At 34.4% G+C, this 72089-nt stretch overlaps 2 protein-coding genes, 1 long non-coding RNA gene and 2 pseudogenes across 4 annotated transcripts; 4 read left to right on the top strand and 1 right to left on the bottom strand.

Annotated features, from left to right (window-relative positions):
• LOC136772448 (uncharacterized) overlaps positions 1-3921 on the top strand; it is a 5793-nt pseudogene extending 1872 nt beyond the window's left edge.
• A 17881-nt stretch (positions 3922-21802) lies between these two features.
• LOC136774157 (uncharacterized) lies at positions 21803-22997 on the top strand. 2 transcript variants are annotated; one of them, XR_010822745.1, is made up of 4 exons: positions 21803-21951; positions 22050-22243; positions 22552-22741; positions 22940-22997. It is a non-coding gene; the product is annotated as an uncharacterized lncRNA (long non-coding RNA). The 2 variants fall into 2 exon arrangements; XR_010822744.1 differs by having other exon boundaries at positions 22552-22961.
• Positions 22998-26586: 3589 nt separating this feature from the next.
• LOC136772454 (uncharacterized) lies at positions 26587-27664 on the top strand. Its single transcript, XM_066725466.1, has 4 exons — positions 26587-26681; positions 26745-26939; positions 26995-27343; positions 27446-27664. Exons 1-4 carry the CDS (start codon positions 26587-26589, stop codon positions 27662-27664), a joined length of 858 nt encoding a protein of 285 aa, XP_066581563.1.
• Positions 27665-41241: 13577 nt separating this feature from the next.
• Positions 41242-44992, top strand: LOC136772463 (zinc finger protein 219-like). Its single transcript, XM_066725477.1, has 3 exons — positions 41242-41362; positions 44071-44613; positions 44805-44992. The coding sequence occupies exons 1-3, from the start codon at positions 41242-41244 to the stop codon at positions 44990-44992; spliced, it is 852 nt and encodes a 283-aa protein (XP_066581574.1).
• Positions 44993-50313: 5321 nt separating this feature from the next.
• On the bottom strand, positions 50314-51708 carry LOC136772472 (uncharacterized; annotated as a pseudogene).
• Between the last annotated feature and the right edge of the window lie 20381 nt (positions 51709-72089).

Genomic DNA, 72089 nt, shown 5'->3' on the forward strand with positions numbered 1-72089 from the left:
TCGAGCGCAACCTCATCAAAGCGTGGCGCTTTTAAAAGTAGAAACAAGTTATGTATAAAGGCAAGAGAATTTGCCTTATTATATGGTATATATAAGGGTCCAGAAAAGCTTTATCATCCAGAAAGTTTTTTCGAAAAGTTTATTTCTGATGTGAAAAGGCTGATAGATAGAGGAGGTATTACGTTTAAGGACAAACAAATACTAATTCGTTTAAGGTGCTTTATTGCTGATGCTCCAGCCCGTGCATTTTTACTTAAACATCGTGGTCATACATCCCCCAAACCCTGCTCAAAATGCAAAATTATTGGAAGGCATATCCAAGGCCGTTGCGTTTTTAACAGTACTTCATTTTCCTTGAGAACTGACATTGAATATTGTACACGAATTGATAGAGATCATCAGAAAGGAAAAAGTCCATTATCTCAGCTTCCTATAGGTATGGTGTCAGAGGTCCCTTTTGAATATACAGGGTGGAGCCGCACTTCTTTTAAACGGGTTATTCCTGAGACTTTTCTAAGGAAAACGCCGTTGCCGTTTTAAAATCTAGCCACTGGTTAAGGAGATATTAAAGATTAAATTTTGTATGCAATTATTGATTTTACATATGATTGCAGTAGTATTGGTATGTACGTGTGGCAAGTGCAAGTATAAGAGAGAAGTTGCTGCTATGACGTTTCACTCTCCCCCTTTATTGATTTTTTCGGAATCGTTGAGAAGTTGCTGCCGGTTAGCTGTTTTGCTTTTTTATTGATTAGCTGGAAATTTTGAGATTTAATTCGCGTTCTCGCGCAGAAACTAACGCGTACGCGCAATTTACCTACGGAGAATCTTGGTTAACTGTTATTGTGTGCGTCCCCATATCATTTAATTTCCGATGCCAAATAATTTATGGGCAAATCGAGATAATGTAAATTAAATTCTATGAGGATTGAACACATTAAACCAAGACTATGCTCCAGTCAATGAGCGCTCAGTGGTGCATATCTGTCGATCATTGACTGTAAGCGAGAGAAAGAGGCTATAGCCGAATTGTCGCGTCGTTGACGGTTAGCCTAATAAATGAAAAGATTGCGTAATCAAATGTTTATTTACCTGATTTTATGGAGCAACTTCAAGGTTGGGCAGCATTGTAAATGTGCTCCATATGGCCACCTTCAGCATCAATGCACGCCCTTGCTCGTCGGAAAAGATTTGCTTGGACAGTGGCTACCATCTCAGGTGTGATCTCCGTGATAGCCACATCCAATCGCGCTGCTAGTTCTTCCTGATCTCGCATTAAATATCTTCCTGTGTAGACCTTTTCTTTCAAGGCCCCCCAAAAGAAGAAATCTAATGGATTCAGATCAGGAGAGATCTAGCAGGCCAAGGGATGGGACCACCACGGCCGATCCATTTGCCGGGAAACTTGCGGTGCAGCACGCCTTTCGCAGTGGCCGCGTTATGCGGAGCTGCTCCATCGTGCTGGAACCACATTTTCTGCCGAGTAACTGTCCAAGCAAATCTTTTCCGACGAGCAAGGGCGTGCATCGATGCTGAAGGTGGCCATATGGAGCACATTTACAATGTTGCCCATCCTTGAAGTTGCTCCATAAAATCAGGTAAATAAACATTTGATTACGCAATCTTTTCATTTTTTAGGCTAACCGTCAACGACGCGACAATTCGGCTATAGCTTCTTTCTCTCGCTTACAGTCAATGATCGACAGATATGCACAACTGAGCGCTCATTGACTGGAGCATAGTCTTGGTTTAAAGTGTTCAATCCTCATAGAATTTAATTTACATTATCTCGATTTGCCCATTAATTATTTGGCATCGGAAATTAAATGGTATGGGGACGCACACAATAACAGTTAACCAAGATTCTCCGTAGGTAAATTGCGCGTACGCGTTAGTTTCTGCGCGAGAACGCGAATTAAATCTCAAAATTTCCAGCTAATCAATAAAAAAGCAAAACAGCTAACCGGCAGCAACTTCTCAACGATTCCGAAAAAATCAATAAAGGGGGAGAGTGAAACGTCATAGCACCAACTTCTCTCTTATACTTGCATTTGCCACACGTACATACCAATACTACTGCAATTATATGTAAAATCAATAATTGCATACAAAATTTAATCTTTAATATCTCCTTAACCAGTGGCTAGATTTGAAAACGGCCAACGGCGTTTTCCTTGGAAAAGTCTCAGGAATAACCCGTTTAAAGGAAGTGCGGCGTTAACGTTCCACCCTGTATGCATCTCGTGTGTTTGGGGGTAATGAAAAGAATTCTGTCTGCCTGGGTAAGCGGTAAATTTTCTCAATTGTCTAAATTATCTGTTAACTCTCTTAAGGGGGGAGACTCATATAAAATAATTTTTGTTTGCGTTTTTTTTTATGGCCTAAAAATTTTATTTAATATGTAAAGAATATATTCCCAAAGTCTGAGCCTCTAAAAAATATTATAAAGGTCTTTTTAAAGACATCAAAGCCATGTGCTTGAAAAGCGCTCAGCTCAAGAATACGTTTAAGAACTTTTCAGTTCGAAAACTTTAAACGCGTTTTTCTGAAAACGTAAAATTTTCCGCGCTGTAGAATGTAACTCAAAAACTAATTGACCGATTTATTTCAAATTTGGCACAGATATTTGTCAATTGATTAGCCTCTGCATGAACCTAAAAATTTCTTAAAAAATAATTATAAACAAATATTTTAACCCATTAGTTAAACAAAAAAAGAGCTTTATTTTTACCAAACGTCTTAAAATATTTATTTTTTTGTATTTCTTGCTAATTTGAGGTTCATGCTAAACAGGAGAGCATACATTAAAGAATATTTTTTTTTTAAGTTTCGTCAATTACAAGGACGTGGACGTTCCACGGCGCAAATCGAAGGAGCCAAGTTTGACCAGCTATTGCGAAACCATTTTTTTTTTTTTTTTTTAACGAAGTTGATCCTTTTTCCTTGCAATGTCAATATAATCATAAGCTTTACTAGAAAATAATAACTGGAATCATTCATTTGCAATAACCTCTTCAAATATTAGCGTTTTACATGAGTCTCCCCCCTTAATTTAGTATGTAATAGATTAAATATTCTTAAAAAATTTTGTCCTTCAGAGTTCGCTAGACGCCCGCGCTCTCTTGATATTTATTCCAAATATAAAGCGACAGAGTTTCACCAGTTTCTTTTGACTACAGGTCCCACTGGTAATGTACGGTCTACTTGATCAATCTATTTATAAACACTTCTTAATGCTACATAGTGCTATAAGGATTTTAGTTGCTTCTTCCCCTTCAAATTTACAACTTCGATTCGCTGAGATCTTTTTACAAAATTCTGTGATAAGGTGCGATCAACTATACGGTTCAAATTTTTGTAGTTATAATTTGCACGGCCTTCTCCATTTAACAAGCGATATGAGACATTTAGGAAATCTGGATTATTTTTCAGCTTTCCCATATAAAAGCAATATGAGTGTTTCGAAAATATTGTCGATAGCCAGATAACCCGCTTCAGCAGTGTTCTCTTAGAATGGAGGAAATTGAATTGAATACAATTGAAGATGAATGTAACTACGCATCTTCTATTCCCGAATTTGTTAAGTTTCATTCTAACAGTGATCGTCGAAAATATTCAAAAATTACCCACCAAGATCGAATAATTAGCACAGAAATACGTAATAGTTGTTGCCTATTGAAGTACAATAGTATTTGCATCGTTGTTGGTATTTATACGAAAGGAAACTCATATTTTCTCTCAATTAAAAAGTATCTACAAATTAAAAATTTCTATGACATAGGAATTGAATCATTGGATATTGGAGTATATAAATGTTCATCGCTAAGTTATGAAATAGTTTCAGTACCGTTGAATGATGTTATTGCAAAATGTTGTAGAATGCCCTTTTTCTCTAATATGACAGTATTATGTCGTCACTGAAGAGGAAGAAAATGATGAGAATTTTATATACGTAGTTTTTACAATTTTACACACTGAGAAATAACTTATGTTGTTATATTTTTCTGTCTCTTTTAAAGCTTTTTCTATTTACTCCAATATTCAACCTAACATTGTTTTCAATTCCACAGTGAAAATGAATGTTGACAAACGCTTAATTATAAAACCTGTACGATACCAAGAAAAAGATTCACCAGAGGAGAAGCTTAGATTAAAAAAGTTTTCTGTTCCTGGAAACATAGACTCCGATATCAACAATACTCGTTATGTTTTACAAAATGAAAAGGAGAATCTTAATTTTTCTGTAATTCAGACACCTCTTGTATCACAAAGTTCCAATCAACTATAATTCATCAACTTCAAAATATTGTACACTGTCGCAAACCATGAAAAGTAAGTCGACTATATTGAGGAATCATAATGAGAGGGATTCCACAAATTTTACATCCCAAAATGCAAACACATATAGCTTGTCTTCTCAATCATTTTCAACTAATGAATAACCTCCTTCACAAACTGTAAATGCACATACTTTTTTTTCTAAATCATTTACACCTGCTGAAGAATATTCTTGGCAAAATGCAAACATACCTACTTTGCCTTCTCAATCTTTTGCAATTGTTGAACAAACGCAGACACCAACATACAATCAAAATTCAAGATATCCCAGTTACCCTTCAAGCTATCCTAATTTTCCTGCATTCCAACGATCCAATGGAATTACATATGATAGGTAAATAAATATATCCAGATTTTTTAAAAATTTATTATGTTTTAATTAAAAAAACTAATAAAAATGTGTTCCATTATTATAGATTAATGGAGCGAATAACCAATGTAGAAGTAAATTTAAAAACAAAATTAAAGTCCGTTATGAACTATTTGATACACGTAAAACTATTTGCTTCTAATATTTAATATGTCGTTTTAATAAAGTTTATTTTTATTGGCAGAACAATTCAGAGCAGTGTAGAAGGAATCGCTAAAGCCTTACTTAAAAATAAGCGAGCACCCCCAAAAAACCTAATTGTCTTTTAATTACATCGATCGCAGACATGGATATGTTTGAAAATATTAGTGAAGACGAGTATTCTAATGTGGTGAGAGAAAGAAAATAGTTTACGAATTTATAATACTATGAATTGTGACGCTACTGTCTATCCTGGGGAGTAGAGTAGAAGGGGAGGGAGGAGTGATCCCTCACCGATCGCGTTCGCGTCCCAATATGTGACTTCCTATAAGACCCGGGCGCCTTCGATGTGATATTAATTATACTCGAATATTTATTTATACAGAGGGGGTTTTAACCCTCGTACGCTAATTTAGGAAAAGGGGTGCGAATAAAGATAAGTCTCCGATTCCAATTCAACGCTGTTTATTATAACTCTCTAGTTAGTGACAATACACTATTCTCTTTACACGGTTCAGAGTTATACTAACGCGAAGTTCTGAATGTTGGCGCGACCTAAGTCGTGTGAACGCGGCTGAAGCCCTGATGACGTAGTAGCTAGCCTCGCGCTAGAGCCACCAGTCGGCGTTCGCGGCGGTACCCGCCAAGGTTGCCAAGTCCGCCATCTTGAATAGTACTACGCTCTATAGTAAGTGAATTTTGATATAAGGAATGCAGACTGCACAAAGTATACTGCTAGCGGAAATACGTCAGTAGCCATCTTAAATGCAGAACGTAATATATCAAAAATTATATATATTATATTCACAGCCTGTCACCGTGAACGGCGTGAACGAAGACAAATGTTAGTATACGGAAAAATAAAGTGTAATAAAGAAATAAGAAGTAGTGACAGCTTTGATCTATCTGACAGCTGATGTACTTATGGTATAAGTGAATAAATAAAATAAAAATGCTTTTCCTAAATTGATTTTTAATTTTGATAAAATGGTCAAATGTAGCCATTAATTAATTAGATTTGGTAATAAATACAAAAAATGCGTTTTATTATAACAAATGAGTTGAGCTAAAATAAACTCAATGTTTTTATATTAATTTGTTAACAAATGCATTTTTTTATTTATTATTGAGTCCAATAAGTTAATGGTTATTAACAAAAAATTCTTTGTAATGAAAAAAAGAATGAAAAAATTTTAAACTTCACCAAGACTCGAACCCGAGCCCACCGCATAAGAAACGGCAACCTTACCGCCTGCGCTACAGGGCTCACATGATTTACCAAGAGCAAAACAGCCTTTTTAAAGAGTGACTCCAATTCTTTTATTAATTCGTCATAAATGATCAAGAATTATTAGCTGTAATAATAAATACATTTATCTACATAGCATTATTGTAATAAATTTATTGTTTTTAATTTGAAGCATACATTTTGCATGAAGATATGATAATTTAAGGGTAACCATGAAGTACTCTTTATACAAAACTATTCATATGCTCAACTATCATAAATTAAGTAATATTATAATATTTGTTATATGTAGTCGAATAACTATGATAAACGAGCATATGAATAGTTTTGTATTTAGAGTATTGCATGAACACCCTTAAAGTATCGTATCTTCATGTAAAATGTATGCTTCAAATTAAAAACATAATAAATTTAGTGCAATAATGCTGTGGAGATAAATGTATTTATTATTGCAGCTAATTCTTGATCGTTTATGACGAATTAGTGAGAGAATTGTAGTCAGTCTCTAAAAGACTGTTTTGCTCTTGGTACATCAAGTGAGCGCTGTAGCGCAGGTGGTAAGGTAGCCGTCTATCATGCGGTGGGCTCGTTTTCGAGTCTTGTTGAAGTTTAAAATTTTTTCATTTTTTTTTTCATTACAAGGAATGTTTTTTTAATAACATTAATTTATTGGACTCAATAATAAATAAAAAAATGCATTTGTTAACAGATTAATATAAAAACATTGAGTTTATTTTACCTCAACTCATTTGTTATAATAAAACGCATTTTCTGTATTTATTACCAAATCTAATTAATTAATGGCTACATTTGACCATTTTATCAAAATTAAAATCAATTTAGGAAAAGCATTTTTATTTGCTTTGAGTTTTTAGGTAAACGCAGCACCACTTCACACGGATGACACGTAAAAATGTCACGGTTAGCGGTAGTCGCTCTTCTTCTAAAGCCAATGTTGCCTGAAGTTCAAATCACACCTATGCTCTCCAGGCATAGTTGTGTTTGTACCGCTTCCCTTTAAATTTTCTATACTGCTGCTGGCTAGCGCTTATCTTCATTTTTGTTGCTAAAAGCTTGATTCTGGCATCACTGCCGTGTGGAACTATTAGTTTGCTAATAAAAGCAGAGGCTTAATTTTAAGAGATTGCAACATATAGTAATTAATATAGATAAAATTGTAAAAAGAAAACAAAAATTTTATTTTACATATATTAACTTTAAATAAAATCCACAAAGTACTGTAAAATATCTTACATGTTATATTATATATCTAATCTGTCAGCTTCTTTATTTTAATATTCATCTCAATTATCACAGTTTGATCCTCAGCGATGACACAGTAACCACATTATGGTGAATCTATTCTTTTTTTTTAATGTTCGATCCACATAGCTTCATCCTCAGCAGTGATACAGTAAACACACGTACATTACTATAATTTAATCTGAAACAAAATCCCACAAAGTACTATAAAACATCTTACATTTTATATTATATATCTATTCTGTCATTTTCTTTATTTATTATTGTATTTACCCAAATTGCTGACTCATTTATTTTAATGTCTGTCTCAATTAACACAGTTTGATCCTAATCAGCGATGACACAGAAACAACATTATGGTGAATCTATTCCTTTTGTTTTAATGTTCAATCCACATAGCTCCATTCTTAGCATTGACATAGTAAACACTTTACAATAATTTAATCTGAAACAAAATCCCAAAAAGTACTATATAAAATCTTACATTAGAAATTAAAAATGTAAACTGTCAGCTTCTTTATTTGTATCGTATTTACCCAATGTGTTGACTTGTTTATTTTAATATTCATCTCAATTAACACAGTTTGATCCTCAGCGATGACACAGTAACCATAATATGGTGAATCTATTCCTTTCCTTTTAATGTTCAATCCACATAGCTCCATCCTCAGTAGTGACATAGTAAACACATTACTATAATTTAATCTGAAATAAAATCCCAGAAAGTACTATAAAATATCTTACATTTTATATTATATATCTAATTTGTCAGCTTCTTTATTTATTATTGTATTTACCCAGTTTTTTCACTCATTTATTTTATTATCCGTCTCAATTAACATAGTTTGAATCTCAACGATGACACAATAACCACATTATGTTTAGTCTATTCCTTTATTTTAATTTTGAAAATCTGCATAGCTCCATCCTCAGCACAGTGACATAGTAAACACATTACTATAATTTAATCTGAAATAAAATCCCACAAAGTACCACAAAATATTTATATCTTACATTTTATATTATAAAATTTATTGTTATACTTATCTAAAATGTTCAGTCCTTTATATACTTTTAAAAATTATTTTTATGTACATTTTACAAATTTCTTCACTTTATTTATTCACTTATACCATCAGTATATCAGCTGTCAGTAAGATTAAAACTGTCACTTTATTTCTTTATATTACTTTATAACTTGTGGTATGTATGTACGATACAATAAATACTAACATTTATCTTGGCTCACGGACCATGCATTATGTATTTTGAAATTAGTAATTAGAAATATCTATATTGTGGTCTCTCAACAGTCTCTACCCTCTGACGTATTTCCGCCGACCAGTAGTATCAGCAGCGACTATAGCGTAGTACCCAAAATAGTACTACGCTATAGGATATGTCGCTTTTGGGTACTACGGTAGTACCGAAAGTACTACACTTGGCAACCTTGGTACCCGCCGAGTCACGCAGTACTCGCGCGCCACTGGCGGATTCCTGAGCTAACTACTACGCGACGCTACGCGGATAAGTCCCTATTCCCGTGCATGCGCGTTACTCGACGGTTATTCGCACTCTCTAAGTTCCCGCGTACTCAACCACAACAACGACCCGGATTGTTTTGATTCGGTACCTAAGGTCGCACGTCCTCACGGAAATAGAACTAAGTCCGCGGCCTTAAACCGACTCAAGGGAACGATCACGTCAACTGTCAAACATAACGAATTTATGTAATCGCGAACACTCTGGTTAAATTGCGCCTCTACACTATGATTTTCATTTATAGGTCCGACGGAATGACCACTCTGCTAAAGTGGGTAGGAGAATGACCTAAAGATAAAATGTCCTAACGATAAAATGACCTAAAAACGCTAACTTCACATTGGTTAAAAGCCGGTATTGCAGATTAACGATCGAATCGTCTGAATTTCCTAAATTTGAGTAGCTGGCAACGCTGGACTGTCAAACGTCAGTAAATAGAGTCAGAGGTTATGCACAGTAGAGAAAAATTCTGGATCTGTCAGATAAGTATTTTAAATGAATAAATAAAAATGAATGAATTACTTTGTGGGTATTTCTTACATTTTACAGAAGAGCTACGAGAGGAAACATTTAAAATATTATGATGTCATGGAAGATCAGGAGGTATTCAATGAATTTGCTAAGCAACATATTTTGAAATATTTAAGAGCCGAACCACAATAGGATTATTTGTTATCCACACTGGACAGTCTTTGGATAAACGAGAGAGAGAAGGTTATGCTGCTCGAATAATGTTAGGATATTAATACTGTGCCTGGATTGCATATTGCTGCCAAACAGTTTTTGGTTTAGCAGCCTTCGTGTTGAATAATGCCTATAAAGAAGGCATGTTTTCAAGAGGTCTAGTATATAGGGGAGATCGTTTTTCTCGTGTAATTTTGGTAGTGAGTATAAACTTAAAACTTTTCAATCTGTAACAAGCTTATGCAGGATTAACGCAAATTACTTGTATAGTTACTTGAGCTAATAAATTCTTTTTAGAAGCTCTATCAAACATATACCTTTTGCTTGGATATAATGTTATATGTTTTTTGTAGATTTGTTGAGAAGAAAAGATGTGAGATTACCTTTCGAACAGTCTTTGGAAACTGCAGAAGCTACCTGACAAATATGGTTCCAATCTCACTGAGGTAAAAGAATGAGATATCTTGGTGAATTTTGTAAAATACAATTCTATAGAAATGTCTCAGTTACTTTTAATAAGAAGAAAGACCAATTAATTTTATTGAAACAATCTGTGTGTGCTATAATATTTATTACTTTTCTTAGATACAATGATGAAAAAATTTCTGATTGCCTGGCCTCTATTGTGGAGAACCTGATTCAGAAATGACAACTACTAAACTCGAGGAATCGAATATAAACCTTACTAGAAGAAATTGGAACATTAATGTAAAGCATTGCATGCTGTGCATTTCTCTTAAATAGCAACTATTCATTCTATCATGATAAATACTTCATAATTTTAACTGAACTTTGTTAAATGACTGTTTCAATTTTTCATATTATTCTTTAGATTTCACAATTTACCTGATGGAAGAAAAATATGATTAGAGGAATTCTAAACTACTAATAGAAGCATTATAAATTTCCAGTGCTATTATTACAAGAATTTCCTGAAATAGTTGCCTATAATTGGGGATATACAGAGTGTCCACATTTTAAATGTTGAAAAATCAGGAATTTTTGGTTCGAAAGTAATGACTTAAAAAGACCCTCAATTAAAAAATACATTTTATGCATTAAGTGGAACTTAGAAGAGTGTTTGCAGATTAAATTTAAAAAACGCATGTTCCAATATTTTTAATTGCGGTGTGGCAAATTTATGGTCAGTAATATATGAAGGCAAAAGACACAAAGTTTCTTATAGCATCTGATATCCAAGAACGGCATTCATAATCAGATGCTATAAGAAACTTTGTGTCTTTTACCTTCTTATATATCTGACCATAAATTTGCCACACCGCAATTAAAAATATTGGAACATGCGTTTTTTAAATTTAATCTGCAAACACTCTTCTAAGTTCCACTTAATGCATAAAATGTATTTTTTAATTGAGGGTCTTTTTAAGTCATTACTTTCGAACCAAAAATTCCTGATTTTTCAACATTTAAAATATGGACACTCTGTATATCCCCAATTATAGGCAACTATTTCAGGAAATTCGTGTAATAATAGCACTGGAAATTTATAATGCTTCTATTAGTAGTTTAGAATTCCTCTAATCATATTTTTCTTCCATCAGGTAAATTGTGAAATCTAAAGAATAATATGAAAAATTGAAACAGTCATTTAACAAAGTTCAGTTAAAATTATGAAGTATTTATCATGATAGAATGAATAGTTGCTATTTAAGAGAAATGCACAGCATGCAATGCTTTACATTAATGTTCCAATTTCTTCTAGTAAGGTTTATATTCGATTCCTCGAGTTTAGTAGTTGTCATTTCTGAATCAGGTTCTCCACAATAGAGGCCAGGCAATCAGAAATTTTTTCATCATTGTATCTAAGAAAAGTAATAAATATTATAGCACACACAGATTGTTTCAATAAAATTAATTGGTCTTTCTTCTTATCAAAAGTAACTGAGACATTTCTATAGAATTGTATTTTACAAAATTCACCAAGATATCTCATTCTTTTACCTCAGTGAGATTGGAACCATATTTGTCAGGTAGCTTCTGCAGTTTCCAAAGACTGTTCGAAAGGTAATCTCACATCTTTTCTTCTCAACAAATCTACAAAAAACATATAACATTATATCCAAGCAAAAGGTATATGTTTGATAGAGCTTCTAAAAAGAATTTATTAGCTCAAGTAACTATACAAGTAATTTGCGTTAATCCTGCATAAGCTTGTTACAGATTGAAAAGTTTTAAGTTTATACTCACTACCAAAATTACACGAGAAAAACGATCTCCCCTATATACTAGACCTCTTGAAAACATGCCTTCTTTATAGGCATTATTCAACACGAAGGCTGCTAAACCAAAAACTGTTTGGCAGCAATATGCAATCCAGGCACAGTATTAATATCCTAACATTATTCGAGCAGCATAACCTTCTCTCTCTCGTTTATCCAAAGCCTGTCCAGTGTGGATAACAAATAATCCTATTGTGGTTCGGCTCTTAAATATTTCAAAATATGTTGCTTAGCAAATTCATTGAATACCTCCTGATCTTCCATGACATCATAATATTTTAAATGTTTCCTCTCGTAGCTCTTCTGTAAAATGTAAGAAATACCCACAAAGTAATTCATTCATTTTTATTTATTCAATTAAAATACTTATCTGACAGATCCAGAATTTTTCTCTACTGTGCATAACCTCTGACTCTATTTACTGACGTTTGACAGTCCAGCGTTGCCAGCTACTCAAATTTAGGAAATTCGGACGATTCGATCGGTAATCTGCAATACCGGCTTTTAACCAATGTGAAGTTAGCGTTTTTAGGTAATTTTATCGTTAGGACATTTTATCTTTAGGTCATTCTCCTACCCACCTCTGCTAGGTTACCCGCTTACCCGTGACAGGTGAGATGGGCCAGCGGTTCCCTATAAAACCGATCGGTACTACGAGCCCTATAGCCCTTGCACACCCTGAGACGTCACAGAACTTCTCTACAACACGAATATTCACCCTAACTTCAGCTTACAATTGGCTGGCTATCTTCTTCTCTCTCTCTCTCTCTCTCTCTCTCTCTCCTCTGCCGCCCTTTTATGGTGGCCCTAAGGACTAGGGTGTCCCGTCGCCCGGTTTGGGTTCGCGGCTCCCTGGCAGTCGCTGCACTTTGCTATGTCCTCTGATGGAGACTGTCAGTGGGGTCGCACTTGATATCGGCGGCAGGGACTTTAGTGGCACACTGTGTCTTCTAAGACCTCCAAACTACGTGTGTCGGGGCAGCTCGCGGAAACAAATAAGGCCCTGCGTCCGTCCCGCCGCTGCCCCGCTACATCCATTGCCCAACACTAGGGAGCCGACAAGTTTTCGATCCTAGATCAATAACTCATCGGTTGATAACTTTCTAGTTCGTACGCCACCCGCCTATCTAGCGCTTGAGATGAGCAAAGCGCTAGATGGCAGCTATTGTAACGCTGCGGGAACGCAACGTTACAGAATATAATAAATAATTTAATATGTATACATAGGGTCTGCCAGATAATACGGTCCAGACCATATAATTAGAATTATATTTACTTTTTAAGTGGAAAAGAAAACAATTTTATGTATAACATCTTACTAAATGCGCAAATTAAAAGACCTTTCAAAAAATTAATACATAAAATGTGATATCTTCTATTAGCCATAAAGTTAAATAGATTATCATTTATCCATCACCTGGCTCATTTTATCCCTTTAGATGAGCAATTCCACCAATTCGGGAACTGGTTTACCGACGCACATCCCAAATTTTTTTGATATTCTCAGATCTTGTACTCTTGATTTAAAAATGATTCTCTAATTTTTTTCAGAATTTTTTATCCATTATTTACGACGTGGTTATATTGGAAAGTTTTTGATTTTAAGTACGTCCCATCTTTTAATTTATTTTCTATACTTTTTCAAATAACTTATAAATTTTTTTCACACATGATTTCCATGTAAAAAAATCTCACCTTTCCAGTGGAATAATTGTTCTTCTAGTAACATCACTTTATACCGAAGAAATTAGTGTTTAAAGTATTAAAATCAATTTTTCAGGAAATGCGTTTTTTTTTAGTGTTTTTTCGTAAAGTTGAGAAAATTTCACATGGAATTTGTAACTCTCAAAATGGGATTCCTATTAAACTCGTCGAATCGATAATAATAAAAAAAAAAATAATAAATTGTTTACCGCAAGTATTATGGACTATCTCGATTGTTAGGGACGTTTTTTCCAAGTAAGACACTAGAGAGCCTGTAATATTTATTCGAAATGACTTAATTTTATTACTATAAGTGCCGGTGTCTTTACGTAAAAGTCGGGATTTCGTAGGAGTACCAGATTAAATTTTTTTAATGGCAGTAATAGCTCCCCCAATGTGTTTTTTCCACTCTGTATATCATTTTTTATTTTTAAATCAACTTCAAACCTACAAATTTTAAACTTTAATCTTTCAAATCAAGAGTATATTTAGGGTTGGGGAACAAAAAATTTAGGTTCCTACTCCTACGTAATCCCGACTTTTACGTAAAGACACCGGCACTTATAGTAATAAAATTAAGTCATTTCGAATAAATATTACAGGCTCTCTAGTGTCTTACTTGGAAAAAACGTCCCTAACAATCGAGATAGTCCATAATACTTGCGGTAAACAATTTATTCTTTTTTTTTTATTATTATCGATTCGACGAGTTTAATAGGAATCCCATTTTGAGAGTTACAAATTCCATGTGAAATTTTCTCAACTTTACGAAAAAACACTAAAAAAAAACGCATTTCCTGAAAAATTGATTTTGATACTTTAAACGCTAATTTCTTCGGTATAAAGTGATGTTACTAGAAGAACAATTATTCCACTGGAAAGGTGAGATTTTCTTACATGGAAATCATGTATGAAAAAAATTTATTAAGTTATTTAAAAAAGTATAGAAAATAAATTAAAAGATGGGACGTACTTAAAATCAAAAACTTTCCAATATAACCACGTCGTAAATAATGGATAAAAAATTCTGAAAACATTAAAGTATCATTTTTCGATCAAGAGTACAAGCTTTGAGAATATCAAAAAAATCTGGGATGTGCGTCGATAAACCAGTTCCCGAATTGGTGGAATTGCTCATATACATTAAAGTAAATTTTCTTAAAACATTAGTCATTATATATATATATATATATATATATATATATATATATATATTGTAACGTAAGGGGCTATTCCCTGTACTTCTAAACCCAGTATAGGTTATTTTAGTAATAAGTAGAATAGTTAGAAATAAGAAATTATAAGAAAAGTGTTGAATTGGCTGTTTCGACACCGAGACTTCCGGTCACTTGGCAGAGCACGAAACTCAAAATCGTTGCTCAATGCTGACACCCGAAATTCCCGGCTGAGTCCGTTAATGCTCGGACGAGGATCAACGACAAGACGCATGCTGGAAGGTGTTGCGAGACACAGGGGGTCTTGCACCACCTCCCCCAAACATTTCGCATTTATAATACGGTCCGACCGACCAAACTTCAGTTATTCTGTGCATCTCACTGCCGCGAGTCGCGTCCGAGCATTATGGAGCAGATAGCTCAACACTTTTCTTCGCCCGCCCAACGAAGTGCTGGTAGTCTAAGTCTTAATTGTAACTCGTACATACCCGAACTTTAGAAATAAAACCACTACGATTTAAACCTACAATCTCTTACGACGACTACCACAACCACACAATCTGCCCAATCTCTTACAACGACCACAGTCGTCCAGAAATCTGCCAATATCCTACGACAACCACTGCAAACTATACAACAAACTGAAACGTAAGATAAACCCGAAATACAATTGCTAGTCACACAAATCTGCACTCTAACGAGGAGGCATTTCCCCTTCTATTTGAAATACCAGGAATCCCGCTGACCTTGTCGATCTTTCGCCGCTCGAAGACCGACGTTTCAATTGTATCGTCGGCTCTGTCAACGCAATTCAGCAGTGTCTCTCCTGACCCAATTATACTTGTGGGCCTTTTAAGCCACGCTGCTTTGCTGACGCAGCGCCTAACGTAACAATATATATATATATATATATATATATATATATATATATATAATATGTTATTGTTATTAGATTATTAACAAAACTTGGTTTCTGTAAATATAAGTTTATTTATTAATTAATTGTAGAGTTATAAGTTACATTAAATTTACCTGTAAATATAAGAAACGACATTAAATGTTAATAATCCGGTGTGTTGTGTATAACCAGTCTTACTCACTACTGAGTCTTAACCTCCTGACTATAGTTTGTCCTGTGATTGTTAGGATCGATTTCGTCATTCGATTAAACCTATCGACATTCGGGAGAGCGCGGCCCCATTTAAATGTGAAATGTATGTTACATATATATAAGGGAAGTAAAAGAATCAAAACTTAAGTTCGAAAAAATTTAAACCTTTATTCACTATACAAAAATCATATCTAAAATGAAAGACATTTCATACACACTGAGTTCAGTCATTTTAATATTGTTAATTAAGTTTAATTATTTTGATGAAATGAGAATTTACCATTCTAAACACCTACAAAAAACTAAGAAATAAAAAAAATTCCAGGAATAATATATATATAACCGTAGGGTCAATTTCGACCAAGTAAGTTTAATCCCAAGTCTGACTTCAGTTCTTCGAATTGACCCTTCATCTCCATTGCAGTGCAAGGTGCGACTGCGTTTACGAAAGGTTTCTTGTCATCTATATAGTACTTATCCTGCAATTAATAAAATTAATTATCAAAATCACTTAAACACAATACATCATATTTTAATTTAATTTACCGTCAGCAAATAATCGTGTCATTGTAAGGATACTTTAAAATCCAATGCTCACTATTCCAATTACAGCACTTAATACACTCTTGTCTCCCTTGCTTTTCAAATTGCCAAAAGAAATAAATTGCGTAAATATATCTTTGCCACCCGCTGTGGTTATAGGGTTGGGTCTTGCTTGAATCTTTACATTGTTCCTTCGTTTTCTCTATCCTGGAATTAAGTAATTTGCAGCAAGGTGTGGCAACGCATAAAAGGATTATTAATATAAAAAGACATATTTACAAATTTTATTCCTAAAAGTTTTTACGTCTCTCCATCACCTTTTTCATTTGATAGCGAACGCGATCGCCAGCGTGTCTGAACCATTCTTTTAATGCATTTTCTACAACATTTTGTGTACACGTGAACTGTTGCATGGTGGTAGCTGAAATAACGATTGATACTTATTAGTATTAAAGACTAATTGAACACTACTCTTTTTACTGAACCTTATAACCTTACATTTTTACCCTCTATCAAAAATCTTATAGTGAGATCTTAATAAAATCAAATAACCAAATTAAAATTCTTACTAATTATTCCCTGTATCACATTAAAATGTGAGATCTTTCTACTTTTTTTTTACCCAGTCCAGAAAAATTTGGTTGCTATATCATCCACAATAATAGTTTTTAAGCAATTTTTAGTTGTAATCTCTGGATTATTTCCTCTAACTGTAGCAATTTTTTTTTTATGAATAAATGAAAAATTAAACAATATTAAAAAATATATCAAATATAAATAAAGAGTGGGGGAGGAATATGAACTTTTTATGCCTACTTTACTTACATATAATTCAAGTAAACTTGCATCCTCTTTTGACAGGTCTTCAAAAGTGTAAATCTCATTCAAAGTTTCTAACGGAAACGTAGGTAGCTTTGAGAAATCCGCAGATACAGGTTTCATATTATTTGTTAATAAATTATTATTAATTTCAATTAGCTCATTGTGTGAGCTTTTTAATAATTATTTTATTTTCTCCTCTGCATGATTCTGTAATCATAAATAAGAACAAAGCATAGAAAATGTAATGAAATGTTGCTTAAAATAATCAGTTTGTTTTTTCTCTCTACTACTAATCTAATTCAATTAAATGAAATAAGACAAGTGAATAATTTTCTCATTTTAACTTAGTGAACAAGTTCAATAGTGTAACGAAAAAAAAACCTGTTAATAAGAGATAAAATTAAATAATGCAAAAATCTTACTACAGCAAGAATAACTAATTGATTGCTCAGGTAATTTTTTTTCTGCATTACTTGTTATATACGCAGATTCTCCTGTCTTCATCAACAACATACTGCTCGCTTTGTAGTTGCAGGTCATCATCAGCATACTCAACACAGTATAGCTGTCTCTAGTATTATCATTAGCTACACAGAAAAATCAGAAATAAAATTTTTGTATAAGATAAAATCATGTTTAACTCCTTAACCGCACACTTGAATTGTGAACACATTAACAATACAGATTCAAACCATTATATGGTTTAAAGAATAATTGTACATACCAACATATTCTGCTACTTCTTGAAATGAAACTAGTGGACTGGGCAGTTTTGGCTGATCTGGAATTAATTAATTTAATTATTAGTGTATATTATAGCCTTAATGCAGGTTATACTTATGATAATTATAACAATAAAATAGGGTTATTTGGAACGAAGAAGAAAACCAAAAAGGACAAATAAGGGAAAAATACAGTAAGTGCAGAAATGAGTACAGCTATAAAATGAACAATCCTTATATGAAGATAAGTGAAATAACAAATTACTTATTATTATGAATAAACATAGATTTCGCTTTCTTCCTGTTTGTATTTAAAGCCCCAGGTTTTGAACAAATTACTAAAAAAGCACAAAATATTACTGTATTAAATTGAAGAAAGATAATAAAAATAATAATTCCTTACTTCTGTGTGATTGGCGCTTCCTGGGTTTTAGATTTTGTGACATCATCACTAGCAATTGTGTAAAAAAGAGAAAACATAATTAATTTCTTCATTCAATGACATATGAAATACATTTTGTTTTATACATGTTAAGGTAAAAGGCCTGATTTTGGAACAGCTAAAAGCAGTGATTTGACATTGTTGCTTATTTATTATTAATAAATATATATTTTCACGGGATTTTTTTTACGATTTCACGGATTTATGCTTGAAAAACAAAAAATGCTTTTTATATTGCATATATAACTATATAATTTAATTTTATAAATAATATTAATCACTCTAGTACACAGCCCCATTATGAAACAACTTAAAAAGACCTTGTCCCATATATTTCATGCATTACGTCCCGATAATGAAACACATGTAAAAAAATAGGATTAATTATATTTAAGGTAATATTTTTATTCGATTGCTGTTTTATAAATATTGCAAGAGCTGCAAACCGCGAGAAAGGATTAATAATGAATATTTCTTAAATTAATTTATTTAAACAATAACAAAATCAAGAATTTTTAGAGGTAAGTAACAAACATTTAAAATTTCTCTTTTTTAATTTGCTTTAAGACTTCTTTAATCTTTTCGTCAATTTTCATTTTTTTCATCTTTCATTTTTGTATTCAACATTTTTTTCTCTTCTGCTAACTGTCTTTTGTCTCTGAAGTTCCTTTCTTTTTGCAATATTTTCTTCTTTTATTCTCTGTTGTTCCTCTTTCTTAACGGGATCCCTCAAGCGTTGCGCGGCCGCGACGGAGTTACCACGCGCTGCAGTTTCGCCCGAAATTGAAAAAACTGCCATCTAGTGGCATACGCGCGATGCCGCTAGCGAGTAGCACGCTGGAGGGGAAAGAGTTCCCCCACCCACTGCGCGAGAGGAGAGTAGCCGGGCGGGGAATAAGCCGGGCGCTTACAGGCATTTTCCACTGCGAGTAGCGGTTGCCTCTCCCCTTTCGCCCAGCTGACTATTCGCGCGCTGCTCGCGGCTCGTGGCTCGTGGCTCGTGGTGGTTCACGGCTCACGGCTGAAGGCTCGCGACTCGTGGTTCGCCGTGTCTCGCGGCTCACGGCCAACGGCTCGCGCGTGGAAACCTTCAAAAAGCAGTTCACCTGAAACAAAAATGAAGGCTTATGTTTTTTTCTTTATATTATAAATGATATAGTAAAACTAAATATAAATATGGAGCATTTCACGCCAAAAATAAGTCTGAAACTGGCAACCAAAGCTAGCAGCCAAACAAAAGCGAAACATGAACCTTTTGAGCATAGAAATAAATGTCAAAGGAAAGATAAGAGTATAAACTCTTTATCATCATATTTCACCGACAGGGAAATTTTTTTAATTTTTGTAAATCATACAGTCCTGTAGCTTATAAAATTCTGCATTGATTAGTATGAATTTTATTAGGGATCTCAACTCCCTTTTTAGATTTTTTTAACATTGAAAGCAGAGATACGACTGAATTTTCAAGTTTTTCGACTTTTAGTCAAGTTTTTCGGCTAGCAGGAATTTTTTTTAATTTTTTTGAATCACACAGTCCTGTAGCCTATAAAATTCTGCATTGATCAGTATGAATTTCATTAGGGATTTCAACTTCCTTTTTAGAGTTTTTTAACACTGAAAGCAGAGATACGACTGAATTTTCAATCTTTTCGACATTTAGTCAAGTTTTTGGGCTAGCAGGAAATTTTTTTAATTTTTTTAAATCACACAGTCCTGTAGCCTATAAAATTCTGCATTGATCAGTATGAATTTCATTAGGGATTTCAACTTCCTTTTTAGAGTTTTTTAACACTGAAAGCAGAGATACGACTGAATTTTCAATCTTTTCGACATTTAGTCAAGTTTTTGGGCTAGCAGGAAATTTTTTTAATTTTTTTAAATCACACAGTCCTGTAGCCTATAAAATTCTGCATTGATCAGTATGAATTTCATTAGGGATCTCAACTCCCTTTTTAGAGTTTTTTAACACTGAAAGCAGAGATACGACTGAAGTCCGATTCAAAAGTTGTCTGCTTTGCTTTTGTTTGGCTGCCAGTTTCAACCTAATATGGAATGCCCCATATATAATATTCTAATATATACAGTGTGATTTATTTTAGTCACTCCATACAAATTTTTCAACATGTAATGGTCGAATAACAACATTTTTCAAACAAAAATTGTAGTTTCGAGGGGGAAAGAAGATAGCCAAAGTAATAGCGCAACAATCTTTTACGTTCGACACCAAATAAACTTTTTTTTTAATATTTTGTACTCTACGATTAGATTTACATATATTCGTCTAGATGGATTAAAATAAATCACACTGTATACAAAAATATTCCCATTACCGTAACTAACGAATTTTGTCTCATAAAATTTAAACAATTATTGTAAAATAGATATTGAATTGTGTTACTCACCGCTATCAGCAAGGTCTCCGACATCATCACGTTGTGAACTCTTGCAAACACACTGAAAAATGTTTTGCAACTTACATTCGCAATACGTTATAATAATTAACAATATTTATTGATAGGCCGAACTAAGTTATTCATATGATATGTCAGTAATATTTATTCATCATTCATATTATATCAATAAATTTATTCTTTCTATCAATAAATTTTGTTCCTTATAGTAACGAGAAACAATTGTAAGCTGCAAATTTTTTTTCAGTGTACATTTGTTTGCTCACTTTTCTTTTGGAGGGGCAGGTATCATCAACTTCGGTTGAATGATATGTAGGAATGCTCACAAAGTGCAAACCTACTTACCAAAACCCCTCCTAATCTCAAAAAAAATGTCTCTCTTTTTATAGAAATTTGTATTCACCGTACTGGATCAGACTTCCTTCTTTTCAAACATGAAAACTGTATGATGATTCCTCATAAAGAGAAATAGGAAGTGTTGGTGAATTCAATATTTTATATAAGCAAAGAGACTCCTCTGCTTCCAATTTCTTCAATCTCCAAAGAGATTGAAGCTGTTTTTCAAATGTTATAAATTTCTTGTTAAAAATCTTTTCAAGATTTAGTAGAAATTTTATTGAAAAACGTATAAAAGATTAACACTTTTATTGGCTTGGAAAAGCAGACAATTGTTTTTGCTGAACAATTTGCATGAAATGTTTCCTCATTTTGGAAACATTTGTTGAATACGTTTGTTCGGTAGAGGGAATTTTCTCCGAAAAATTACTAGGCCAAATTGGCAAATGTGCACGGTCATCTATAAATTTTTAGTATATGAGTGATTCTCAAATTAGCGCTGTCTTAAGTTAGAACACAGCTATTTAGTTGACATTTCTATTTGAATGTGTGATATGCGTGTGTTTGAACGGCGGAACAATATGGAATAGCAGAAATGGTCTTTAGAAAAAGTTATGGATAGTAAAAATTATCATGTTTAGATAAGTATAAATTTTATTGTTTAATCCCAAATATTCTTCTAATAAAGAGATTTTGATCCTTTGTAAAAACTTATTATATTCTAGGAAAATTACCAGCTATGGAATGCTTTCATCGTTCACCAAATCAGTAACTTGGGATGACGTTAATAGAATAAATCATCATAGAAAGAGAAGTAGCTGTCAGACATTAGGAAACAATGATATCTTAATATTAGAGGTAATTCTGATGATTGTAGGATTTTTATAAACAGCTTGTTGATAGGTTCTTAATAATATTTTCTGTTCGCAGAGTATATATTTAACTGTATATTGCAGGGAAACTACAAGGTGTAAAATACATTCACTGCTCACTAATTGAGCAATTTGGATTGGTGTTATCATAGTAAACTCAAATTCACCCTGGAGAATGAACAGCAACTGTTAACAACAAAAATCTTTCCAGTATTGTCTTGAGGAGGTTGCAATTGTGTGCGCATATTAATTAATATGCTTACAGTACCTTTTAGATGGTAAGTTAAAGAATAAATCTTGATTAGTAATACATAAGAATTTTAGACGTCTTTCGAGAAACAAAATAAATTTTACATTTAGCATACTATAGAGAATTTCATATTAGGTCATGGAGCAATAAAACTATGATCAAAATGTATGCAGTACTCTTTCCACTTAGTATAATTAATATTCTAGTATCGAGCTTACAGTTTTGAAATGTTTATGAATTTTGTAAGTCATAATAGCAACATGTTAGGATATATTGGAGGTATTTCATATCGTTTCAACATCAAATGAAAACTTTTACTTTCTGTTTGTCCAATAGAATAGGCCTTGAACCAGTAATTTCAACACCACCAGATTTAAGGAAATTTATGTTGTCTTATTTGGGAATCAAAGTATGTATTTCCTTTCAATGTTTTCCATAACCAGAGTACCTTTTGTCAAAAGGGAAAACCAATAAAGAGGTTATTCTACTATGTGTACATTTCAAATGAAATGTGAATAAATTTCAGGTAACTTAACAGATAAATAAATGTATTCAATTGGTTATGCCAATATAAAATTTATATAGTGACATAGGTAATTGTAAGTAGTTAATATAGATATTGCTTTATCTTTAATATTGCTCTGGCATATCCTTAACAAATCTTTGCATTCAATAGATCTGTTCTTGTTGCCAACACTTTTAACACTTTATGTACTTTTTACAGCTCCAACTTATACGAAGGATGAAGACAGAAATATGAAAAAGTGCAGAAAGTGTAAAAAGTGTAGGTAACAAGAACAGACCTAATGTAGCCGTAGCCACTATAGGGATATTATGCAGGAAGCATTAGAAGGTAATAGTTTAGCTATTCCAGAAACAATATTAATAGGCAAAGCGATACTGGATGAAATTATTGCACCACTAAATTACATTAGTAAATCTATATATATATATATGTATTATATTGTGTATTACTAGTCATAGAATTTAGAGTAATCGGAATTGTGTGAATTTATAATGTTGAAATTAGACATTTATTATTATATTATGCATTCTATTAACAGCTTAATAATGGAGTTGGCTTGACACAAGGATACTGCAGTTTTCAAAACTCCAGCTCTCCATAGATGTACTTGAGGCAATTTACCTTTCGGCTAAGATAATCAAATATTCAAAGGTATTAACATCACAGACAATATATGAAGCTTGTCTTGACTGGATTTGATTAACACATCAACTAGCATGCAAGAGTATTGTGCAAACATTTCTAAAAGGTAAAATTTCTGCAAACCAGTTAAATAATCTGTGGAGTGTCTTTTAAAAAAATACTTACTTCATATTATGGCCAAATTCATTTCTTTAATACCATTCATCTGCAATTAATCGAATTTGGTAAATTTTTATTATATATTCATGGTTTAAAGAAGACTAAACTTTAAAATGAGCTTTCGAGACAGTTCGTATGTGTTTGTTTGAATTTTTTTTATATTCTGATGAAAAAAAATACATAGTTGTAATAAGATTCTTTGAAAGGACATTTTTCGTTTGCTCCTTGTAATATATAATAACGCCAATATAAAATAAAAAGTCTCCTTTTTGATGAGAGAGCATTTAGGAATTTTGTTAGACAGATTATTGCTGTACTGATTATACCTATCTGGCTATAAATGACTTGAAAATCTTTAGAGTTAACAACTATACAGAGCAGCTTGATGTTATATAACTGGAGATATTGCAGCCTTGAAAACTATTTCGATTGAAACAAGAGATAATAAACTAGTATTTTAATTAGGAGCAGTAAGTTTATATTTTAGTTAATGTGCATATTATTGAAACATCAATAGCAGATTTCATGTTACAGTATATGTATCATAACAGTTAATCTGAGGATATTGAGGAGTTCATCTGCTGGGTCAGAAGTCAGCTAGGACTAAAGAATTTTCTTTGGGAAAACAAATCTTAAAGAATTATGATATAGTAATTAATAATCACATTTGGCGAAGATATTTTGTTGGCGGGAAAATTTCTATTGCAAACCACCATTATTTCAATTACAGGATTCTGCCTCTTCGATAAGATTTTCATAAAGCATCGTTTCAGCAACTACTAATGACACGAATAATTAATTTATAATTATTTTTAAGTGAATTTTTTCATCCTTGTTTCTTTCAAGATTTGTATAAAGAATTTTATAATTTTGTAGCTTCGTAAAACTGAAACCAATTGTTTCTAAGTAATTTTTTACACTTCTTTTTTACAGGCAAGGACATACGATGCTTCTATTCTTGCTAGTTTGCCAGAGGTGTTACATGTTCGGGCTAGCAGCTGACTACGTTGACCAATGACATTTCTATTGGAGTTTCATGATTGATCCGCTCCTACTTCCCATGCTTAATCTTATGATGGTTTTTGGCAACAGGTGAACAGAGAGTTGACCAATTGCTGTTGTTGAATGCTGAAATCTGATTAGCTCTTGTCATAAACTAGCATAAAATTAATCTCTGCATATAGCACATCGGATGTAGCATGAAATTACAACGAAGAAATTATTATTGTATGAAGCACATGTGACAGCATATATAGTAATCGCTAAGCCATTCAGCCAGCATAGAAGTATTTGATGGAGAGTTAAATAGTTCAGAAAAATACAATGAAAATAGAATACGTTGTTTATATAAATCAGTTTAATTTAAATTATAATAAATACACCGAGCAATATTTATTTTCAAAAGAGTGGTATTTACCGGACCTTGTCCAACTATTTGAGAAGGTGTCATGCGTTCAATATAGCACTCTGTAAATTAATACAAAATCTAATATTAGAAAAATATAAATGTTTTTGCACAAAACACGACTGACCTATTGTTATTCTAAAAACAAATTTAAGGATTCCGAGTAACCGATGCTAAATTGCATGGTCATATAAAGCGAAAAATATTAGAAATAAAATTCATATACGTTATTTGTATAATCTAACCACTTAAATAAAATTTTCTTAAAGAATCTGATGATATATACTTCTATCTCTCAGGGATAGCTTGGCCAATCCCAGAACTATAATAGCAACATCGAAACAAGGAGCTCGGTTAACGCTGAATAACTGTATAATTAAATACTGAACAAGAAAATTGCGTGAATTAAGAATTTTATTCTTAAATCATTTGCACTCTAGACATGAATCTATCGTAATAAAATTTAATGGGATTCAACCGTGTGCCTACTCCTATATATATTGCTTTACTTCTTTTAACTTTACTATATCTTTAATCTGTTTTCTTTTATATAATTAATGAAAATTTCATAATGATTATTTAGGGTGTTCTATTTTAACTTGCACGGTAAATTATCACAAAACCTATATAGTTATACAATTGACAAACATGTTTTAGAAAATTCTTCTCTGCTTTAAAGGCCATACGTCAAAATAGATTGCTGGTGCTTTAGCTGTTGAATACGTCCTAACGGAAATATGATGATCATCTTGACTTTTTAAATTGCATCGCCGTTTCTTGCATGTTTATTCTTTTAATTAATTGTCGACAGCTTTTCGTAACTTATACGTTCAAGGCAAGTATTTTAATTTAATTTTTATTATAGTAGGATCGTGAAACGTTAGCAGGACGACTGCTAAATAGATTCCCATTAAGAACGCATGAAACTTTTGAATTTATATGAAGGGTCCCATTTTACGTGACCTATAGCGATACTTCACCATTAATTCACACCAATTGAAGTAGAATGATAAATAATACTTTAATTGCGTTCCTCCCAAGACTGTTTTATAAAACTTTTATTTAAAGGAATATTTAAATATATTTTTAAATTCATAATGTATATTATATGTACATTGAAGTAGCCAAACTTTTACTGTTTATATCAACTTTATGAAGTAAAATTTTTATGACTTCTATATTTCTAATTTCTCTTTTAAAAATTAAATATCTATCATATTCTTGTATAATTAAAATTAAATTCAAATAGGAAAGCATGTTGTTTAAGCAAAACGTTATTTCAAATAATTTACCGAAATCCAATACTTGTAACACATGTATATCTCATTGTTGAAGGTATATATCATTAGAAAGTTTATCTCAAATAGCCTGGGTTAGCCACCGCTGGTGGATACCCAAAAAATTTCCCTTTATAACAATATCTTTAAGCTATTGCTAAAAATAAGCATTTATTTAAAAATCATAATTTTTAATTTATTTAAATACTGAATCGAACAAGAAAAACTTTACCTGCATCGATGCTCTTTTTCCTAAAATTGTTCGTCAGTTTTTTCCAGAAGCACCATTGATATCTTAATAATTTAGGGTTAATTAGTTTATTTACAAACTGTCGTACATTAATAAGTTGTTCTTGGGTAATATGGAAATAAAGAAATGTTTAGCTGTATATTACGAAGATGGATATGTGTATCACAAAAGTAAATCATACGTAAAAGTAAATGGAGAGAGTGTTATGTAAGTTTATTACTATTACAATTCCACCTAATTATGACTTTCCAACAAATATTTTTTTTGTAGCTATTTAAAATGTAATGTAGAAGGCTGTAGGGGGACAGCGAAATTGATCAATAACATGTTTAACAGTGGTACAATCCATTCCCACGAAAAACCATTGGATTATAAGCTATTAGCGGAGTTTAGAAAGAGTATCTATGATACTGTTGAAATAATGCCAAGCACGTCGAAACAGGCGTACAATATATGCGCCAAAAAGTATAATTGTTTAATTAAAATATATTTTAATTAGCTAAAGGAATTAATTTCTTAGACACCCAATGGCAGCACAAAAAATTTCATTTCCTGAAATTAAAAGATCTATAAACAAATGGAAACGCAAAAGATTCCCTGCGTCTCCTAAAACTATAAAAGATTGTTCAAAAGTTTTAAACAATAATAAATGGAGGAATTTCTTAACATTTTCCGAAGGAGAAGAGAAATATGAAATTGAAACATTACAATATACTGAAGGAAGCTATACAGCTATTATATTTTATGATAAAAATTTATGCAGCACTTTAAGTGAATGTAAAACTATTAGTTTAGATGGTACATTTAAAACTGTACCATTAAAGGATGCGACTCAAATAATTACAATTATGGGTAAAATTAAAGACAAGGTATTTATGCGTGATAATATTTTACATAGTATTGTCCAGTACAATATATTTTGGTTAAAACTTAATGTTTACGTTAATCATTAATTATTACCATTTTTACAGTTTTTTCCATTTCTATGGATTTTATTGGATACAAAAAAACAAGAATTCTATATTAGTGTATTTAAATTCATTAAAAGCGAAATTCTACCTGATTTTAAACCGGAAATTTGCATAACAGACTTTGAGAAAGGATTGCAGAATGCCATAGCAGTTACATTTTGTTCAGTCAAAATGCAAGGCTGCTACTTTCATTATGTCTACGTGAGTAAAATCACTTAATGGCTTTAACTTGTATGCTCATCAAAATATTATTCTACCTCAAAATAGAAAAACTGCAGTGTTCTGTTTTCTTTTAGAGAGTTCGAAAGCAAATAAAAAAATTAAAAATTTTTACCAAAGTCAAAGAAGCAAATATTAATTTAGCTTCTCGCGTATTCTTATTTATAAGAAAATTATATAATTTACCGTATCTACCGCCGAAATATATAAAAACTGGATTTTTACTTATAAAGATGGAAATTGAATGTAATCACGATCTAGAGATTTTATTTAGAAAGCTTCTCAAGTATATTTTCAATCAGTGGATTTTAAAAACTGATCCAAATATTTTAAGCATTTATAGAGCTGCGGACACCACGAACAATGCTCAAGAACGGTATCATCGAACTATCAATACTCTATTAGGAGCCCGACCGCCGTTATCTAAATTCTTTTGTAAGTTATTCTAACATCAGAATCACAAGTTAAAAATGTTTAATAGTCTCAACTAGCGAAATTTAATTGTATACCCTTTTACACACGAAGGCTTCGAAACGCATTCATTAAAAAATGGTTCTCAAATTAAAAGGCTTCATTACAGAATATAACTGCAAATAATGATCAATTCATTCTGTATACGGCAGTTTCTCCTATTGAAATTGCTTTGAGTTGATGATGAAAAAATAATGAGTAGTACATTTGGGTATAAATAAGGGTTAAAAACTATAAATGCTATAAAAAAAAAATTCTGATAAGTATATTATTTGTTATTCATAATATAAAGCACGCCTATATAACTGTAGTCAAATAAACTGGACCAGAAGTGTTATTGTTCTTATAAAGATGAATCCTTTAGTAGTAGTTTGAAAACTTTGTTAATCAGCTAACCATTATGTTTAGCAATATTGGCGTAGATTTGGTATTAATTAAAATCTGCATTGTAGAATAAGATTCGAAAGAGTCAGCTAACTTTCCATGTTGGATATAGATGCGATTATGATATGCAATGTAATTCCAGCAAGCCATCAGATAATATTTAATATATAGATCCTTTATTAATAATGTAACTCCATCAATTACAGTCAAGTTAATGGAGTTAATAAAAGAAACAGAAAGAGAGAGGAAGCAATGTGAAAATAACAAAAAGATTAGGACGTTACAAGAAAGGAAGGGACACAAAAGCTTCAATAAAAATTTAGAAAAGGCTTTCAAATATTTTGAAGAAGACGTTGCTAAACTCGGAAACCAAGCAATTAGATATTTTTTAACTATCACTTCTTTCAAGAAAGAAGAAACAATTCAGAAAATAAAAAAATTAATTGCAGGCAATGGTAATTATAAAAGCCTATATATATGTGTATATATATAGAGGGTGTGTCATATTATTTTCCCAGTTCAAATTCTACAGAAATATAGATTTAAAAAAGAAACCAAATTTTTACAGTAAAAATCTTATGCGGCAGTTTTAGAAGGCATGCAAAGAGTCCAAAGGTTTTGTGATAATTTACCGTGCAAGTTAAAATAGAACACCCTAAATAATCATTATGAAATTTTCATTAATTATATAAAAGAAAACAGATTAAAGATATAGTAAAGTTAAAAGAAGTAAAGCAATATATATAGGAGTAGGCACACGGTTGGATCCCATTAAATTTTATTACGATAGATTCATGTCTAGAGTGCAAATGATTTAAGAATAAAATTCTTAATTCACGCAATTTTCTTGTTCAGTATTTAATTATACAGTTATTCAGCGTTAACCGAGCTCCTTGTTTCGATGTTGCTATTATAGTTCTGGGATTGGCCAAGCTATCCCTGAGAGATAGAAGTATATATCATCAGATTCTTTAAGAAAATTTTATTTAAGTGGTTAGATTATACAAATAACGTATATGAATTTTATTTCTAATATTTTTCGCTTTATATGACCATGCAATTTAGCATCGGTTACTCGGAATCCTTAAATTTGTTTTTAGAATAACAATAGGTCAGTCGTGTTTTGTGCAAAAACATTTATATTTTTCTAATATTAGATTTTGTATTAATTTACAGAGTGCTATATTGAACGCATGACACCTTCTCAAATAGTTGGACAAGGTCCGGTAAATACCACTCTTTTGAAAATAAATATTGCTCGGTGTATTTATTATAATTTAAATTAAACTGATTTATATAAACAACGTATTCTATTTTCATTGTATTTTTCTGAACTATTTAACTCTCCATCAAATACTTCTATGCTGGCTGAATGGCTTAGCGATTACTATATATGCTGTCACATGTGCTTCATACAATAATAATTTCTTCGTTGTAATTTCATGCTACATCCGATGTGCTATATGCAGAGATTAATTTTATGCTAGTTTATGACAAGAGCTAATCAGATTTCAGCATTCAACAACAGCAATTGGTCAACTCTCTGTTCACCTGTTGCCAAAAACCATCATAAGATTAAGCATGGGAAGTAGGAGCGGATCAATCATGAAACTCCAATAGAAATGTCATTGGTCAACGTAGTCAGCTGCTAGCCCGAACATGTAACACCTCTGGCAAACTAGCAAGAATAGAAGCATCGTATGTCCTTGCCTGTAAAAAAGAAGTGTAAAAAATTACTTAGAAACAATTGGTTTCAGTTTTACGAAGCTACAAAATTATAAAATTCTTTATACAAATCTTGAAAGAAACAAGGATGAAAAAATTCACTTAAAAATAATTATAAATTAATTATTCGTGTCATTAGTAGTTGCTGAAACGATGCTTTATGAAAATCTTATCGAAGAGGCAGAATCCTGTAATTGAAATAATGGTGGTTTGCAATAGAAATTTTCCCGCCAACAAAATATCTTCGCCAAATGTGATTATTAATTACTATATCATAATTCTTTAAGATTTGTTTTCCCAAAGAAAATTCTTTAGTCCTAGCTGACTTCTGACCCAGCAGATGAACTCCTCAATATCCTCAGATTAACTGTTATGATACATATACTGTAACATGAAATCTGCTATTGATGTTTCAATAATATGCACATTAACTAAAATATAAACTTACTGCTCCTAATTAAAATACTAGTTTATCATCTCTTGTTTCAATTGAAATAGTTTTCAAGGCTGCAATATCTCCAGTTATATAACATCAAGCTGCTCTGTATAGTTGTTAACTCTAAAGATTTTCAAGTCATTTATAGCCAGATAGGTATAATCAGTACAGCAACAATCTGTCTAACAAAATTCCTAAATGCTCTCTCATCAAAAAGGAGACTTTTTATTTTATATTGGCGTTATTATATATTACAAGGAGCAAACGAAAAATGTCCTTTCAAAGAATCTTATTACAACTATGTATTTTTTTTCATCAGAATATAAAAAAAATTCAAACAAACACATACGAACTGTCTCGAAAGCTCATTTTAAAGTTTAGTCTTCTTTAAACCATGAATATATAATAAAAATTTACCAAATTCGATTAATTGCAGATGAATGGTATTAAAGAAATGAATTTGGCCATAATATGAAGTAAGTATTTTTTTAAAAGACACTCCACAGATTATTTAACTGGTTTGCAGAAATTTTACCTTTTAGAAATGTTTGCACAATACTCTTGCATGCTAGTTGATGTGTTAATCAAATCCAGTCAAGACAAGCTTCATATATTGTCTGTGATGTTAATACCTTTGAATATTTGATTATCTTAGCCGAAAGGTAAATTGCCTCAAGTACATCTATGGAGAGCTGGAGTTTTGAAAACTGCAGTATCCTTGTGTCAAGCCAACTCCATTATTAAGCTGTTAATAGAATGCATAATATAATAATAAATGTCTAATTTCAACATTATAAATTCACACAACTCCGATTACTCTAAATTCTATGACTAGTAATACACAATATAATACATATATATATATATAGATTTACTAATGTAATTTAGTGGTGCAATAATTTCATCCAGTATCGCTTTGCCTATTAATATTGTTTCTGGAATAGCTAAACTATTACCTTCTAATGCTTCCTGCATAATATCCCTATAGTGGCTACGGATACATTAGGTCTGTTCTTGTTACCTACACTTTTTACACTTTCTGCACTTTTTCATATTTCTGTCTTCATCCTTCGTATAAGTTGGAGCTGTAAAAAGTACATAAAGTGTTAAAAGTGTTGGCAACAAGAACAGATCTATTGAATGCAAAGATTTGTTAAGGATATGCCAGAGCAATATTAAAGATAAAGCAATATCTATATTAACTACTTACAATTACCTATGTCACTATATAAATTTTATATTGGCATAACCAATTGAATACATTTATTTATCTGTTAAGTTACCTGAAATTTATTCACATTTCATTTGAAATGTACACATAGTAGAATAACCTCTTTATTGGTTTTCCCTTTTGACAAAAGGTACACTGGTTATGGAAAACATTGAAAGGAAATACATACTTTGATTCCCAAATAAGACAACATAAATTTCCTTAAATCTGGTGGTGTTGAAATTACTGGTTCAAGGCCTATTCTATTGGACAAACAGAAAGTAAAAGTTTTCATTTGATGTTGAAACGATATGAAATACCTCCAATATATCCTAACATGTTGCTATTATGACTTACAAAATTCATAAACATTTCAAAACTGTAAGCTCGATACTAGAATATTAATTATACTAAGTGGAAAGAGTACTGCATACATTTTGATCATAGTTTTATTGCTCCATGACCTAATATGAAATTCTCTATAGTATGCTAAATGTAAAATTTATTTTGTTTCTCGAAAGACGTCTAAAATTCTTATGTATTACTAATCAAGATTTATTCTTTAACTTACCATCTAAAAGGTACTGTAAGCATATTAATTAATATGCGCACACAATTGCAACCTCCTCAAGACAATAATGGAAAGATTTTTGTTGTTAACAGTTGCTGTTCATTCTCCAGGGTGAATTTGAGTTTACTATGATAACACCAATCCAAATTGCTCAATTAGTGAGCAGTGAATGTATTTTACACCTTGTAGTTTCCCTGCAATATACAGTTAAATATATACTCTGCGAACAGAAAATATTATTAAGAACCTATCAACAAGCTGTTTATAAAAATCCTACAATCATCAGAATTACCTCTAATATTAAGATATCATTGTTTCCTAATGTCTGACAGCTACTTCTCTTTCTATGATGATTTATTCTATTAACGTCATCCCAAGTTACTGATTTGGTGAACGATGAAAGCATTCCATAGCTGGTAATTTTCCTAGAATATAATAAGTTTTTACAAAGGATCAAAATCTCTTTATTAGAAGAATATTTGGGATTAAACAATAAAATTTATACTTATCTAAACATGATAATTTTTACTATCCATAACCTTTTCTAAAGACCATTTCTGCTATTCCATATTGTTCCGCCGTTCAAACACACGCATATCACACATTCAAATAGAAATGTCAACTAAATAGCTGTGTTCTAACTTAAGACAGCGCTAATTTGAGAATCACTCATATACTAAAAATTTATAGATGACCGTGCACATTTGCCAATTTGGCCTAGTAATTTTTCGGAGAAAATTCCCTCTACCGTTTGTTCGCTAGGATCGTAGCCCAGTGCAACAGAGGTTGCGAAAGCTGCAGCATATATGCCGCAGCTACAACCATCTGGTTGAACTTGCACCCTTGGAAATGTCATTTGACGTATTCTTATCCAAGGGTACCGTATTCTAATATACTCTCGTTCAGCATTAGACAGCTTCTGGTAACTGCAGTTTGGTAAGCTGTCATAAACGAAAAGCTTCTCGTTTTCAACATAAATGCATCTCCAGTGATCAGTACAATTGCCACCGAGTATCGCAATGCTTCTCGGCTTTGTAGCTGTTCTCACTAATTTTGGGTATGCAATAAACAGAGGATTTTCTGTTTCGATATCCGTAGTCTCTCTGATGATTCTGAGGAATTCATTCAGAGAGTCGTCATTCAATCTTGAATTGATGGGCGAAACATTTTTCTCTACATCTTCCACAGTTGCAGCTAAGTTTTCAATGGTGCATCGACGGCTCCTTGCACTCTCCATTGTATCATTATGTTCTGATACACTTAGCATGATGCAGTCGTCATCCTCTGAAACTTCTTCTGCTTTTCGTTTTTGCGACGCATTATTCTTCTTCGACTCCTTCGTCTCTTTAATAATGCGTGCCTTTTCCTTTGCCTCCAATATGAATTGGGGATCGCGTATACTCATGTTACGATTGTGACGACTATCAACAATTTCTGGAAGCAGGCACTCTTCATAAAATCGTGTCAACTGCTTTTTCATGTTGTTTTCCCAGAAATCGTCATTGCGAGGGACTCGAGTCGTCAACATGCTCTTAGGCGTCCATATCGCAAATATGCAATAGTTTCTGCGCGTAACATGGAGTTGTCCTTGCACCTGGTAATAATAAACGTTTGTTTCGTTCATTTCATAACCATTTTCGCATTTCTTGACAACTCTCTTCCACGATGGCAAAATCTCTACGGCTTCTTCTGCTGACATTGTTTTCGCTGACGATGGGCATTTTATCTCAACAAGCCCATCGTCATTTATCAATCCATCAGGACTTGCTCCCAAGTATGGAAATTCATGATCAATAAACAATCCACAACGGTGAATTGAAATGTTCATTACAATTTCCAATTGTTTCCTTGCATTCGACTCGTTTACTCGGCCATATTGCAATGCCGCATTATTTATACAAGTCGGAAACAATATTTGTTTTACCAACTTCGCACAAGAAGTTGTCGGTCGCATGCGACATATTTGTCCAAAATTGGAAGCTGTCAGCATTTTCTTCCTCAAAGATAGCCATAGCAGTGAGTCCGCTTGATCTCTCGTTTTCTCCTCGATATCTTCCCAGTTATCGAGATTCTTCTGCATTTCTTGAAAATGAATTTCACAATGCCTTTCGAAAACTTCTTGTGAGAGATCAGGCTTTTGCGAGGATAATCCGTAATATTTATTTTCATTACTGGATTCGACATACAAACGCTCTCTCCCATTTTCTTCGCGACTTTGCCGCGTGCGTGCAACCTTTTCTTGCCGCTGCTTTTCAACTTTCGAAAGCACCGCAGGTATTTCTTTACACGCATATTTGTGGATTTCTGAGAGCGTTTGTTGGGTGTTGTATTGCAGTACAGCTGCATATACTCTGCCATTATATTGGCCTCTTGCGCCAAAATTAATTCTTTTAGCTGCAACTTCTTTACAAATAATATTATTGAACGATTCAAATTTATTATTCGTATAATTCAACAATAAGCTTTCTGAGTGATGACTCAGATGCACGGTCGCAGCTTCTATTTTATCAAAAAAGCCGTGAACTTTCAATAAATGAACTTTGTCCTCTTCGTTCATTTTTTCACAGTCTTTTTCAAAGCTGCAACCTTTGCATGTTGAATGATGGCCAAAAATGTGATTCGTCACTTTCATTATGTCGTTGTGCAACAATCTTGCCTTTTCCTTTCGAGAGCCTTCTCCTGCACTTCGAATTGCCATTGCATCTTCGATTATTCTTCGAAACTCCAGATGATGGCTTCTTATGTAATTTCGAAGTGCGGTGAAATTCTTATTAATAGGCCCTTTAGGGTGGTTCATGTCCCCTACCGCTTTTATTTTCTTACAAAAATTACGGAAAAGGTGATTAGTGCACTCAACCTTTTCCACAACGACACCGTGATCCTTATAGGGGTCGTTGTCAAGAACCGCTTTATAAACGTTACTGTCGCCATCAGCGATGAACGTTTTATAAATGAGTCCGTGCATTTGTAGGCTACTTTTAAATCCTTCTACTATGGCATCACTTTCCATAGCAGCGGAAGAAGTGCCTCTGTCGAAATTCTTGAAGCAGACGTGTTCTCTAGGGGTTGCTCCTCTAACTTCATAATTTGTACACAGAGCACAGAATTTATTCCGTATGCCGACGAAAAGAACTTTTCCGGTCACATTGCCTATGATCGCGCCTGTGCCTGACAGTGAATCATATTTTGTGCCGTATGATCTTTTCAGCCAGCTGCCATCTAAGACTACGGTAATAAATGGAACACCATTTATGATGTCACCCCTTTGAATCGCCAGTCCGCGTTCCACATCGCCTGCTTCTTTCATATTTTTCTCCGCTGTTTCACGGAACAGGTCTACAGCGACTGCCATACGCTTGTTGTATGTGTTTGCCGTCATGGTCGATACATTCATGCCTGCAAATAGTTCTTGTAATTGGGAATGACCAATTCCACAAGTAACTGATCCCAAAACAGCTGACATATTGAGATCGAATGCATTTGATTTTTCCATAGATTCTGACCATATTTTTTCAGCAAACTTGCATTCTTTGCATCTTACAAATATTTCTGTGAACAGACCAACTTTACGAATTTTAGTGAATTGCAAATTCTTCAATTCGCATTGCTTCCCTTCACTGTGACTATTAAAAATTTTCAACATTTCACCGAGAAGGTAGCCTACATCACCAATTCGTCGTTGTCCCAGAAAATTGTTCTCTCTTCCCTCGACAGCATTGATAGAGGAAACATCGGTTTCCATCGTCCCAGAGCCACTGTTTGTTAGGCTGACTGAGAAGCTGTCAAGTGCGATTTCGCTTTTTTCGTCCGTGAAATCATAGATGCTGGCAGTTTTATTATAATCCTCTCCGTTATTGTTGGCATTTACGATAGTAACTTTGTCACTTTGGCTAGTAACGTCGTCACTTTTGCTCATGGTGTCCAGGTTCCATTCGCCGTTGATCCCATCGATGCAGCTAGTAACCTTGTCACTTTTGCCAGTAACTGTGTCACTTTTGATAGTAACTTTGTCACTTTGGCTAGTAACGTCGTCACTTTTGCTGATGGTGTCCTGGTTCCATTCGCCGTAGATCCCATCCATGCAGCTAGTAACCTTGTCACTTTTGCCAGTAACTGTGTCACTTTTGATAGTAACTTTGTCACTTTGGCTAGTAACGTCGTCACTTTTGCTGATGGTGTCCTGGTTCCATTCGCCGTTGATCCCATCGATGCAGCTAGTAACCTTGTCACTTTTGCCAGTAACTGTGTCACTTTTGATAATAACTTTGTCACTTTGGCTAGTAACGTCGTCACTTTTGCTGATGGTGTCCTGGTTCCATTCGCCGTTGATCCCATCCATGCAGCTAGTAACCTTGTCACTTTTGCCAGTAACTGTGTCACTTTTGATAGTAACTTTGTCACTTTGGCTAGTAACGTCGTCACTTTCCATTGTAGCAGCGTCGTCCGTCCATAGCGTAGTAATTTCGCCACTTTTTGTAAAAACCTTATTGTTCTCACTAGTAGCATCATCACTATTGCTCAGGCGTTGAAGGATGCTTAATGAAGAGGAGGTCTCTAACATTTTGGCATTCTTCAGCCTACTCATACGAAAACACCATCGTTTTCGACTGGGTTTTCTGGACAGCTTCTTCCTATAATCTCCAATATGTCCCATACTTGCACTGGAAACACCGGAAAATAAAAATAATTATTATAATTTTCGCCCTTTCTCCTGTTTTTATACACAAGGAAAATTGACAGATTTTAACAAAAATATGAATCTTCTTCCGTATTTCATAAAGAAGAGATCCCTGTATACAAACAATTTGTACTACTTACGGAATTTTCTGAAAAATTATGATAACCTGAAAAAAAGCGAAGTTTCCTAAGATATATTAATTAAAGGCCATTTCACCCATTTCCTGTACATAGGGATTCTTCAGGCGATTAAAAATTAGACATCCATTCCCCTATTTCATTAGGAAGATTTCCGTATAAATGAAACAGTTGCCAGAGCTCCGCCACAATTACTAAATAAATAAAATAAGCTGAAAAAGCGCGAAGTATTCTAGGATTTATTACATCTTCGCCCAATCACCTGTTTTCTATACACAGGAAATTCTACAGGCGATTAAAAAAATATGCATCGTCTTCCTTATTTCATAAGGAAGAGATCCATATGTACAAAAAATTTTGGGAAGCTACGGAATAAACTGGAAAAATTAAAGAAGCTGAAAAAGCGCGAAGTATTCAAAGATTTATTACAATTTCGCCCATTCACCTGTTTTCTATACACAGGGAACTCTACAGGCGATTAAAAATATATGCATCGTCTTCCTTATTTCATAAGGAAGAGATCCATATATACGGAAAATTTTGGGAAGCTACGGAATAAACTGGAAAAATTAAAGAAGCTGAAAAAGCGCGAAGTATTCAAAGATTTATTACAATTTCGCCCATTCACCTGTTTTCTATACACAGGGAACTCTACAGGCGATTAAAAATATATGCATCGTCTTCCTTATTTCATAAGGAAGAGATCCATATATAGGGAAAATTTTGGGAAGCTACGGAATAAACTGGAAAAATTAAAGAAGCTGAAAAAGCGCGAGGTATTCAAAGATTTATTACAATTTCGCCCATTCACCTGTTTTCTATACACAGGGAACTCTACAGGCGATTAAAAATATATGCATCGTCTTCCTTATTTCATAAGGAAGAGATCCATATATACGGAAAATTTTGGGAAGCTACGGAATAAACTGGGAAAATTAAAGAAAATATGCAACTGAATGCAATAGAAGCAACACTTTTGTAGTTATAGAGCTTCTACTTTCCTCAAATTATTTACCCCATTGTCTATCACACGTACCACATTAAAATAATGATCTTTTTTACAAGCTTTACTTATACATGATTGTATCGAAATATTCATCAACTATTATACTTTTATTTCCAAGATCTTATGCCTTAAATCACGTAGGAGCTCCCCACAATCAAGGTTTGCCTCTATATTTTTACCTTTTTCCACTTTTCTCTTAGCTGTTACTCTAAACACGAGCTTTGCATTATAACTCTTTCTCTGGCAAACTAGCATCTTCTTTAACTTCTTTCCATTAATACAAACTAGGATACATATCAATGAATGCAATAGAAGTCACAGTTTTTTAGGTAAAGTCCTTTCAGTTTCATTAATGTACTCAACGTATGACAAATCACATGCATAATAAGAAACTGATGAATTCAAACTGAAATTATAATTTCAAATACTTTTCTCAAAATCTTTTGTTACTCTTAGAATGATAGTACCTACATTTTATGCAATAATCACCTGACAGTGCTTTAATTTCAAATGGAAGCTCATAAATTGACTTATTCTCTCACCTTCATCTTAGCTATTACTCTGAACATCAGCTTTGCATTTAGGTTCTTTCTCTGGCAAACTAGCATCATTTTTAATGTCTTTCCATTAATAGAAACTCTGAAGTATATCACTGAATGCAATAGAAGCCTCTGTTTTCCAGTTATAGTGCTCCCAGTTTCTTCAGTTTCTTCACCGTATGCTCTTTTACACCTGCGAAATTTAAATGATGAACTCTTTTCATAGCTACACTTATACAAGATTGTACCCAAATATTCATCAGCTATTTGACATCTATATCCAGGGTCTGATGGTCCAAATCACCTGCAAGCTTTTCCCTATCAAGGGTTGCTTCTATATTCATCCCTTTATCCACCTATTTCTTAGCTGTTACTCTCAACATCAGGTTTGCATTATGGCTCTTTCTCTGGCTAACTAGTATCATTTTTAAGTTCTTTCCCTTATTACAAACTAGGAAAAATACCAATGAATGTAATAGAAGCCTCTCTTTTCCAGTTATACTGCTTCCAGTTTCCTCATTTTACTCACAGTATGCTTTATCCCACGTACCAGAATGAAATGATAAACACTTTTTATAGTCGCATGTGATAAAGCATACTGTGAGTAATCTGAAGAAACTAAAAGCATTATAATTGAATGACTGCTACTTCTATTACATTCATTAGTATTTTTCCTTGTTTGTAATAAAGGAAAGAATTTAAAAATGATAATAGTTAGCCAGAGAAAGAGCCATAATGCAAGGCTGATGTTGAGAGTAACAGCTAAGAAATAGGTGAAAAGGAGAATGAAGATAGAAACAAATCTTGATAGCCAAGGGCTTCCAGATGATTTGGGGCATCAAACCTGGATGTGGAAGTCAAATAGCTGATGAATATTTTGATCCAATCTTGTAGTAGTGTGGCTGTGGAAGGAGCTCATGTTTTCAATATGGTACCTGTATGAGAGAGCATACGGTGAGTAAACTGATGAAACTGGAAGAGTTATGTCTCGAAAACAGAGGCTTCTATTACATTCAGTGACAAATTTCATAGCTTATATTAATGAAAAGGAATTAAAAATGATACTAGTTGGCCAGAGAAAGAGCTACAATTCAAAGCTGATGTTGGGAGTAGCTACTAAGAAAAAGGTCTAAAAAGGGATGAATATAGAAGCAGACCTTGATAGTGGAGGGATTTCAGGTGATTTAGGGCATAAGATTTTGGAAATAGAAGTAAAATAGTTTCTTAATAGTGTAATAATAAAATGTAGAAGTGTGACAATGAAGAGTTTATAATTTCAATATTTTACATGTGGTAGAGTATACGGTGAATACCCTGAAGAAACTGAAAGCGGTATTACTGAAGATCAGAAGCTTCTATTGTAATCATTGGTATATTTCTTAATTTATATGTTTGCCAGAGAAAGAGTCAGAATGCAAAGTTGATTGAGTAAGGAACTACTAAGAGAAAGGTGGAAAAAGGGATGAATTTTGAAGCAAACCTTGATGTCAAAGGCCTTGGAGGTGATTTGGAGCATAAGTTCTTCGAACTAGATGTCAAATAGTTGATGAAAATTACAATAAACCATGTAAGAATGTGACTGTGTAAAGAGTTAATCATTTCAATATTATTCATTTCTACATGACTTTATTGTACTATTCATCAATTATTCGACTTCTACTTCCAAGATCTTATGCCCCAAATCACCTACAATGCCTTCATTCAATGTTTGCTTCTAAATTTATCCCTGTTGACCCATTTTCCATAGCTGTTACTTTGACCATTAACTTTCCATTTTGGCTGTTTCCCTGGCAAACTAGCATCATTTTTAATGTCTTTCCATTAATAGAAACTTTGAAGTATATCACTGAGTGCAATAGAAGCCTCTGTTTTCTAATTATAGTGCTTCCAGTTTCTTCAGTTTCTTCACCGTATGCTCTTTTACACCTGCAACATTGAAATGATGAGCTCTTTTCATAGCTACACTTGTACAAGATTGTACCCAAATATTCATCAGCTATTTGACATCTATATCCAGGATCTGATGGTCCAAATCACCTGCAAGCCCTTCGTTATCAAGGGTGCTTCTATATTCAACCCTTTTTCCACCTTTTTCTTAGCTGTTACTCTCAACATCAGCCTTGCATTATGGCTCTTTCTCTGGCTAACTAGTATCATTTTTAAGTTCTTTCCCTTATTACAAACTAGGAAAAATACCAATGAATGTAATAGAAGCCTCTCTTTTCCAGTTTCCTCATTTTACTCACAGTATGCTTTATCCCACGTACCAGAATGAAATGATGAACACTTTTTATAGTTGCATGTGATAAAGCATACTGTGATTAATCTGAGGAAACTGAAAGCAGTATAACTAAAAATCTGTGGCTTCTATTTCATTCATTGGCATATTTACTAGTTTGTATTAACAGAAAGAATTGAAAATGATGCTAGCTTGCCAGAGAAAGAGCCATAATGCAAGGCTGATATTGAGAGTAACAGCTAAGAAAAAGGTGGAAAAAGGAATGAATATAGAAGCAACTATTGATAACGAAGGGCTTGCAGGTGATTTGCAGCATCAAATCCTGGATATAGATATCAAATAGCTGATGAAGATTGGGCTACAATCTTGTATAAGTGTAGCTATGAAAAGAGTTCATCATTTAAATTTCGCAGGTGTAAAAGAGCATACGGTGAAGAAACTGAAGAAAATGGTAGCACTATAACTGGAAAACAGAGGCTTCTATTGCATTCAGTGATATACTTCAGAGTTTCTATTAATGGAAAGACATTAAAAATGATGCTAGTTTGCCAGGGAAACAGACAGAATGGAAAGTTGATGGTCATAGTAACAACTAAGGAAAAAGTGTCAACAGGGATAAATTTAGAAGCAAACATTGAATGAAGGCATTGTAGGTGATTTGGGGCATAAGATCTTGGAAGTAGAAGTCGAATAATTGATGAATAGTACACAATAAAGTCATGTAGAAATTAATAATATTGAAATGATTAACTCTTTTCACAGTCACATTCTTACATGACTTTATTGTAATTTTCATCAACTATTTGACATCTGGTTTGAAGAACTTATGCTCCAAATCACCTCCAAGGCCTTTGACATCAAGGTTTGCTTCAAAATTCATCCCTTTTTCCACCTTTCTATTAGTAGTTCCTTACTCAATCAACTTTGCATTCTGACTCTTTCTCTGGCAAACATATAAATTAAGAAATATACCAATGATTGCAATAGAAGCTTCTGATCTTCAGTAATACCGCTTTCAGTTTCTTCAGGGTATTCACCGTATACTCTACCACATGTAAAATATTGAAATTATATACTCTTCATTGTCACACTTCTACATTTTATTATTACACTATTAAGAAACTATTTTACTTCTATTTCCAAAATCTTATGCCCTAAATCACCTGAAATTCCTCCACTATCAAGGTTTGCTTCTATATTCATCCCTTTTTCGACCTTTTTCTTAGAAGCTACTCCCAACATCAGCTTTGAATTGTAGCTCTTTCTCTGGCCAACTAGTATCATTTTTAATTACTTTTCATTAATACAAACTAGTATATATGCCAATGAATGAAATAGAAGCCACAGTTTTTTAGTTATACTGCTCTTTCAGTTTCCTCAGATTACTCGCAGTATGCTTTATCGCATGCACCAGATTGAGAAGATGAACTCTTGTAATAGTCGCATGTGATAGAGCATACAGTGAATAATCTGAGGAAACTGAAAGCAGTATAACTGAATAGCTGTGACTTCTATTACATTCTTTGGTATTTTTTCTAGTTTGTACTAATGGAAAGAATTAAAAATTGATACTAATTGGCCAGATAAAGAACCATAATGTTAAGCTTATGTTGAGGGTAACAGCCAAGAAATAGGTGACAAAAAGGATTTATATAGAAACATACCTTGAATGTGAAGGGCTTGCAGGTGTTAGATGGGATGAAAGCATAGTTCAGCTGAATCTATCTCAGTCATCGAATAACATTTATCCTAACATGAAGCATGGTCTGAAACTTGATGTGGATAATTGTTCTAACTGCATAAGACATTCATAAAGTACGGTAAAAGTTCAAATGACAGTAGTAAGTTTAAAGGACCATGAGCTATGATATCATGTGACCCATGGTTCTTTAAACCTACTACTGTTCTGCACTTTTACAACACTTTAGCAATATCTTATGACGTTAGAACTATTATTGATAGGATATTTCAGAGTATACTACATGTTGGGAAAAATATTATCAGCTGAATGAAAATCATACAGCTGAGCCGAGCTTTCGTCCCATCTAACCTGACTCTACGAATTTATTTAATACCTATAAAAAACACCTGAAAAATAGAAATTATAATATTTTGGAACTGACCTGAGGTTTCCTGTAGTAAATCCAAATTATTTGGGCACTTCCACACTTCACTTTTCACACGAAACACTTTTTTAAAAAACCGCACGTCCGGACTAAGAGATGGCTGAAAACCCTCTCAACGATGACAGCCGCAGAGCTTTTAATGTGTTCGCAAATCACACCGAAATATTTACAAAGTGCGAATATTTGAAATGATTTTATTTCGCATGATTTTCCTAATGGAAATAAAATATTCCTTGCATTCTAGAAATAAATATAATCCTTATTAAAAGTATATTACATTTAAAAGCGCAAGTAGTTTCGAAGCTTGCCATTGGTCCATCGTTCCGATAAGCTTGATTATTGGTCTATCGATCTGATAAGCTTTATCATTGGTTCAGAAGCTCGGCACATTGTTGGCTTATGAGAAAGGTAACGTGCTGTGTTTCATTCCCCACGTTGAAGCCATTACCGGCGCCAGGACGTACACGTGCTTCCAAATGGTAAGTAATTATGTCATTATTGCATGATAGTTGGTAAAAGAAGTGATGTGTAGTGTCATTCCGCGATGTTTTCTAATATATGTGATAATAAGAAATTCCGCTTACTATTGCATATATTCGAAACTGTAAAATAAAATATGAAATATTTGTAAAAATTCAACATGGCCGTAATGTTTTATTCCTGAAAATAGTCTGTGGGGGAGGGGGGGGGGGGAGGGGGAAGTAGACTGCTATGTAGAATTTTTACTATTACAACAAATATGTCATACTTATAGCACAGATTTGAATAAATGCAATCGTAATTAGACTATCTTATCACATACATTTGAAAATATCGCGAAAGAACACTACACATTATTTCTTTCGTTAATAATATTGAAATTAATAAATTTTTTTTTTTTTTAGACAACCAGAAACTCGGTAGAGGAGGCAGCGAAGGAGGAAGGGGCGGCGGACCGCCCAGCCACCACCAGCCAGCCCCCCGCACCGCCGTGTCCACCTACGGCGAAGAGCGGCCACGGTGCGGGGAGGGAGAAGGAAGGAGAGGGAGCGGCAACGCGGACCGCCAAAGCAGGGGCATCAAAAGGCCCGCGGACCACCCCCAAGCCAGGGGGATCCGCGGACCCGCTGAAACCCCTGCGGCGACGGTCCGAGCCGACACCACGGTCTACCCCGAAGCCTGGAGTAGTCGCGACGAGTCTGCTGACAACCCCCAAGCCAGGGTGATCAGCATCCAAGCCGCGAACTACTCCGAAGCCAGGGGTAGCCGTGGTAAAAAAGCCCAGCGGCCCCCAACCCTCCCACGCATCCCAGCCGCAGCCAGCGGCAGCTCCGCGTATTGCGGTTCGAGGACGGTCGCAAGAACCAGGACCGTCTCGAATCCGCACATACGCGGAGGCTGCAGGAGGGAGGCCTTCTTTGGCAAAGCCGGCGCTGACCGACAAGGAGGTAAGTTGAAACGTTACAATAATTTTATATATGTACTAATAATGTAATGTTTACAGATTGACCAGCTGGCCAAGAGGAGGAGGCGGCAGCGCCGCCGCCAAAAGAAGGCAGCGGAGAGGGCCGCTGAAATAGCAGTAAGTATGCACACAAAATAAATATTAAAACATGATAATAATTTTATTCTTTTACAGTTTATGAAGCTTATGGAGAAAGAGCGGGCCCGCCGTCCCCGCTCCCCTCGCCCACGACGCCGCAGCCGCAGCCGCAGCCGCAGTCGCACTCCCCGACGTCACCACCGCCGAAGCCGCAGCCGCACTCGCCGACGCCACCACCGCCGAAGCCGCAGCCGCACTCCCCGACGCCACCCACGCCGCCATAGCCGCAGCCACACCCCGCGATGCCGCAGTCGCACCCCGCGATGCCGTAGTCGCTCCCCGCGAAAAACCTGTCGTGACAGCCGCCATTGCCGCCACGACAGGTAAGGAGCCCATGCTCCGACCAAATGTCCACGGCACAAGAATAGATGTATGTGCCGTGGACATTTAAAATAAATAATAGTTTTACCCGTAACAATGTATATTTCTTTTATAAACCCACCCCAACCCCGCTTCACATTTGACGGGACTACACGCTGGAGAGAGAGAGAGAGAGAGTTACAGGGAGAGAGAGAAGGACAACGCGTTTCTACTCCGAGTACGCATTGTATTATATTTAGGGTTACACAGTCTAGATGAAGCATTGGCAAAATAAGATAATAATATGAAAGCATCCCATTTTCAAGATACTACCAACGATATCGTTTAATTTGCATTTGCACTTTTACTTTTCAAGAAATAAATTGCTAAATGTACGAACGCATGAGGCTGAAAAGAGCGTTTTTTAGTACAAACGCGGGACAATGGCACAGTCGTATTTCTCAATAGAATTAGATGAAACTAATAACAATCGCTTCCTATCTTTGTATAGATCGTCATAAAGAGCTCGGATTTCGAATAAACATCCTAGTTTTCGAGGTATGAGCAATTGAAGTTGAACGGCGCATACACGTTTCCCTCATGGTTCGAATCAGCTGTTACGCACGTGTATCTTCAATTGCTCATATCTCGAAAACTAAGATGTTTCTCCAAAATCCGCGTTCTTTATGACGATCTACATAATGAAAGGAATCGTTTGTGATTAGTTTCATCCAATTCTATTGAGAAATACGACTGTACCATTGTCCCGCGTTTGTACTGAAAAACGCTCTTTCCAGCGTTAGCCGTTCGCACTTTTAGCAATTTATGTCTTCAAAAATAAAAGTGCTAATGAAAATTTAACCAAAACGTTAGGAAGAGCATGAAAAGGAGATGTAATCATAATATTTTCTTTATTTTCCAATGCTTCTTTTGGTCAGGGTACCTCAAAATGTAATAAAATGCATACTCGGAGTAATATAGTGATGTCTCCCTCTATAACTCTCTCTCTCCCTCTCTCTCTCTCTCTCACTCTCCAGCGTCTAGTCCCGTTGAACGTACAGTGTATGGGGGGTTGGTCCGTAGCTGTCAATTGACACTATTGCATCGTAAACATAAAGTATACTTTCGGCAAAGGATTGCGGAGATGAAGGATGGATTTTGATAAATATCGAAGAAGCAAAACTGTATCAGATGAGTATTTTATTAATAAAACATGAAAATTATTTTGTAAACTTTGTGGTTAATTTATTTCTGTTCTAGGTGAAGTCATGCTTCTGTTGTTTTTCAATGAAGGAGAATAGAACTTGTTGAGCAATAGATGAAAAAGCAATGAAGAATTTTTGTGTGGACCAGTGAATATAATAATTGAGACAATGTTATAATAGTGAAAGTGTAAGCGATTAGTGCATGTGCAAGGCAGTCTTATTGTAAATTATTCATGTACTTCATTGCTTCATATAATTTTAAATTAAATCTAAATGAATTAAAAAAATATTTTTCTTTCTTCCTTTCTAAATTCTATTTGCTGATAGTAATAACATATTCTCTTATTAGCCATATGTACAATTACTAAATTAATTAAAAGTATTCAATGTTTATAAAGCGTAACAGTTTCTAGCAATGATGTTTATTATTTGATATAATACAAATTGCATAACGTTTCTGCAGGTGTCTTCTTAGTTCGCTATATTCTTTAACATATAATGTGACATTCATATCCATCCGTTGCACTATTTTATTCAAGTATATTACATATTATAACTATTATCCACTTATTTTTACATACACACTGATCTGATAATACTGCTGACCTTTTGTAGTAGTTGAAATGATTGTAATACCAGTTTTTTAACTTCAAGCATGAATAGATTTTTTGAAAATAGAGAACTTATTTCGTTACTTCAATTATTATGTTATAATTGATAGAAAGATCTATCAATCCTTTGAAAATGATATCATACGTCTAGTAACTGGATTAATGAAGGTTTTAGAACAGATAAATTTCACAAAGAATTAGCAGTAACAAAATATGTATTACATATAGAGGATGGATATCCAAATGTGACTTGGAATTTTATTTGAAGATAAGAACAATATGAATTCAACAATACACAGGAATGTATAGAAGATCAACAGCCTCTCAATTTTCAAGAGATAATATCCTATGGAAGAGGTTACAAACACTGTAAAAACAATATTTAATGTGTCCAGTCAATAAATTTTGTAGAACCATGGTTTACCAATCATCTTAATGTTATAAAATCAATTAGTAAATGAAATAGCTATATCTGAGTTTATTTAAGAATAGAAACAAAATATTGGTATATGTTGAAAATTAGAGAAAGGAACTAACGAGTCAAATAAATGTCACACAACATATGGAAGGATATTGCGGATCACTCCAGAAACCGTATTCAATTTGTAGTACAGCAAATAATAAATATCATTACTATAAGCAGCTTCGCTTCACAAACATTGTGATTTTGTTTGTAAATTAAATAACCTATTACTAATATGAGAATATGTAATTACTTTGTCCCAATATAATCAGGAAAGGAAGAAGAAAAATATTATTTTCATTCAACTAGCTTTAATTTATAATAATAACAAGCATTGCTGTACATGAATAATTTATAATAAGGCTTTCATGTACATACACTAATCGTTTACAATTGCACTATTATAACATTGTCACCATTATTAAAATCACTGGGCCACACAGAAAATCTTCATTGCTTTTTCATCTATTGGCAGTAAGTACTATTCTCCTTCATTGTAAGTCAACAGATACAGGACTTCAACTGGAACAAAAATAAAATAACCACAAAGTAAATTTCCTTAATAATTTACACAATAATTTTCATGTTTTGTTCATAAAATACTCATCTGATATAGTTTTTCTTCTCTGAAATTTATCGAAATCCATCCTTCTATTCCGCAATAGTTTTCCGAAAATATACTTTATGTTTACGATGCAATCGCGTCATTTGACAGCTACGGACTAACCCCCAAGAGACTGTGCGTTTGACTGGACTACACGCTGGAGAGAGAGAGAGAATTAGAGAGGGAAAGAGACATCATGCTTCTACTCCAAGTACGCGTTTTATTACATTTAGGATTACACAGACTAGATGAAGTATAGGAAAAATATGAAAATATTATGAAAGCATCTCCTTTTCATGATCTTTCTAGCCTTTTCGTCAAATTTGCATTTGCACTTTTACTTTTCAAGAAATAAATTGCAAAACGTACGAACGCGTGAGGCTGAAAAGAGCGTTTTTCAGTACAAACGCGGGACAATGGCACAGTCGTATTTCTCAATAGAATTTGATGAAACTAATCGTAATCGATTCCTTTCATTATGGAGATCGTCATAAAGAAGGCGGATTTTGGATAAACATCTTAGTTTTCGAGATATGAACGATTGAAGATGCACGTGCGCAACAGCTGATACGCACAATGAGGGAAATGAGTATGCGCCGTTCAACTTCAATCGTTCATATCTCGAAAACTAAGATGTTTATCTGAAATCCGAGTTCTTTATGACGATCTATACAAAGAAAGGAAGCGATTGTTATTAGTTTCATCTAATTTTATTGAGAAATGCGACTGTGCCATTGTCCCGCGTTTGTACTGAAAAACGCTCTCTTCAGCGTCACGCGTTCCTACGTTTAGTAATTTATTTCTTCAAAAGTAAAGGTGCAAATGCAAATTTGATGTGAGTGTTAAAAACAGCATGAAAAGGGGATGTTTTCATAATATTTTCATATTTTTCCAATGCTTCATTTGATCAGTGTAACGCAATATGTAAAAAGATGCATGCTTTGAGAATTTACTAATACTTCCCCTCACCCCACTTCGGCAGATAGCCTCTTTGCATGTAGCCTAGCTAGCATGCCTCAGTGGAGAAAGCTTTCATAACAAGCCATATTTAGACGCTGGAGTGGGGGAACACGTAGATTGAGCCGCGAGAGCATAGCGTCCTTCCTTACCGCCCCCCTAACAATTTTTAGATTTCGTCCACCTCAAAAACGCGGGACAATGGTACGGCTCTATTTTTCAACCGATTTCAATGTTTGTGGGCTTGTTGGAATCGTTACGTCTGGCACCTCGTCATAAAGAAGCCCGATTTTTCGATTTGTTATTCGTTTAAATTTTAATAATACAATTGTTTAAACACTCTTTTTTTTTCCATTTTTTGAAAAATCGGGCTTCTTTATGACGAGGAGGCAGACCTAACGATTCCAACAAGCCCAAAAACATTGAAATCGGTTGAGAAATAGAGCCGTACCATTGTCCCGCGTTTTCGCTCTGTAATGTCGGTAATAGGGGGTTTGAGGGATCCCGTTAAGGTGAAACTACAACCATGCATCAGATGTGCCAGCAGCTGGAAGCTTACATTTGCCAGAAGCTTCAATTTTAGTTCTGTTTATTTTAGGTAAATATTTTGTAGGCATTGTAAAAACCTTCGAAAAACAATCTTTAGGAGATAAGTTTTCTTGATTTCGTTACACTAGACATATTTTTTTTACTTGTTTTATCATTCAGATTCTCTTGTTTATCTCCTGTAATAACAATACTTTAAATTATTTATAATGAAACAATAAATGTTAAAAATACTCATAAATCATACGAATCATTTGTTGCATCTATTGACATTTCAGTTTCGGACAATGTATGCAGCTCTTGCGCTGATGGTTCGATTAAGCCATCCTGCAGTATTATCACATCTGACAATGGTTGCATATCACCTTCTTGAACATCAAAATGTGGTATATTTATTACTTCTATCATTGGCTCAGCAATTTCTTCAACTATGCCGAATGCTTTTGATTCATCATTTCTCGCATCTTCATTCTGTGGCCTTGTCATCAAATTCAAGTATTCGATACTATGATTCTCAGATGTTGCCCGTAAACAATTATCTACATCAGTTTTATATTATATAAGAAAATAAAAAAGACGTAAAAAAAGATTTGATTGGTTAAAATAGTAAGATTTTACAAGTTCATTATGATAAAATATTATTTGTAAATAAATTTAATTAAAATTTTTTAAATAAATTAAAAATTTATTAATTAATATAAATTTAGAAAACCTGATAAAATCTACCGAAAGATTTCTTATGAATCTGCAGCCAATATTCAAAGAGGACCGTTTTCTCAACACCTCCATTCCATATTCCATTTTGAGATGCTTCTTTAAATGATTCCATCAATTCAGCGGGAATACTGTTTTCGAAAAGTTAAATAAATTGATGCTCATTATCGATGGTTGGAACTTGGTTTTCATCGTTAGAAAAGCTATCCGTTGGCTTGCTTTTAGTTCTTTTCCTTTTTTGTAAAATATCATAATCTATAGCATCACTATTAAAAGGCATTAGCCCGGCAGCTTTGAATCCGTCGACAACAATATATTTTTCATCTCTCATATTGTTCAAAGCCATTTCCAAAACTTTTGGAAAGTTTTCCTTCTTCAGTTGTAAAATATTTGTTTTACTCTTCCATTTTGGAACAACTTGTTTCCATGTTTCTTTAAATGGATGAAAAAAAGCTATATCCAAACGTTGCATTATATGCGTTGAATTTGGATATAATCCAATAACCTCTATCTGCTTTTCTCGACAAAAACGTACAAGTGGAATATTAATGTGCGATAAATGATTATCTAAGTAAAATATAACAGGAAAAACTGTATTCGTTTTAACAAGCCAGTGATAGAACACATTCGTCATATACTCGAAGAAAGTTTCAGCAGTCATCCACCCTTTTTCAGATATACCTATGCTCCAATCTTTTGGAGTATTTTCGACAATTCCTTTTGGAACTCTTTCCTTGTACGCAAACATAATCATGGGGGGTACACGTGTACCTGCTGCATTGTAAGTAAACAAAGTTGTGATACTTTCTTTCCTATCATCTGTCACTTTGTACGCTGCTCTTATACCTCTTCTTGACAACATTTTTTCTGAATCAGGACATAATAAAATGCTCGTCTCATCACTGTTAAATACTCTGTCAGGAGAAATGTATATTAAATCTTTACTTCGTAAATACTTTTCTATTTCTTGAAACCAGTCTTTCAAATCATCTCTAGTTACTGCAGCTCTAGCTGGACTTAAGTGTTGTACAGCCCTTATTGTCAACTCTGGATGTCATTTCCTGAAGGCTTCATACCAGTGACGCCCAGGACGATTTTCAATAAATGGTGTCGATTTATTTAAGGTTTCAACATATTTCTAAACACTGTCGAGGAGCTCCGTTTTTGTGACTAGATAACCTCAGCCTGCTCTATAAATAACCCAATTTTTAATTTGTTCGTCTTCCAATTCTGAAAAAACAGTCGATGGACCTGGTTTAGAATTTGTATTATCCGGATTGTTTTTCTTTCTAAATAAGGTGACGAGAGGAACTCCATAAGTATATGCAGCTTTCCTTAAAGATAAGCCATTCCGCAATGCCTCTATCGCATGCTGGAGCTGTTCTACAGAATAATTTTTTCTTTTCATCTTTTTTTTCTTGGAGCGATTTACATACACTGTGGATTTCTGATGCGATTTCAGATTACAATTGTTCTTTTTCAACACACTTGGTCTAACGTTTTTCTTTATTTTTTTGTCTTTTCCCTTTTTGGCTTTCATGTTGTGTAGTCTGTACTTATCTTATCTATAATAAATATATTTTGAGTAATGTAAATACAATTTACATTATATTTTTAGGTTAGCTCGATAATTTTGTACTAATATTGAATAATTTACTTACATTGATGAATGATTGGTATAAAAATGATTTACAAGGATTTATAATTTCAAGTTAAACAAATAGAACTTTTGATTTTTACGCTTTTATAATAAATAAACTGTAAAAGCTTCCCATGATTCGTACATTGGTACAGATGAAAACCATATGTCCCTGGAATATGAAACAACCTGATTTACTGTACCATAAATCCGGACTTCAGGAACGCCAACGCACGTAATTTGAAACCCTTAAATAATTGTAAAATTAATGAAGAAAAATCGGAAAACTTTTAACAGAATCAAATTCTACGACTATTCAGATTAAAAATAGGCTGTCTAATGTTTAAAACAAATAATAAAATTCGTTTAAGCATATGAAACAAAAAATAATCTGCACGTAATTGTTTTGCATAAAAAGCCGCTAGTATAGATCAATTCGTGTGCGATATATATTTATACATTTTTTTTAACATTAAATTTATCTCAGCGATGTGGAAATTTATTTTGTTATAAACATAGATATTTTATATTAATAAACAAAAATTTTCTATAATTATATATGTGATAATATTTTTGATATTAGTTTTTTTTAGCTTTGTTTCATAAAGGGGACTGTAATCCACAATTGGGCCTTTTACCTTACTGACTACTCTTGTAACTGTAATTTGCAGTTTACTTTAAAAATGCCCAACATACTTGATTTACACGGGTAGTGATTAATATCTTTGACTGTTTTTAGTGGATATCCTTTAATATAAATAGAATCAACCCACGTAGCACAAAAACGTCATAATGTCGTGAAATTAACGTGGTTGTTCCAACTGTGTGTGTGTGATATCACTTTATACATTGAAAATCACATCATAACCATATCGCAGTGACTCTTAATGTCGGACACATCACATCTCTAAAAACATCACAAATTACACCTTATTTCCACGTGGTAAAGATATTGCAATGTCGCCACTATACCATCGCAGTGATTTGAATAAGACTTGAATGTGGCATAAAGATCACATTATAGTGATGTGATAGAGATCACAATGTAATACCGTATCTCCAAATTACAGCTATAATTGGTATAATAACGGGCTAAAACATTGTATAGTGTGTTCTATTTAAAATAATACTTATTCATATTATGAGTAAAGTACTTTATTATTAGAAGCATTTTTAATTATACAAATATCTAATATATATAATAACAATTAATAACACATTTATCAATTTTACTTTTATTTGACATATCGTTATTAATATGAATAAGAGGGAGAATATAATCATTTCCAGATTAAATATCATATCTAAACATTTTATATTTAATATGTCGCATTTTATAAATTATTTTTTCAGTAGAAAGATCAGTTGCTATGAAAATATTAGCTTCCTCCGATTGAAGTGGAAAATCAAAAGCGCGATACAGTTTTTGATATCGATTACACTGGAGTTCTATATCTTCTTCATTGGTTACATTAATTTTTCTAAATAATACGGCACAGTTGTCTTTCATTAAATAACAGTTATCTTTACAAAAAATGCTTAATATGAAATTCTGCATTATTACTTTCGTGCAAAATGATTGTAAATCTTCTTTGGAATAATTTTTAAAAATTGGAAATTTCGATTTTTCTATGAAATGATTAATATTCCGCTCTTCGTGTATCCTCTTTACAAGTTGCTGTAGTGGAAGTTTGGAATTTCGCACTTTTTTTTTAAATGACCTAAATAGTTCTCAAATCTGAAAGCACTGAATTCATCAAGCGGTCCGTGAACCTTACAATTATCAGAAATATGTATAAGGTTGTGAACATTATGAGTAATATATTCGGTGCCATACAAAGAACCATAACTTGAGACAAACTGTAATAAAAATTCTTTAGCTTTATTAAAGCAATTATTTTGATCTTCACTTTTACAACTCAAAATTCTGACCGCTAGGCTCAATAATAAGAAATGTTTACATATTTCCATTTTTACTACTCCTTTTAGTACGATCGGCCCTGAATAAAGTAGGAATTGACGAAATTCTGTGGCTTTCCATTTATCTATTTCTTCTAGTTTCCTCGGAAGTCTACTAAGTTCAGAAGGAATAATTTTTCTCATATCATTTAATTTCATATTCACTTTTGTTATTTGAGTTATTGTAAGACGAATATTTTTGCGACCTTTCACCCAAAAGTGTAACAATCTCTTTACAACACCAAGACAGATTAAGTGCATGTAATCTAGAAGCACATTTTTAACCAAATCTATAGGTAATTTTGTTATAGGACTTTTCGTATTATGGTATTCTTCTTATAATTCATTTCGAAAACTGTGATCAGTCCGTAATAGTGTGTTTACTTTAGGAAATATTAAACGACCATTAATAAATTTTCCTTCTTGAGTGCACTTTATACAGGGAAAATACCCTGTTTCATTTTTTACTCCAAGTACAAAAGATTTTGCAGGAGCATCACACACAAGTGCTCTCAGTATTAATAAATCCCACAAAAAACAAGCTTCGCTTGTATAAAATGGACGGCAAGTACATAAGTCGTATCTAGCATGAATAATATATAATAATATAAAATATTTTAATTAAAAAAAATAGTGAAATCCAAATGTTAGGCAAGTATAAATTTTTACCATGGCGAAAATTGAAATTTGGAAAAAAGTAAATAGCAATACAAAAATTACTTGCCGGGCCCGTTGTGTGCAGTCGTATTAAATAGCCACATTTATAACTTACGAGAAGCAACGCTTATATAGCAAGATAACGACTTACACATGGATATTACGGGCCCGGCAAGTAATTTTTGTATTGCTATTTACTTTTTTCCAAATTTCAATTTTCGCCATGGTAAAAATTTATACTTGCCTAACATTTGGATTTCACTATTTTTTTTAATTAAAATATTTTATATTATTATATATTATTCATGCTAGATACGACTTATGTACTTGCCGTCCATTTTATACAAGCGAAGCTTGTTTTTTGTGGGATCTTATAACGTTTTGTAAGAATATAGGAATTAAAACAAAAAAATTGTTTTAACTAATTCAATCTTACAAAACATTTTCCAATGTTGTGATCGTTCCATAATGTAACGCTTCAATTCGAGATATTAATTTATTAATCTAATAAGTAAAATACAAAATACTACAATGATGAGTTCTTATCATAATTACACTTTTAGATGCATTTAACATAGGATTCAATGACTGTTTGAATTATATTTTCAACATCTTATAACCAAAATCACCTTAAAGCCTCTCGCTTTCAAAAATTTATTTCTAAATTTACCTTTAAATCCACCTTTTTCTTAGTTGTTGCTCTCACTATCACCTTTGCATTATGGCTCTTTCCCTGATAAACTAGTGACATTTATATATTCTTTTCATTAATATAAACTGTAAAATATGTACCAGTTAACGGGAATCCGTATACCGACATTACAGGGCGAAAACTATTTCGCATGCAGCGTCGTCATTTGTTGAAGGATTGTAAAGTTATTCCAGGTTTTTGGAAATGCCAGAAGCTTATCTACTAAGTTACGTTAAGACAATTAACAAAAAATGAAAAAAAATTTTTGTTTAAATAAATAAATTAACATTATTGAGAAACAACAATTAAATCGCAAAATCCCCCAACGTACTTTACTAGATAATGTTCATACGTTTCCAAAAAGTCCACATAAATGCAAATCCCTCAAGAAATGACGATGCTGCATGCGAAATAAATAATGGAAGAATTTCGTGTTAGCGACTTCCCCTACACGAAATTCTTCCATTATTTATTTCGCATGCAGCATCGTCATTTCTTGACAGATTTGCATTTATGTGGACTTTTTGGAAACGTATGAACATTATCTAGTAAAGTACGTTGGGTGATTTTGCGATTTAATTGTTGTTTCTCAATAATGTTAATATATTTATTTAAACAAAATTTTTTTTTCATTTTTTGTTAATTTTCCTAACGTAACTTAGTAGATAAGCTTCTGGCATTTCCAAAAACCTGTAATAACTTTACAATCCGTCAACAAATAACGAAGCTGCATGCGAAATAGTTTTTGCTCTGTAATGTCGGTATACGGATTCCCGTTAATGTAATGGAAGCCTATGATTTTTAGGTATACTGCTTTCAGTTTCCTGAAGTTACACATCGTATGCTCTATTACATGTGAAATATTGAAATCCTGAATTACTTTTATATTTACACATCTACATGATTTTATTATAATTTTCATCAACTATGTAATTTCTAATTCCAAAGTTGTATGCCCAAAATCACCTGCAAGTTTTTCCCTCTCAAGGATTTTCTTATGAATTGACTCATTTTTCCACCTTTTTCTTAGCTGTCACTCTCAATATCAACTTTGCATTATGGCACTTTCTCCATCACATTAATGCCATTTATATTTTCCTTTCATTAATATACACTAGGAAATACACCAACTCCTGCAATGGATGCCTCTCTTCTATAGATATATAGTTTTCAGCTTCCTAAATTTATTCACCGTATGCCCCATCACATGTTAAATATTGCAATCATGAATTCTTTTCATATTTACAGATCTACATGATTTTGTTATAATTTTCATCAAGTATGTGATTTTTAATTCCAAAATTGTATACCCAAAATCATCTACAAGCCCTTCACTTTTAAGGATTTGGTTAGAAATTTATCTCTTTTTCTTAACTGTTACTCCCAATATCAACTATGAATCAGGGCTCTTTTTCAAGCAAAATAGTGCCATTTGTATTTTCTTTTCATCAATTTAAACTCGAAAATACACAAATTAATGCAATGGAAGCCTCTATTTTAGATATACTGCTTTCATTTTCCCAAATTTATTCACTGTATGTTGTATCCTTATCACATTTCCTGTGCCAGAGTCCTCAGATATTAGTTTCGCTAATTTCTATACACTGTTGAAACTGGTCGGACTTCTGGTGCTACAAAATGGAGTAGAAACCATTAATTTTTGGACTGACTTACAATTCAGAATAAACATTGCATTTTTTCATCCATACCAATGACCAGTATACTGCCTTTGGCCTAGAATACTAGCATAGGTAACAGAGGAAAACAATTAATAGTTATTAACTCAATTTTTCAGAATTTCATCCAATGAGTCGCATCCTTAAATTATGGCTGAGCAATTGATGACGTTTTTCTGAATATTGGCTTATTCTTACTTTGCCAATCTTTCCATGCTTTCATCTTTGCCTGTTTCAAGTACCAGAATACAGGAGTGAAAAGCCCAGTTGTTGATTCAAATCCAATAGTCAGTATGTGAGCGAACCTTCTTCCTTGGATTTTTAACTCTATTGTACCAAATGTATTATGTCAAAGCACAAGTATTACCATTTGCTATAAGACACTTCCACAGTGACTGTAAAATACTAAATGATAACACTATGAGTAAGCCTGAAATTAAATTCATCATTTAACAATCTTAATCTTCAAAGAAAATAAATATTTGAAGCAACATGAAGCATCTCAGTTACTTACCAGTATTTGATTTTGCCCCATCTCCATTTTCGTTATTGCTTGTTGACCTAACTTCTGTAATATTTGGTTGTCTTCGCATCTTTTGTAAACATCTACTATCGTATAATTTGTTCAAATCCAAATACTGGTTAACTTGTATTTTACGTAAATGAAGATTCTTTGGAATGTTTCATATCTTTAAAATAAGCATTGCCATAATTTAATCTGAAATATTTGTTCGTATATATATGATATAACCTATCGGATAGTTACAATCAATATCAGTTTAAAGAAAACAAAAAGGAAAACATGCATTTGATTAATGATTTCAATACCTGAAAGTTTAGCATATGATTACCTTAACAATTTCTTTCAATTAATATCCTCCTGATAATGACCGATGCACATTAATGTTGAAAGTATACTTCTCATAGGCACAGAGTTGTAAATATTAATCTTATTTAATCCAGTCAGCTCTATCCTCATCAATGAATATGAAAATGTTCTGTCTTAATTTAATCTGAAAAAGAAATATCACAAAGTACCACAAAGTATACTACATCCTGTATTGTAAAATATATTGTTATACTTATCTAATTCGCGAATCCTTCAGTCACTGTTAATTGAATTATTTGTGATTGTAGAAATTAACAGATGCAATATCGCAACACGATGAATAACCTCACTGCATTAAATAAAAATAACCTCACATTACAATTTACACAGTTCAATATAGTCGCCGAATTGACAGTTCACAACCATATAGTTTGATCGTTGAGTATATTATGTTGGAAGCGTTGTGAAAATGACGTCATTTTTCTTAGCGACCAACTTCAGCCCGAGACATACATTCTGGCTGGAGAAGAAGAAGATTATGAAGGAAAATTTTATTTTCGATATATATATAGCTAACAGAGTATGAGATCTCTGGACTGCGTGAACCGATTTTGATGTTCTTAGGCGCAAATGAAAGCTTTTTCAAAACCATTTTAAAAAAAGCTTTACTTAAATAATGGCAATGGATTATTCACGGAGAAAAATCGGTTTGAAAATTGGGACGCCTCAACTAGCTGTATAAGAGAGTAGTGCCTCGACGGCGGTATAGGCATGACTTTTTTTACTTTTATGTACTTGCCGTCGAGACACTACCGTGTCTCTTGATGTCGCTGTCCTCTAAAATAAAATGTTTCTCTTACGATTAAAAAATTATCAATAAAATATTGAAAGAAGCTCTTACAACAACTTGGTTTCGTAGAACCATAATAAACTCCTATTAGAGCAGGATTTGTATTGCTGAAATCAAGAGACACGGTAGTGTCTCGACAGCAAGTACATAAAAGTAGGTATAGACGTATCTATACCGCCGTCGAGGCACTACTGTATCTTATACAGCAAGTTTGGCCGTCTCTATTTTTAAATCGATTTTTCTCCATGAATGATACACTGTCATGATTTCAGTAAAGCTTTTCTTGAAATGGTTTGGAACAAGCTTTTATTTGAGCCCATGAACATCAAAATCGGTTCACGCAATCCAAAGATCTCATACTCTGTTAGCTATAGTATATATATCAAAAATTAAGATTCTTCTTCGTTATCTTCTCCAGCCAGAATGTATGTCTCGAGCTGAAGTTAACCGCTAAATAAAATGACGTCATTTTTACTAACTCGACGACTAAATAATCGATATAATCTATAACTAATATGGCGTTTCTGTTAACTGTCAATTGAATTGTAAGGTTTACCGGCATAACCTTAACATTTGTGTAACAATCAATCGGTTGTGATGATAGTGTAATATAATCAGAACTACTGATAATTTAAGGGAAAAACATGAAGGAGTAAGAAAGATTATCAGATAAGTAATACTGTAATGAAAAATATATTAAGCTTTAATGTTCGGTGGTACTTCGTGGGATTTTATTTCAGGTTATAAATAAAATATATTCCTTGTATGCAGCTCTGATTTGAAGTCATACCAGTGCCAAATGCTATAACAATTTTTGGAAAAATGCAAGCACCAAAACGTTCTACTGAAGTTACAGAGGAATCAGTTAGTAGCGTAGCAATGCGGTTCCGATGACAGGGAGTGGGGGTAGCTGTTTTGTGGTGTGGAAGGGGGATGGGTGGGGATAAGACTCTCTTAGTATGGTAGTGGTGGGGATGAGGAAGGAAAGGGTCTTAGAGTCAGAGATGTTAACTTGTGGGAATTCGGTATCCCCACCACGCCGCCACTAGCTAGCACGCACACAGTGCCAGCGATACATCGGTGAGCCAACCCCACTACTGTCGCCGCTCGGTGGTCACGTACACAGCTACGTCGATACGTGCGTGTTTCGGCTTTCGCCGTTGAAGTTCGGTTAGGTCCGGTGAGGTATGAGTACGAGAGGGATGAATATACTTTTCTCGGATCTCTCATTCGCTCTCTATTTCTCCCAAGTTTAGACAACGAGCCGCGTCAAACTCCTTTTCCACGGTATCGGCCGGCTCGATGCAATGGGAAAATAAATTTACTTTTTGCCAATTATAATTCATGAAAATTTTTAAATGTTATTACAACTTAACAATTATTATGAAAATGTTAAAAAATTATGAAAAAAAAAATAAAAGTAACAAATGAATAATATTGTCCGTGACAGTAATTGAAAGAAAAAATCCTTGTTATATTGCACAAAATGACCACTGAAGTGTGACATTTAAAATTCATCAAATAAAAAAAAATTATACGAAAATAGTAGACATACTATGCCGATTCTAGCCCCCCCCCCTCCTGTCCACTCGGATGAGCCTGGTTGCAAGGTAGTGGGGGGAGCCAAGAAGTGCTAAGCGGTGGTGGTGGGGGAAATCGGAGGCTCCACGTGAGCTCGCAGCAGGTAGAGGCGAGAGGGTTGCGGAGGTGCGGGAGGATACTTGCAGCCTTTTGACGTCACACCACCACTCGTCTGACGTCAGGTCCCAGTCGGTAAAAGCAGTTTCCTAGATGGTAAAACAGAGATTCTCTTTGGGGTGATTTTTTCGCTCGCATAACCTTGAATCTCTGCAACATGTTACTGACCCCGCTGAACCTGCTTTACCCCAAATGTAGCCTTGCCGTCAAGACACTACCGTATCTCTTGATGCAAAAAGCGTTAAGCAAATTTTTAATTATACTCACCAACTAAAATTTCTAAGCACACTAATAAGATAAAAGCTAGTCATTTCAATCACTCATCCAAAATTAATACTTCATCTTGAATCTTTGCAGCATGCTACTACCCCGCTGAACCCCCTTTACTTTTTATGCCCTTTATAAAAAATTATTGCAATAATATTTTCAATATATGTAGCTGCCAAGCAAATCCTGTACTACGCTCTATTTTGAGAACAATTTCACCATATTTGTAATGAACTATGCAACAATGTATATTACAATAACCAGCATTTCATTAGCAATATGAAGGATATCTTTTTTACTGATAAAAGTGTAAATAGTTTGTACGTACCAAACTTCAAGAAACTAATGTCCAAGGGATATCGAAGAGGTATAATACCTAGCACCTAAAATAAAGTATGCGTAGCTCAGCCACAATAGTTTTGAAACATATATGATAATGAAAGAGAAATTAAATATGACGCACCATATTTTTAGTAAGTTCCTCCCACTATGGTCTGTAATTAAACTAACAATTAGGTAATACTTCATCTTCATTGTCATCTTCATTATCCAAAATAATTATCTCTTCATATAGAAACTCCACTTCATCCATACTTTCCACAATTATCACTTCCATTTCTTCCTCATCGTCCTCCACAACTATCACTTCCATTTCTTCCTCATAGTCCTCCACTACTAGATTCATTTGACGTCCTTCGTCCCTTAAAACCTCCTCCTCTTCATCATCACCATCATAACCATCGTCATTATCATCACCACTCATTTCCTCAACTTCTTCAATATCATTTATTAAAAATCTAATTATGGCCCCTAAATCTGCTCCAACACCAATTTCGTTAAAAAAATTTGTTATATCACCATCGACTGTGGATTCTCGGTGTAAACTATTATTATTATTATTATACAAATTACCGGTACACATGTTTAATTTAATGTAAAACAGATCAGAGGTAGAAGCAAACTTTAATGAGCAGTCTGGAACTACTCAGATTTTTATAACATCTCCAACACCCTTTCAACGACAGTGTTGAGGGTACTTATACGTGTCATTTGATGAAATTACACCCCAAGTTTAGATAAACAAACACATATCATCATCTTACTAAGCATTGAAATTAAAATCATCGTGAGAATGCATGTAATAAAGACTCAAGAGAGAATTACACGCCAAGTTTAGATAAACAAACACATATCATCATCTTACTAAGCATTGAAATTAAAATCATCCTGAAAATGCATGTAATAAAGATTCAAGAGAGAAGCATGCTTCAGATATACAAATATCTTCATGGTATTCATTTTCAGCATGAGATAAAAATTAAGAACCTCTAAAACGCTACATATAGATTATGTTACACGTTTAGGAATATTATTTCTTAAGACGTGTGTATTGAGGATAAAACATATATATTTTGATACAGCAAAATCTAAAAATGTGCAGCAGCAATTGCAGCTCTCTATGAAATTCATATTCTTTTAAAAAATTTTAATATATATTTTATTCAGATGATAGATCGTTACAGATATCTTGAAGATCATCTCCTCTTTTCTTAAAAATGAAAATGTGCTTGAATGATTCATGCATATTCTTTTAATAGAGTCATAAATCGATTAATCAGCAGTATATCATCTTGCTAATCAGTATTAATGACATGTTATAAAATCTGCACACGTTTTCAACAGAAAAATTTTTTACCCCTTCCATCAATGAATTTTACCCCCTCCATCAACAATTTTTCCTATATAAATAGATTCGAACAATAGTGAACCAGCTTCAATCTGTTCAAACTTGAATTAGTGCATCGACCACACAACCAGCAAGAATCTTCAGATCAGTAAGAATACTCAGATCAGTTTATACCTCAGTTTCAACTGATTACTTTGAAAAACTGCTAAAGAAAGGTAGGAATATATTATTCAAATATTGTTTTAATTTTTTCAATAATAATAATAATAGTTTTGTGTAATACAGGGTCTAGATAAAACGGCATTTTTAACTGGAGTTAATGCATTCGCTTTCATCCCTGAAAAAACATTTGTTAAATTAAACAGTCTCGAGGAAAATAAAGAATATGACATAATTGAAATTATGAAAATAAAGACTAAATATGGAATGAGGATAATAGCGAAACTATCAACGAAGGATTGGTTTTATCTCCCTGCCCGGATGGTTGCCTTACTCGAATCGCAGGATCAGTTTACGGAGCTGATAAATGCAGCATTACAAAATATTTTAATCATGAAATACTTAGGCGGGAATTATAATAATTTAGAATTTAAGATTAAACAATAAGTGTTTTGTATAATAAATGAGTGAATAAAATGCTTTATATATATTTATTAAAAAGTGCTTTATTTTTTTCTAACCTTACATATCTATCTTACATTTCTAAGAATATTCGTAAGCGGATTATAGTCTACAATTTTATCATGAATAATTAAACAATAGGCTGTAGTATTACTCGGAATATTTTTCCAACACTCGATTTCAATTTTAACATCGACCTTGCCGGTTTTCACTGACTCGTTCTGATGTGAACAATCAATTACAAAGAACGGACCGTATTGCAAGAAGTTTAGGTAATCGAACGTTTGTTTCGACAGTTTTTCTCCAGCATAATATGAGTGGAAAAACTTTACATACATATCAGAGAGTACGGAGTAGCGAGATTTCGTGAAATCAGTGTCGAGACGATCGTACGGATAAAATTCAAAATTTAAATAGACTTTAACATCACGTACATCGCAATCGCTAAATTTAAGTACATTCGAGTATTGATCGTTCTTCTTATTTTTTCTAAACGCCAGTATCACCTATCGAGGCTTCTCCAATTGTGTAGCCGCTTTCACAGCCCATGTATGTCGCTGTGTTTGAGGTAAAAGGGAATATTCGTAGAGCTCCCAGGAACGAAAAGCCATGGTGAGATTTTTATTCTGCTCGATAATGCGTAGAAATTGTAGTTTGGTAAATTCATTTAAAGTTTCGTGAGGCATTCTCCATTGCACTCGGTGCAGTTTAATCCCAGAATCGGTAAACTGATTCGAAGAAAATATTGAATTTATATCATTACGCGCTCGTATCAGAACGAGCTCATGGCGTGCATTGATAACGACACGTTTGTAATCTTCGCAGAATCCCAACAGCATATGCAGGGGAACGCAAAAGCTGAATGTGTCAGCAACATTTTCACGCTCTTGAGTGGCAACGAACCAGCCAGAATGACGTAGACTCATACTCTCTTCACTGCTTAAAGATATGAGATTCTTCATACTGGTAGTGATTCCAACGTTTTTGCACCGATCAATCTCAATACCGTTCAATTCATAACGAATTTCATCGAACAGAAATGCCATGGAATTAGCGTCGAGCATAACTTTATCCGTCAAAGGTGTAGTAGCAGCACGAGTACCTTCAAACAGCTTCCCCTCTATGTAGAGGTAACTACCACTGGGCAAAAGAATCAAATCTTGCTGTTGTATTGGGATACGAATTTCATCGCTATTTCCCAATGATGCATTCGCATACGGATTGTAAGCATGTATTTCCAATTTAGTGATGCGGTTGTCGTACGCAGGCTGTGCGGTAACGTTCAATGGATCCATGATTTCCTTTCTTCACAGTCAGACCCAATGAGTGTAAAAAATCTATATTTTTTCTTGTCAAAACTTTCTTGCCACCGATCACGTTGTTCCCAATTTCACTCTGAACTGATGTATTCAGCTCTGTTGCAGCTAATTGACTGATTGGTTCATCGAGTAATGTTCGTTTATAATCGTCGGTATTATTATAAATCAACATCTTCTAATGTGTAATCGTATGGTGATTTCCTCCTTTCCAAAATTTACAGGACGATTGTCTTGATCGAGAATACGTAATGTGAGACGATCGATTACCCTTGCAATGACTGGTAAGTAAATGAGGTTCTTCGGTGTTTCCGAGATTTTATAGCCTGGTGGAACGCTTGGGAAAAAGTCGTGGATGACATGTCGTGGTCTACCGTTCGAATATGCACCAGCGGTAATATTACATTCGATACGTAGAATATTTACTTTTAAAATGTTCATAGGTTCGTCTGATTCAGCCCAAGTGTTTGGTAGGATTACGCGGTCTGACGAAAAATCCTAGCAGAGAACCAATATTATTAATTTTTGTAAAATCAATAGAATATTTACACATTATTTCACTTTTCAGTGTGTTATTATTGGCACGCAGAATAATAACATTATCATCATACGGTAAGTCCAACCGCATACGCAAGTATTCATTTATCGCACTCAACTCATAACAGCCTGTAGGTATGGTTATTAGTTTATTTTTACCAAAGTAAAAATTATTATTAGTCTCATCTACATTGGCGATCGAGTAGAAACTTTGAAAATCTACGAGTCCCAGTTTATAGTGACCATCGTCCAGATTGATCGGTGGGAAAAAATTTGATTCCAACACATGTCCATGTCCTGATAGCGTAAATGTTAAAGACATTTTGTCTGTTCTCTTAGAAATTTAACACACAACTGACCACAAATGCTCGTATCATACGACTGATATTGGTCATGATAGTAATAAATTGTACTAAGCAGACCGAAGTACCGTACGAGTTCAGTCGGTGGTTTCAGATTACCGAAAGAATCGAAATAATTTACAAGATTATTGCATTTAACGTAGGCAACCTAGTGAGTGCCTGGACCATTAGAATCGTCAAGGTTAACGATTGCACATTCATTAGACCATGGACCGTTTCGTGGCAGACTTGTACGCATAAAGACTCCACGGAAATTTGGTGTATCACAACATACGTGAGATAATTGAATATTACTTGTAGCACCAGATCTTGGTAGACCGTGTACAGTTACTTTTTGGTTCGCTTCTTTGACACTGATTTTTTTGCTATCCCTCCTCCGCTTCGTTTGTACGGTGCGAGATACAGCCCCCGTCCGCCTCTTTTTTTTTTTTTTTTTTTCCGACGCTTTGCGAGGTAGGGGGAAACTTCTTAAAGCCTTACGGCTTGTTAAGTACCTCTGGCGGCCGATGTTTTGGCCAGAGGTTATGTGGGATTCTAACCCACCAAAACCCCCTACCTGCCCCCCTACCCGGTACCAAGCATAACTTATAACATCAGGTAGGAGGGTATACGCTCTACTCTACGACCGTATGCGGTCATCCCCAGACAAACAAAAACCCCAGACTCTACCCCACCCCAGAGGAGAGAGCAGCAGACTCCTCAGCTCGGACTCTACTGTCCTTGGAGGTGAGGACCCTAACCGAGAAGCTGGAAAATGCATTCCAAGCTCTCGGCGTACTCGTAACATGGGACACAAGGGTCTCCACCTCCAACGAGGGCACACCTAAAGCATCACAGAGTTCTGCTCTTTCGCATTCCCACAGGGGACACCACAACAGCGTGTGCTCCGCCGTATCCGCGACCGGATTCGGGGAGCACCAGCAGTCGGGAGTCGCCCTGCGGCCCACCCTCGCGCGATGACTCATGAAACTACCATGCCCCAGGAGCATCTGGGAAACATGGTAGCTCAAGCTTCTACAATTAGCAGCCAGCCAGGACCGGATGTCCGGGATGAGGCGGTGGGTCCACCTACCCCGACCATCCGAGTCCCATGCTGCCTGCCATCTCTCTACTAAATTCGCCCTCGCCAATCTCCGCGCTTCGGCCACGCCAGCCGAGGAGCCACCCGCACGCGACGCATCGTACACCTCCCTGCGCTCCAAAGCTAAAAGATGGGCCGGTGGTATGCCCGAGATTACTAATAGCGCACAGGACGAAGCCGTACGCCGTCCGCCTCTTGCAGCTGCTTCTATCATACGATTGTGACGCTGCATTTCTTCCACTGTTTTTTCACAGTTTTGGCATCGTTTACAGCTTTCGCTATACCTGATGCCCCACCTGCTTGTGCTCCCACCGTACCTAGCAGTGGGAGCAAAGGCAACAAGCCGCCCCGTTTTTTAAGCACTCGAATTTTCCGTTTTTTTACAGCACTATTTCCAGTATTTCTCACTGCTGCTTTCCTCACCATATCTGTTTGTAATCCTAAACCAAGTTTACGCTTTGCGTTCATAGACGCCCAGACAGCTGTTGCTGCAGCACGCTCACCCAAGGTTGCGTCACCAGCTGTGATACGTCTACGTGTACGTTTTGCGAGCACTTTATCAGCTTGATGACGCTGCGACAGGTCTTTGTATTGCGAATATGCGATATCGTGTTCTAGACAGGCTTCGTCCAGCTGATTCACACCTCGATCACCGCGTGCTAATCGTTCCTGAAGTCGAGTTCCTGGTCCACAGTAATTGTATCCCGGTAAATGAAGCTCAAACGGTAGTTTGTTTATTGATTTATTGAGAAATGATCCACTTTCAACGCACGACATGTATAACAATCTTTTATCAACGGTGGTAGTCCATCCGCATGAGTAGTATTAGGTAGATTAAAATGTTGTAAACAATAGCGATATTTTTGAACCTCAGGATCTGCACGAATATGCTTGGGTAATTTATTCCAATATCTGTCAATACTGTGTGAAAAGTACTTTAAAAGTACAATTTTCGGTACGTATTCCAATTGATCACTGCTTAACTCTTCCAAACTTGTAACATCCAACACAAATGCAGGCATAATGAAAACTGATTCAATTCTCCGATTTCATGCCTATAAATAGCTCGTGCAATTAAGATTTAACCTCACAGTCGTTCGAGAATGCATTTCGTAAAGTAACCATTAAGTATCAATATCTCTAATACCGATTATCACACTGCCACCGTTAGTGATATGAAACGTCATGGAACTTTGCTATCGTCAACTATACGCTGTATAGTTTGCGGACCCTCAAATTGTGAGAAAACAAACGTATTGCTAAGTCTTATTGAGAGTCCTCCGGTGTAAGATTTGACAACCTGTACGTTTACTCGAAATCGTTACAGCAACCGAAGTACCGTTACTTGGAACAGCTATTGACAGATATGGAGGAAATTGGTTATCATCAATTTTCAAATAATAGTGAGGTTATAAATGTGACAGATGCATTACCAAATTCAATCTTTATATTTGATGATGTGGCAAGCGATAAGCAGGACAATATAAGAGACTACTTTTCAATGGGTCGGCACTCGAGCATCGATTGCTTCTATCTTTGTCAGACCTATGCCAAAATCCCAAAACATCTGATTCGTGAATATGCAAATATGATAATCATTTTTAAGCAGGATGGGACTAACTTGAAGCATGTTTACAAAGATCACGTAAACACTGATATGACATTTTAAAAATTTTGTGAATTGTGTTCAAAGTTTTGCCAGGAAGATTATGGATTTTTAGTAATTGATAAGGACAGTGGTATGCAAAATGGTCGATATCGGAAGGGATTCGATGAGTATGCAACCATCGAGTAGCATAAAGCATCATATCAGTGCTGGAAAGTGTTAGTTTAACGTAGAGCATTGAACAGTGTAAAGCTTTTAATTACATAAAACGGACCGGTTACATTATTAAGCAAACCATTAAACAGATAAACGGGTCACTTGGATCGGTAAACCGGTCGGTCGAATCGTTAAAGAGGTCGGTTAACCGCTAAACCGATTGATTGAACCGCTAAACAGGTCGGTCGAACCACTAAACTGGTCATGTGAACCGTTGAACCGGTCGATTGAACCGCTAAACAGGTCGGTTGAACCGCTGAACAGCTCGATTGAACCGCTAAACAGGTCGGTTGAACCGCTAAACAGCTCGATTGAATCGCTAAACAGGTCGGTTGAACCGCTAAACAGCTCAATTGAACCGCTGAACCGGTCGGTCGAACCGCTAAACCGGTCAGCTGAACCGTTGAACTGGTCGATCGAACCGCTAAACCGGTCAATCGAACCGCTGAACAGCTCGATTGAACCGCTAAACAGGTCGGTTGAACCGCTGAACCTGTCGGTCGAACTACTATACTAGTTGATTGAACAGTTTTAAAGATCGATTGAACTAGCACATTGACTGCTTAAACAATTAAAAGTTTACAATAAAAAATGAATGAAAAGTCACTACTTAAGAAGATTGCTGAAACGAGTGAGGTGATTCGTGAAAAACATCGCGCACTGAAATCGGAAAGATCAATGGTGGAAAGTAGATTGAATGAAACTTTTAAACCAATAGTTGATCCACTGAAAAAACTAGTTATGCAAACAGATAATAGCAATGAAGAATCTTATGACTTAAACATTGATATAAATCATGACAAGAAGCGGAAGCATTATCATACTTCAACCTCCATTGAGTATATTATCAAGAAAAAAAAGAAATTACATAACAATGACGGTACTCTTACAAATAAATCATTGATGATCTATGATGATGATAATGATGAAAAATCTACTTTTGATAAATCAATATTACCAATGAAATCAATGCCAGAATCTACATCATTACATTCAGAGCCTGGACAAGAGTCTGCATCATCACATTCAACATCAAGACAGGAAACCTTAAGATTGCTCGAAAACAAATAAATCATTCCATAGATTGGAGATCATTTCCACCTATTGCACGTCATTATATGCAGTTGTTCCTTTTCGGTAGTAAAGATCAAATCGATCATGGTTTCGGAGTTACATTAGATGAAAGGAACCAATATGTGATGGGAAGATGTACATTTGATATTAGTCATGAAGGTGATATTTTAATTGATAAAAAGCGCTATATTGGTACGAGAGGTCTTTTTGAATTAATCTTCATGAAAGAGCCTGATAGAAAGCTCTACAGCATTGATGACAAGATCATATATAAGCAAATCCTTGAACAAACTAAATCATATAAACGAACAAATGATAGTTACCAACAGGTCCAAGGGAATAAGGGTCCAAAGTATAAGAAAATTATTCAACCACTAATTTACAATAAAGTACCATCACAACGAGCGATAGCTGGTAGTGGATTTATGCGTGTTACTGATGAGCCTGCAAACTATATACATTGGAACGATCCTAATGAATTAGTTGATCGATTGCGACTTTTAATTGCATCAACCACCGCAGGTCATACAAACCACCATAATGAAATACAGTCAATAATAGAAGAGTTGCGTGAAGAGGATCTTATTCTATAAAAGGGTACAGTTTATAAACATTTTCTTCAGTTGCGTACCACACGTCAATATGTCAATTTACAAATTTGGTAGTGGTTTTAACGTAAGGAAAGAATTTAATATTGGTACATTAAATGTGACTAAAAGAGCACTAGATTTGAATAATAAAAAAATAGTAAATTTAACTATTGATTCTGATAATAATACATGTGCTGTGAATATAAAGTTCTTGCAACACAGTTTAGCTAAATTGGAGGAGAAAATTGAAGAGAGAATAAATAAAAAAATACAGGAGATTGAGGCAAAACTTTTGCAAACAAACAGCAAGATTAATGATGGATCCAAAAAGTGAATGTTTAGGATGCATCATACATTTTATACTCATGATAATCGATTGCTTTCGAAAAAAAAAGAATCATGAGTCAGGAAAAGAAACAGAAATTATATGTCCCTGGGGGAAAGGTTGTAAAAAGAGAATCAGGGAAAATCTCGAGTGAAGAAAAGAAACAACTGGTGCAAGAGTTACATGTCCCTGCGAGAAGAAATTTTCCACGACGAAAAGTCATAATACGTGGTTTCGATGATCTCTGGCAGGCTGACTTGGTAGACATGCGTTCTTATGCTGACACTGGTCATCACTATATTCTGACAGTGATTGATACCTTATCGAAGTATGGTTGGGCAGTAGCGCTTAAGACAAAAAGTGGTAAGGAAGTGACCATAGCTATGGGAAAAATTTTAAAGAGTGGAAGATGTCCCAAAAATTTGCAAACTGAAAATGGTAAAGAATTTTACAACAACGAGTTTCAACTGCTCATGAAAAAACGTGGAATAAATCATTACACCACGTATAGCACGTTAAAAGCGTCAATAGTCGAGCGTTGGAATCGAACGTTAAAAACCGAAATGTGGAAACGTTTTACACTGGACGGTAGTTACAAATGGCGAAATATACTGCAACAGCTGGTGGATGATTATAACGCGCGAAGACATCGTACTATAGGAATGCGACCCGTTGACGTGAAACCTGAGCATGCTGAGCATCTGCTTGCTACTGTATATAGCAACATTAAGATCGCTGGACGTACCAAGTTCAAGGCTGGTGATTTCGTGCGAATCAGTAAATACAAAAATGCGTTTGCTAAAGGTTACACACCGAACTGGACTACTGAAATATTTCAAATTACAAAAGTGCAAAGGACAAACCCTGCCACGTATCTACTTAGAGATTCTCGTGGTACAGACATACATGGTGGATTTTATGAATATGAACTTTTAAAAACAGCTAATTCTGATGTATACTTGGTAGAGAAGATATTGCGTAAGAAAGGGAATAAGGTATTTGTAAAATGGTTAGGAATGGATAAAACGCATAATTCGTGGATAAATAAGAATAATGTTTTGTAATAATAATAATAATAATTTATGTAATATAATATAATACAATAAATACAGCTATTAAAATCTAGTCTTTTAACCTATGATGTCCCCAAGGTAGAGTCGCTACGCAACCGGGTGTTATGTGACGCTTATCGTCATACGGACTGAGAGCAATTTTTCGCTGAGTAGTGGAAAACACCTTGTGCAATTTCGAACGAATTAAATTTTGGTTACGGGACTGTACGGTGAAATTATCCAAACAATCCTTGTAGTCGTCAAAGGTTATGTTTCTATCGATAACATAACCTTTGACCCCCTTAGCCTTTTTGGTAATTTTCGTACAGTCCTGCACCTTAAAGGTATACATTTTCGCTCTCAGTCCAACGAACTCGGTCATGATCTTTCCAATGTTCTCGTCCTTCATTAGCCCAGGCACTTTTTTATTGACTCGAGGTAAGCCGTACCGATTATCAGCAGGGTAATCGCTGGTGTCGAATTTGACCAGATCACGTTTCATGACCGAGTAAACATCATCACACTCGATACTGTACACTAAACTGTCCGTGTCGGTATACATCGCTCTACATTTACCGCCGAATGTAGGAAGCATATAGTCATAGTGAAATTCGTACAAGCAAATTTTTGAAATATCTAAAATACTCATTCCCACGTAAATGGGTTTATCAAATTTCGCGGACAATTTCGACAATTGAATCGCGACCAAATTCTCGTTGAAAATCGCGAGATTGTGAAAATTCGGTTTGGAAATCAGGCTTTCCGCCCCGTATCTTCCCTCCCACTTGGTTGCGAGCTTCACGTCAACTCTATTCCTCACGTTCTCCATTGTTTTACCGAAAACCGCGATGTTCATCAACTTGAAGAGATTCCTCTCAAATTCGTTAGTGGACGCGGTGCGCAAACGCGTGTTCAGTTCGATGTAATCGCGTAGCCAGGTGGACTGCTGAAACTTTAAACCGCGATGTATACGCTTCAGTACGAGTCCATTACGCATACATTGTTGCAGAGCGCGATAATGTATTACGTAACGGGTCTTATCGTTTAAAGTGGCCAGCAGCTTCTCCTGGCTCGCGCCCGGCGGCTTCTCGCGCACCATGCAGAACGGTAGGTCCGCGTGTTTGTCGTGAAGCTCGCGCGGATACTCCAAATCGACCTCCAAAATATAACCCTCGGGATGATCCGTGG

The sequence above is a fragment of the Prorops nasuta genome, unplaced genomic scaffold, assembly GCF_024137725.1.
Source record: "Prorops nasuta isolate Cenicafe-Biocafe unplaced genomic scaffold, Cenicafe_Pnas_1.2 PNAS00001, whole genome shotgun sequence".
Taxonomy (NCBI): domain Eukaryota; kingdom Metazoa; phylum Arthropoda; class Insecta; order Hymenoptera; family Bethylidae; genus Prorops; species Prorops nasuta.

Coding starts and splice junctions, on each gene's coding strand:
- LOC136772463 (XM_066725477.1), top strand. CDS start 41,242: ATGATGCTAGCTTGCCAGAGAAAGAGCCATAATGCAAGGCTGATATTG. Junction 41,363..44,070: donor TGATAACGAAGGGCTTGCAG/GTGATTTGCAGC, acceptor TTTTTTTTTTAG/ACAACCAGAAACTCGGTAGA. Junction 44,614..44,804: donor CGGCGCTGACCGACAAGGAG/GTAAGTTGAAAC, acceptor ATTCTTTTACAG/TTTATGAAGCTTATGGAGAA.
- LOC136772454 (XM_066725466.1), top strand. CDS start 26,587: ATGGAAATAAAGAAATGTTTAGCTGTATATTACGAAGATGGATATGTG. Junction 26,682..26,744: donor GTAAATGGAGAGAGTGTTAT/GTAAGTTTATTA, acceptor TTTTTTTTGTAG/CTATTTAAAATGTAATGTAG. Junction 26,940..26,994: donor TACAATATATGCGCCAAAAA/GTATAATTGTTT, acceptor TTAATTTCTTAG/ACACCCAATGGCAGCACAAA.